Source organism: Crocodylus siamensis, chromosome 4 (assembly GCF_052110815.1).
Source record: "Crocodylus siamensis isolate JL-2025a chromosome 4, ASM5211081v1, whole genome shotgun sequence".
Taxonomy (NCBI): domain Eukaryota; kingdom Metazoa; phylum Chordata; order Crocodylia; family Crocodylidae; genus Crocodylus; species Crocodylus siamensis.
In genome coordinates, this window is record NC_143398.1 from 101,584,129 (window position 1) to 101,656,217 (window position 72,089).

General features: G+C 43.0%; 1 long non-coding RNA gene across 1 annotated transcript; it reads right to left on the bottom strand.

Moving 5' to 3' along the window:
• Positions 1–5,254: 5,254 nt before the first annotated feature.
• Positions 5,255–41,711, bottom strand: LOC149866244 (uncharacterized). The gene is made up of 3 exons (XR_016441582.1): positions 41,591–41,711; positions 8,908–9,200; positions 5,255–6,050 (listed from the first exon to the last, which is right to left on the bottom strand). It is a non-coding gene; the product is annotated as an uncharacterized LOC149866244 (long non-coding RNA).
• Positions 41,712–72,089: the final 30,378 nt, after the last annotated feature.

The following is a 72,089-nucleotide window of genomic DNA, read 5'->3' on the forward strand; positions in this document are numbered from 1 at the left end:
GCCAGCCCCAGATTCTTCAAAGAAAGATACAAAAAATGTCCAAGGAGGCAGCTATGAGTTAATCTACCCTGATTCCAAAGACTTAGAAAGTTTAACATACGTTATTTAATTATCCTTAAAAATTATGACAAATCTGGATATTGCTTTTACTAATTATAAATGTCCAATCCCTTTTTGAATCTTGCTAAGATCTTGGCCTCTAGGAGTTCCTGTGGCAGATAATTCCAGTTATGTAAAGAAAGAATAGTATTTCTTTTTTTCTGAAATCAGTTTTGAATTTCCCATCCTTTAATTTAATTGAATATGTATTTTCACTTGTGTAATAAGACAGGGAGAAGAGAAGCTCCCAACCTCCCTCCTTCACAATTATTTCATAGGACTTCTCTTATTCATCTACTTTTCAAGGTTAACAGTTCCAGCATTTTCAGGCTGTAGTTATCCAAGAGTATTTTAAAGCTCTCTCTCAGTACTCTTTTCTGAGTACCTTCTAGCTCTACAATATCATTTTTAAGGTACCACACACAGTGTCCAAATACTGATTTACATAATGGCATTCTAATATTTTCCATGTTATTCAACATCCAGTCCTTATATCCTAATGTCTTGTTGCCCTTTTGCTTGGGGTTACACATTGCAGACAGCCTTAGGAAGGCATCTGCTCAATGATGCCCAGGTCTAATTCAACCTAGTTTCCCTCATCTTCACTTATTTAAGATAACCACCAGCACCAGATATTATATGTTATACCAGTAATAGCACAGGCTCTCGGATAACTTCTGTCAGATGCCTTATCATAACTTAAATTCACATTCCTTCAAACTTTCTTACAAAAAAAAAAATGCATAGCCCCTTGTACACTCCTTCCTCTTTAGTGTAAGTGCTCAAACTTGTGGAATGGGTCAAGCCTTTACTATAGCTTTTAGTGGGCTTGCAACCAAATGCAAAAATAAAGTCTTCCTCTCTTTAAATTCATAAGATTTCTTCATAACTCTCTTCAATGAGTGTGGCCACATTTTCAAAGAATTCTAGTAATGTAGAGAGCAGAACTTCAGGGCACTTTAATAGGGTTTGGTTTTTTGTTACAAACCACCAAGTACTTCAGAAATTAAGCTTCCCTTAGATAATCTTAAAATCCTGAATTGAAACAAAGAAAGCTTGAATTTCCCTTCATGCAGTGGAATCCAGCATCTCACTAGATGGTACATGATCTCAGGACTCCTTCAGTCCTTACACTCTTGCTGTTTCTGTTTCATCTCCCCAGTCCCAGATTAATATCTTTCAGGGGCTGTCATGGCATCATGGGTGTCTCAACAATCTTCTTCTTCCTGAGCCCACTCAAATCTTTTGCTCAGTTCACTGACAAATGCCTCTGTCATCTCTCTACCCTTTGTGTACAGTATTGATTTCAGTAGGAATTTCATCTAAGGACAGCAGGATTAGGTAGGTTGGTTGCTTTCTCTCCCCTCTGGCTAACCCTGCTGTCATCGTGCTGTGACCACTGAACTTTATTATAAGCTTTATACAAGATCCAAAGTTCCAGTTCACCCTCTGTAGATGCACACTTTATCCCTCCCCACAGCATATTTATCATTTCTTTTTCTTTCTTAAATCTCAAGACTGCATAAAGGTTTAAACCACTCTCCATTTCTGGATAAATTATTCCTTAAGACAGTTAAAGGGAAACAGTTACACTGAAAGAAGTAGCTAAAAACAACAGTAAAAACAACAGCATTTGGTACATTTGCTTGTATTTTTCCATTGAAAATGTTAGTTTCCTTATCATACCTGCAACCCTATGTAACTGATCTGATTCCCATGGTGCAGATCAGAAGATCCTCATGTGCCAGTTCTTTCAATGAGATTGAAAAAAAAAATGTCTGCAAGGACAAGCTGATTCTGGAAACTCACTGACTCACAGTCCTTATTCATTGACCTCTCAATCTTTGTACCTCTTTGTTACATCAGGATTCAAAACACTCCTCCTTTTGCTCTGTAATCCCCCCTTGAAATCAGCAGTAGCTTGTTTTTCAGTGGAGCTTTAATGGACTCTTGAATGTGGCTATGGAACTCTTTTCTCTTGATTTGGCTGCTGTATGAATTAGTGTATTGGCTTAATACAGTCTGATTTCCTAGAATTTTTCTAAGGTGAACTGAAGCACGTTTGGCAGTGACAGAATTGAACTGCAGTAGGGAAATCCATTCCTGTTCAGAGTGAGTGCAACTGGTTTTGTGTTTGTCCATAATTGTCCAGCAGGTGTGGTGACTAGTTAGAGCTTCTCATCCACTGAATTTTAAAAAGGCTGATGATATCTGCCTTACATAACTCCTTTAATATTATCCTCCCTGCCAAAGCACTTGGACATTGCTCTGTTATTGTTATTATTTACGTGGTTTTAAGATGTTCTGTTACAGGATAATACAGGATAATATAAGGAGAAAGACTTAGACTTTGTCTCAGGGACTCCTGTAGCGAGCCATGTCTTTGCAGCCTGATATGTTGTCTTTACTAAACTAAATATATAGCTTCCTTGAGGAATCAATGCAAGGTTCTTTGGTGCCCTTCTCCAGCTCTTTTCATTTTAGCTTTATTTTTTAAAGCAAAGGCTCAGATTTCAACCTATATTGGCTCACCCCAGGTGACTTACAGAGGTATAAGAAGCAAATGCAAGGACACATAAGAATCATTTGATTTGATCTGAAGTAAGCATTACTTAAAATGGCAGAATGCCCCAAAGGGAACAAGGATGAGGACAACTAGACTGCTGGGGCAAGGATAGTACACTCTGGTTTGGCAACATGGTAGGTGGGGGTTTTTTTTGACAAAACTTAAATCATTCTTAGCCTGGGATTCCAGAGACCCTAAACTGTCTCAGGCAGGTACTCTAATGGCTATTTCTAAGAGTGGCATCCTTCTTAGTGTCTCAGCATTAATCTCAGTAGTGAATCACACCTATCTTCACAAGATAGAAGTGATCCAATAAATATCCTCTACATAGGCACACTTTGCCAGTCACAGATACAGAAGGCCTGACCTGGCCTGACTCAGTTGTAGATGGAATCAGGATATTGTGACCCCTGTTTTAAGAGAATTACACCCATTACCCCAGATAGAGAACAGAGGACTAGGACATAATGAATAAAAAAAAAATTCCATGTTGCATTCGTCATAAGCACTAGAGGCCATGACCATCCTGAAGGGAACCAGGCTACACAGATGTGTATTTGATTATTCTACATAAATGAATCTCTGTGTCAATATTTTTGCTTCTAGTGAACAGTGAGTATAAGAGATGGAACAGCAGCTAGAGGAGGAGAAACAACTGTTGCGTGTGTAAGCATGGAATTTCTCTGCTTGTAGGTTTGAGGAAAAGGCATTACATATGCATGAGCACCTGGGAAATCACATATTCTAGTGTACATGGATTACAGTTCTGCATCTCTAACAGAGAAAGTTACCCTAGGAAAACTGTGAATTTATGGGTATTATCCTACACCCTACTATACAAATAATACAGCAAAATATAAATCTGATGTGAATCTAAAAGTCTTATGCCAGAATGTATATCAAAATTTAAGCCTTACTTTAATGAAACTATTGAAATGGAATCAGAGAAATGCCTTTATCCACATTTCAGAAATGGGGCTGAGAGAGACCCAGACAGGAGAAGTAGAAGACTAATGTGAACTAGAACAGGATTTTTAATCTTGGTTTTATTACTGAGCTAGTTACTTGAGCCATTAGCAGGTGCCAATTGGCAATTGATGATGGGGGTGTTTTGTGATTTAGTGAAGTAATCCTGTAAAATCAAATATACTCAGATTAATCTGTATTAGCAGCAACTAGTAGAGAAAATACAGTAAATGTAATGAAGGTCCTCTAGATTCCCACCTTTGATCTTGTTTCTTTAGATTAGGTAAGAAGTTCTTGCTCTAGTTTAAAGAAAAAAACCCATACATTTAATGGACTTGGCTTTGAATATATTTACTAGCATTCAGCTAAAAAAAAAAAAAAAAAAAAAAAAAAAAAGAATTGTGGGGAAATTTTACAAACTTAAAACTTGACTGATTCAGCACATTATGGAAGCCATTGCTATGCCTCACCCAAGTGATGATCACCCAATCCATGATTATCTTAATGTAAAGCACTCAGAAACAATAGCTTTGTGTATAATTTTCCAGAAATCTGGTGCATTGACAACCAAACCAAAGTACATGCTCAATAGGAAACTGGTAGTGGAAAAAGGGAACCCCATTTTTTTCTCCTTACTGCTTCTGCCCCCTCTTCCCTCACCACAAAGACCCTCATGATTATCATACTATGCCTCTACTCTTCAGTTCCACACCATGTTTCTGCTTCTGGTGTTCTGCAAAAAACATCAGCTGCATAACACAGCAGGAGGGAGGGAGTTTGTGGGGGGTTTGGGGGTTTTTTGTTTTTGCAGATCTCAAGTCAGAGGCCATGTACTCATGCTATTTTGGATCACCAAGATAAAGGAATGTGTACAAGAACAGCATTTCTTCCTAAGATTTCCTTCAATTCTCAATTTGTGCTTGAATTCCATCCCCAGCTAAAGCTAGAAGACAGACCCCAGAACCAGGCCACTGGCTCAGAACTTATTCAGAAACCTCAATACAGGAGATCAAATGACCTGTGCTTACTTAACCCTATGACTTAAAATAAAATCCTTCTCCAACTGATATTTCCCCTTAAGCTTTTACCTTCTAATTTAAAGTAGCCCTAAATACAAGTTTTTATATAAACCCTTAGAAAGCCAAGAACAGCTTGTATCTACAACCTTAGCTCCTACATAGCAAAATGCATCTCATCAGAAGGTGGATCCCTTTTTCTTTTAAAGGAGCTAATTTAAAGGGGGTTGTTGATTTAACTCAGTGCACCTGAAGGGCTCTCATTAGTTTTCTTGTCAGCTACCAGCTTTGCTTGATTGCTGCAGCCTCACTAAAACAGAATGAGGGGCAGGGCATTATTAACTCTCTATCTACTGGCCTTCATGTAAGATCCTTGGCATGATTTTACAGGCCCAGTGTTTGATTCTTAGTTAATGTAAATTCTCATTAATCTGTTGGACCTAATGAGGCTGCATGTCATCTGCAGGTGAATCTGGTCCATGTTATCATTACCATATAAATTAGTTGGAACTGTTTAAAGAATGCAGTAGGTATGAAAGACTTCAACAATTCATCTGCTTTGGAAATTAAGACAAGCTTTATTTAAATCTATCATAAGAAAAATAGTTTTTTTAAAAAAAGAAACTTAAAAGAAGCCTGAGAATGATTAAAATGGGCCCAAACTAACCAGAACAAACATATTCCTCAAAGCCACCCTCCAGAACAGAGGATTCTGGCCAACAGTTTGATGCACGCTGTAGGGATATCTTTGAGAAATGTAACACTGGAATCAATTTTGTCCTGTGGGAGAACAATAAAAATCATGAGCCAAAGTCTGCCCTTGGATGCATATATAGACTTCCATTGATTTCAGTTGTAGCCACACACATGCACCTCAGGATGGAATTTGGAACCCTACATCTTTAATCCACGATCTCTACTGAATTCAGTTATTGCACAGGCTGTGAATGGGAGAGTCAGGGTTGCCTGGTTGTAACTGAGACCAGAATTTGGTCCATTTACTGCATGCGCTGTGTCTGAAGTGGGTTTTCTTCTATTAAAGAAAACCAATTTTGCAGGGTTATGGAAAGTCATAAATAGCATATCGTTAAAAACTTCCAGTCTGCAATATAAAATGCACCCTGGAAAAGTACTTAAATTAACAGAATCCATCTTCCAGAGTCAGTGCATGATTTACTATAGAAAAAGAATCAGGAAAGACTGTTTCAGTGTCTTTGATTCTATACTAACCTGATTTCTCTTCTGACATGCTGTCTGTCTTGAAGGTTCTTTAATGCTGTATCACTTAACTTCTATCAGGCATTATCCGTGCAGAAATATGACCCTTTCCTCAAATGTATTATTACTGCATCCATTTGCCTCTCTTTGTTTTGCTTAGCAACACTAGGCAAATGATTACATACCTGAAGATGTCAAAAACATACATCATAAATCATTGGGAAGTAACAGCAATTTTGAATACACTCACTGATTTCATGATACACATTAAATACATGTGCTGCACTAGAAGTGATTATACATAATTGTAGGCCATTAACCTTAGGTGAATCATGTGCCCCATGATGATATATCTTAACCTTATACTGCTCATGGACGTGTTCTCTAGAGCTTAAAGGAGAACTTTAAATCCTCCTGTAGAATCTGTCAGAGAATTATATCTCAGGGGCGCATCTACACGAGACACTACAGCGCAATAGCACTGCTGGGCACTAACCGTGCTGCAACACTACTGTGCAGTAGCATCTGGAAAAAAACCATGTGGTGACGGTACTACACAGTAACACTGGTTACTGTGCAGCCCACTGCTCAAGTAGGCACAGCCAGGTATAATCAGAATTTGTTGCTCTTGGAAGTTTAATACTTTAACTTCCTTAGGCTCCTTTGAAAAGCCTAGCCTCAATGCAATTAACTTTTGATATGTACAAAGAGCATCAAGGAGCTTTCCTCCCATTGAAAGTAAATGCAACTTTGGTGTCAAATCCCATTTTTGCCTTTGAGAATCTTCTTTTAGAGGTTTTAACAATGTGAGTTCTATTCACTTCAAGGGTTGCTATGCACAGGTCAGATCTCTTATCTGGCTTTTAAAATCTCAATTATGTTTTTAAAAAAAATTTCTGTCAATCTCTGTTAAATAGCACTTCAGTGTTTTAACCCTATTAAGCTCCACAGAAATTTTCTACGAAAGCTTGCCAATAGAAACCTTCAAAAGGTCTAACTTTAAATCAACATGACCATGACCCACAATGAAGTTAAAAACACTGTAGTTATTTTTATTTAATCTACTGACACATTTAGAAGACAGAAGATTATTTCCCTCCTTCCTGCTTGTCTCCTAATCTTACTTTTATTTTTGTGTGTGAGGCAACCAAACAGGCTGAAGTTAGTTAGGATCTGTGAAGAAATGTGTGGAACTTTATTTAACTTCTCTAGAGGAAAAAGGTTCTCTGCTTGATTTATATGAGACATTTAGGGTTGCAAGATTTTAGTAGGTTGCTGCAACACATTGTTTGACCCAGGGATAACGAGAACTGTATGTGTCTTAAACCAAATGTAATTCAAATCAAGTTTGGGTTTAATCCAAACCTAATAGGGGTGTGGATTTATTCAAGACAAGCTTTATTTCAAGGTAGCTGGGTTTAGTTGAAGTCCTCAGAGCCCTCACATTCTTAAGAACCTAGGTCCCCTAACACTCTTGAGAGAGGACTCAATATATCCCTGTGCTCTACACACCCTTGGACTATAACATCCAAAATGAAACTGAACACAAACTCTCGGGCTAGCCTATGAATATTGAATGCTTCCAGAAGATCCTCTTAGAACTCTATTCCTATTAGGACTCCATCTCCTATACTGGGCGCCTTTGGAATCACTTGTGAAAAAAAATCACAGGATAACAAAATGAAAGTCAACATCAAACTATTCAAAAAATCTACAGTTAACTGTACTCCTTAATACTATTCCCTAGGTGGCATTTTCTCTGCCAGATGTCCCATGTCCCAAAAACAGTTGTCTCCAGCAAACCCAGCCTTCTTCCCAGGCTCAGGCAAATACACGGGCCTGTACCTACCCTAAAGGTTAACTGTGTATTGGACCAAAGGTGGAACCTGGTTCCAAAGTAAAGGGCCGGAAGGGCCTGTCACAAAGAATGAATTATACCTCCAGCTCCTTTCTCCATCTCTAGCACCTTTGACTACTGAAGCTGTAGGAGTATGGTGCAGGGAGAGAAATTAGGGAAGTCCCAGTTTTAAGGTTTTCATACCCCAGACCATGAATCTTTCAAATCTCCATGGTGAATGGTAAGGGAATGATGCCTCCATGATAAACAAGTACCCTGGAATCTGCATATAATACCACTGGAGGTTTCATTCTCCTGGGTGAGATGTTGTGACAAAGAGCACGTGGGCAAGGTTTTTGGAAACAAACTGGATTTTAGGAGAAATTTAAACTGTGCAAAACTTGGGAAATGAAGTCAGCACAGCTCTTAAGATCCTTATAACTATATTCATAGTTTCTCCCGCTTGCAAAGATATGGGACTTGATTCCATTCCTAATAAGAACCCATCTGAGCAATACTAGACTCGCAGCATATTTAATTCAAGGTTTATTTCATACAGAACCAGTGGATATACTGAATTAGATTATCATGTTGTGTCCTCCATTCAAGTCCTATTTTAGTTCACAACTGCAAGTAGGTTTGGTTTTCCTGGACCCTGCTACCCAAAACTGCTGAAGCAACTTGGCAGAACTGGCAGTTTCTACTCAATGAGACCTTCTGGATTGCAGTAACAGGGTACTGCAGGATCAGGATCGAGTGGGACAGGCAGGGAAGTTTAGGAAATCCCTGTTGGCACTATGCGTGACTTGGGACTGGGCTACTATTCTCTCCTTTTTTATGAGATCTTAGAGCATAATTTCTGATGGGGCGGGGGGGAGAACAAACCAAACATTTATCATCTTAATTACAGGAAGCATCTATTCTACATTATTTATGAAAAAGGAATACTATTTCAATATCAGTTGCTGTAAGAGAGAGTATTTAACATAGTTTAGAACTTGGACTGTATGTTCCCTGATCAAATATCAGGCAGTGCTTGTAAAAATAAAAATAAATTCTCATTATTACAGCTCTCTTTATCTTGATGACCTGAATCAGGCAAAGTGGATGGTCAAACTAGATGACTAAAGTGGTCATTCTAGCCATGAAATCTGTAAATTTAAGAACTTTAAAACAAAAACAAAGCACATTTAAGTATTCCTCACATTTCTCATTTGACATATCCACAGAAGGGCACCTGGTTCCTGGTGAAGTCCCTTAGACTAGGCTTGATACAAGCACAAGTAAGTGAATGTTTTCTCCTTGTAAACAGAATCTCTCCGTCATTTAGTCTTGTTTGCACCATCAGCTCTGTGCAAAACTCATACAAACATGCCATTTCCTTTCCAGAAATCTTGCTGCTGATAAACTTATCTCATGCCGACTTGGATAATGGATGATTCAAGTGTCTTGGCAAGTCTTCTGAAAGGCTTGACTGTCATCAGCTGATATGGCAAACCTGTATGCAGACACAATGGTTGCAAAGGAAGCAAAGAGGTAAAATAAACACCACAATATCTGATGAAAGATCAGAGCCATTAAAATTCCAATCCTGAAGAGTGGGTGGACTGGGGAGTCCCTTCGACTCTGTAATCATTGTGCAGAACATGCTGTATTCCACAAAATACCAAATGGTTTAGAAAAAGTCATCTACGTTTTTATTACAATGTTGTGTAGCTGCCTGTTTGTTATGATTTATGTGATAGAGCTGTTTTCTGATAAGAGCACTTGTTAGTGCTGGCCAAGGCTGGCTAGACCCTCCACCAAGGCCTTGCCCCCCCCCCCCGCTCCCTGCCACTAAAGTGGTCAGTTGGGGTCAGCTGATCCTCCATTCCCCTCTATTTGAACCCCTGCACAGAAACAGGAAGTGTCCGGGTAACAAGGCTTAACCTGTTCCCAGACTACCGTGCTGTTCCTGCTGGCTTGTGTTCTATTTCTCATCTCTGCTTGATCTCTTGGCTACTTGATCTAGCTCACCCTATGACTCCATGCTCTGCCTGATCCTCTGGTTCCTGACTTGATTGGTTCCCAGACCCAGTTCTTGGACTGACCTCCTGGCTTCCTGACCTGGCCTGTACCTGGATTCTGTTCACTCTTCCTGACCCAGGCTGGGTCCTTATTCCTTGAATGACCTGTGACCTGGCTGCCTACAACCTGGTATGACAGTTCACCCACAACTCTCCCCCAAAAATATTTATTATTAAGACTGCTTAAAAATGTACTTCTTCACTAATGCTTTTGGAATGGTACAGTGACCTTTTCAATCTGATCAGCATTCATCAGTTTAAAATGTTTCTATTGCAAAAAAATTAACCTAATTCCTACCCTGATTATAGGCACCATAGGGTAGAAATCAGGCCTAAGTGATGGATAAGCCTTATGTTGACTAAGAACAGCAGTGAATTTCACCCACTGAAGATACTGGAGGACTGGTAACTACTTGCAGATGGCAAGTTTGAAGATTTGAGTGGTGGCCATGCTACAAATTACTGCATGGGTAGTGTGTAATGACTAGTGACCTACCACATTCACGATTTTACAATTTTTGCAGAAACCACAAGTTTGGTAGGTCCCCATGAAAAAACACAGGGACTGCATAAAAGCAGGAAAATGGGGGGGGGGTTGGGGGCAAGGGGGGAAGAAAGCTGCAAATAGAGGCCTGATGTCCTAAAGGACGGGGGTGGGGAGTTAGCTTTTCATGGTGGAGTGCAGTGGGCCCTCCCACGCCACCTGTCAATCTCTGCAGAGGGGCAGGACATCCAGGGCCCCTCAGCCAGTCAGAGCCATGTTGGGGAGCCTGCCATATTCTGCAACAAAAATAACACCTGATGCCCCACCAGGACCACGCAATCTGAACACAGCCTCCATGAATTAGGTAGGTCCCTACTAATGACAACTGATGTTCTTATTGAACTTTTAAGTTCAATGAAAGAAAAACGTGAGCCAGGAGGTGCCAGGCAGTCTTTCTGGAAGTAATTTTTCTAACTTGTGTATTATTTTTCACAGTGTGAGCATGTTCCACACATGCACTAGCATTATTACATTGGACACTGATGCCATCAAGGTTGCAACATCTACTTGTTCTTCTGCTTCATAAGGAAATGCCTATTTTGGCAAACACTTGCTTCTGATCATACCAAGTTATCTGGCATTCAAACTGTAAGAGTGTGACCAAAGAATTAAGAAAAGAGACCAAAAAAATAAAAATCCTTTTGAGATAACCAACCAAGTTTGGAACGCTTTCTCTCTCCCACCTGCAGATTTAGAAGCTTTAGGTTGAAATCCTTGCAAGTTTTGCCAACATTTCTTGCAGATTTCCATTGCCTTAGCAACACATATTGTCTTTCAAAGAAAACAAGTTGGTTTTGTCTGTCATTGTTTAAATGGTCTCAAAATTCTTCTATATACAAGTTACATCAATGTTTTATTTAGCTTCACTGTTCAGTAGTTCTCCAGTCTTAACATCCAGGCCAGTATTAGGTAGGTCTGAGGATGCACTGACACTGAACTATCATATGGTTTCTGTTTACTAGAGAGCCAGAAGAAACATCACATAATAGGTCACAGATGTTAAGAGGGAGATGTCCACAGACGTAGCAGATATAAAGAATGTTCTCTATAAATTTATTGAGTTAAACGGTAAATCCATTCCACTTAAAGTATTCACAGGGGCTAAGCTAGGTGTAAATGGCAATTAAAGTACCAAATGACACTGCAACTGCCATAAATGTTACTTGCAAGATGAGGAGAAGTCTTTTTTTGCACACACTACATACTTGGTAAGACACCAGGGAGACAGACAAAAGACAAGCTTAGCCTTGTCTTGAGGACAGCATTTCTCCACCCCACAGGGTCTGTTCTTAAATGGGTGACATCACTACCATTAGTCATCTCTTATTTGAATTGGTCTAGATGAATGATGGCCATAATCAGTAAGAGCTAGCAGCTAATTCAAACCAGTGGAATATGCATTTAGAGAGGCAAGGCAATTACATAGTATAAAAAATCCTGCAATGCATAACAGAGTTTATGAGCAGCTGGTTGATAATAGCTTTTTAAAATAAACATCTAAATGCCCACACCAGATTGCACAAAGTGCTTTGAATCTCAGTGACTGCTTTTTTATTTACCCTCCCAGTTGCAGCTGGAGACACAGAAGGATGACAAGGAATTGATTATTGGTTGCAATTAGGCAAGTCCAGAATGATGGTACCTTTGGTAGCAAAGCAATGTGTTAGCTCTCCCCAGCAGCCTGTTGCTAAAATAATTACTCTTGAAAGAACTCAGGGGAATGTGAGCCATCAATTGGATAACTATCATCTCCTCAATTCTGCTACAAAATTACTCCCCAGGCCTAAGATTAGCTTGTGAAATCTGATGACTTTATGGCCAAAAAGAGTTTGGGGTCATGCAGCATTATGCTAATCGGGTTTTGATTTGATTCGGAGAAATTAAAGGGTCTCCTGATTTGATTCGGATTTGGAGATTCGGCCACCGAATCAGGCCGAATCTACATCAGATCAAATCAGGGACCGAAGCTTTGCACAGCCCTACTATTTACATGAATAATCTACTGTGTTATTATCACATCCAGCCTAATGCAGGAGAGCTCAGCGATACTGAAGAAGGATTCTGAACATATTTGGTTAGTTTGTTTTGACTAAGACATAGAATTGATGTTGTTTTTAGGGACAAGTTCTTTAAAGTTTAGCTTTATTAGTCAATTTTAGGTTATGTTCAGTGCTTATCTGAGAACTTTCTGTTTGCCCTTGTGTTGGTGGCCACTGTTGCATCTGTTCTACCAGACTGCCTGTGGGGTACCACTGTACACTTACTGGGGTGTTCAAGAGTACATAATCTCATTCTTATAACTGTTATTACCAGTAAGCACTAAGGACCTTGGGCTGAGCACTGCCTGCCACACCACCCTCAGTGTATCTACACATTCATTAATACGCTATAGTTACTGTGCATTGTTTAGTACTAGTGTAGCAGGCTTGCCTTTTGGAGCTTGGGTTGAGTCCCAGGCTTGAAATCTTGCTGTTTTGATTGGTGATGCCCATCCACCAATCAGGAGGCAGCAAGAGAAATTGGAGAGGAGTTCCCCCACCCTCCCCAGACCCGGTTGAAGACTGCAACACTCAGGTCCAGAAGACTTCAGGGGCGGAGCCCTGGAGAGTATAAAAGGAGCTGCATGCCCAGCACAAGGGGAACACATCCAGGAGAGAGAAGAGTGGGGCTTAGAAGAGCTGAGGAAAGCTGCTCAGCAGGGCGAAACTGTAGCTCAGAAGTGCCCCTGAAGACTTCCATCAGCAGGGAATGGCAGATGGCTCCAGCAGCTAGGCTCCCGGTGTACAGCACGGCACACAGCATCCAGACCTTGGGAGCTGCATGAGGCGGCTCAGGTCTGCAACCTCTGGTGTGTGGCCAGATACACGGTGCACAGGCATGAGTAGGACCTTTGGAGCGCTTGGGCGGCTCAAGTCCTCAATCCCTGGAACGTGGCTGGGAGCTTGGTGCAGGAGACGCTGCATGGAGGGTCCAGGAGCGAACCGAGCCTGGTGCTGCACAAGGCAGCCCAGGCCTCCCAGCTGTAGCAAAAGGTTGAGTCCAGGGAACCAGACAGTGCTTGGGCTACTGAGCCAGCTGATAGGGCTGAGCCAGAGGCCCCAGAAGCCCTGCATAGCGGAGCCCTGTTCCAGGGGACAGTGACATCCTCGAAGCTCACTGCAGGTGAGAGAGCAGCCTGGCGCAGAGGACGAGGACCACCCCCCAGGCCTGGGAGCCGTGAGTTGCAGGGAAAAGAGGATTCCCACGGGGGGGGCAGTCCCCCCCTAGTTAAATAAGGGCTCCTGAAAGTGGAGGTGCCATTGGGAGGACCCCCCTAAAGTTACCAGCTTCCTTGTAGGGCTTGGGAAAAGCCCAAGGGCATTGCAGTTTCCCCTTGGGATTAAGTTTATCTTTGGGATTTATCTGTTTCAGATCAGTGACTTACCTGTATCTGGAGCACTGGTATAAGGTTTTATGTCATTTACACAGAGGGTATTGTTTATCTTACTGGTTTAGATATCTTATAAATATATATATATATACATTGTACATATGTTTATATCCATGTTCCTTTCCCTTGTGATAAGTTAATGTAAATAAATGTGTATATAGTTAAGTCCCCACACCTGCCAGCTAACAATCCCCTTCAATTAGAGAAGAGGAGTATATACTCGAGTTACCTGGGCTACACTTGCGTAACAAAGTACTAAATCAATGTGCAGTAACTAATGCTTCTGCGCAGTAGTGCTGGTGCACAGCTTCTTAGTGATGCTAACTAGGCAGTAGTCGAATACTACCATGCAGTAGCATATTAGCATGGCGTTTCCCCCAGGTGCTACTGCACAGTAGAATTAGGCTACTACGCTGTTAGCATCTTGTGTAGATGCACCCCCTGAGCCCTTTCAGGATGCACATGAAAAGGAACTGAGCTCCCTTGCAGGAGCCCGTCACCAGAGTGTCCACTGAGCTCAGCTGCAGCAACACAGTTGTACCTTTCCACCAGCATGCCATGGGTGTATGACTGAGACCTGTCACACATTACATTTCTTGATGCAAGCTGCTACCCAATATTTGGGATCCTGCAGGGTGTTCTGGTGAGGAGGAAAAATCAGTGACAGAGTCAGGTATTTTGATTTGACTCTTTTAGTTTACAAGAATGCACAGAGTCCTGCTTGCTTAAGAAATGGGGAACACTCAGACTGCCAGAGAAAGTTTCTCAGCTCCGCACCAGACTTTCTTCAGCTGGCATTCTTCTCTCACAGTCATGTACCCATGCTGACAAGGTTGGGTAGAAAAGCCCTCAGATATCTTGGGCCGTGCCACGGGGCAATTTGTTTAAAGCAGTTCTGTCCAGCTGGCAGCCTGTAGGGCAGATGAGGCCCCCAAAGGGTATATTTGTGGCCCTTGGGCTCCTACTTGGCTGCTGCTCCCCCAAACACTTTAGCTGCAGCAGTAGCTGGGATCTCTTAGATCCAGAGCCCAGGGTACCTGTGCAGAAGGAGATACAGGGAAAGCCCATAGATGAAGAACTGAGGGTGGGGGGAAAAGCACCCTGTGCATGATGCCGTAGTGATACCCATGCAGCACAATGCAGTGGCAGTGGGTGGTGAGCAGCCCAGGGGTCTGTGGCTTGCACGGGTACTGTCCATATGGTATGTGGCCCCAGATGGTGCAGTCTGAATCAGCATACAGCCCACGTCCACTTACAAGTTGGACAGCCCTGGATTAAAGTAGGGGTTCCTAATGCTCTAACTTGGTGCCTTTATTACACCACCATGTTAACACCACTGAAACATGTTGTCACTGCACTGCCTTTTGCTGTACTTCAACCTTCACTGTAGACCATTGCCATACTGGTATGAATGCTAGTGAGGTTCTGTGCCTCCCCCCTCAATCCAACTTGCTTTTATGACTGATGAAGGGAAACCAGGCTGCCGCAGGCTGAATGACTTCTGCCTTAACATAATGGCCCTGCAGGTAGACAGGGCTAGATCCTCCACAGCCCTGCCCCTTGGGAGGGCTTTCCAGCTGTGTAACACAAAGGAGAAAGGGGAGTAAAACTTCACCTTTCTGATATTGCAGTGCGCCCCTCACCCCTTTGCAAAGGGCATGCAACAGTGATCAGGCCACGAGTCTCTGGAGATGTAAGGTTGGCTTACAGATCTGTCATAGAGCTACATGTAAGTGGCAGAATGCTAATGCTTCATGTTAGGACAGGTGGGCCTTAGAGAGCTGTTAAATGTGTGGTGCTTGGGCAACTCAGGTTGGTTAGCTACATCATGACATAAGAATCAAATCATGTGATTCCTACAACAGTCCTCCCTGGCCCACACAGGCCACCCACTAAAGTTCCTGTTAATGCAGTTCCTGCAGCTTTGAAAAGTAAAACATTGTGCTAGAACGGAGGGAGTTTAAAAGGGTATTATTCAAGTGCACTGTAAAATTTCTTATTGTATAAATCCCATTGCTGTGACATATCCTTGACACCTCAGACTGCACAGTCCCTGAGGATCCTACTTCGGTGCTATTAAATATTATCGCCCCTGTAGTGTGAGTTCTTCTTAGAGCCTCATAAAAGAGTCACGAAAGTTATTTACATTCTCCAGTGCTGTTGTATGAAAAACTGCTATGGGATAGCAGAGATGGGCCAAAGCTATGATCCAGATCCCAAGCATGGACATCCTCAAAGCCTAGACGCTCTGGATTCAGAGGTCTGGGTGACCGTGTTAAAGAGGCTCTAACCAGGAGTTGCCAACCTGTGACATGTCACAAGTGGTATGGGCACACAAGCCCCAGGTGCTCAGTAAAAGAAGACACTGGAACGGAGGCAGGGGACTTGAGTCTCCAGCTGTGAGAAGGCAGGATGAGAGGAGGTATCACTGCTAAGAGCTTAGTTTACCCCTACTCTGGCCTTGCAGCTACCATCAAATTCAAGGCTTTGGATCCTCACTCACCATATAAAACTGCAGCAGTTGTGGGATCAGGGAAGGATTAACCTGGCTCTTGGCAGTGATACTTCTTGCAGCAGTGTTCTGCCGCCACTCTGGTGCCCAAGGGTGCAAACCCCAACAGATATGCCTCTAGAAGGGCAGGGATCAGAGCAGCATTTGGGGAGGGAGTGAGGCTTAACTTGTGGCACACCTGCCCAAGCAGTTGGCCACCACTACTCTAGAGAGAAATGAGCCCAGGCCAACTAATTGGGACTACAAACGCTTTGTCGAATGTCAGGTGTCATCATCACTGACTCTGGAGGATATTGTTACATGGTTACTATTTACAGGGGTGAACCATGAAGAGCCCAGGTTGCCCCTTCCAGATTCAGGATGCTTGGGTCTAGAGGGCTGAGGCTCAGAGCCACTGGGTGCTGGTACATGCAGTGGGGGTTTAATTTGGTTTAGTTCTCCCTACATTGAAATGGTGGGTTTTAAAAAATGCACTGTTTCCACCATTTCAATGTAAGGAGAACTATAAACTGACTTAAACCCCCATGGCACAGACACAAGGGTGGGGGCCCAATCCTTACCTGCCTCTTCCACGGTGGTGGGGAGGCAAGCTGAGGGCTACTGCTTCCCTCTGCAGCAGCAGCATCCCCCCAGGTAGCACCCACCCTCCGGCACTCAGCCCGAGGGGTCCTGGACGGTGCCACAGCCATGGAGGAATGCACTGTGCCCCTACCCCCCAGCAGCTGCAGAGATAAGAACTGGGCCCCCCCACATAGCCCAGGCAGGCAGGCTTCAGGAAGGGGAGAAAAAAAAAAGATCAGGCTCCTTGCCGCTTTTTTTTTCTTCTTCAGTTGAGCCTCCCTGCACAAGCTGCTGCTGGATTGCACAGCTCCTGAGCTGCTGCACAGGGCCTAGTGCTTCCCTCTGCAGCTGCAATGCACCCCCCAGGATTGCCCAGACCAGGTGCCAGCAGGTGGGTGCAGCATTTTGGCAACAGGGCAATGTGGCAATGGGGAGAAGCAATGGTGGCAGTGGCTGGATCAGAAGTGCCAACCTACCTTGGGCTGATCTGCATTATTTCAGCTCACCTCTCCTAAAAGGTTGCTGACCCCTGAGCTACACACCAGACTATGAAGCTAAAAGGTAGGAGGGCCTTCCTCCTTCCCCCTACTTCCTGCAGTTACACATGCAGGGCAATTCCACTTGCTGTAGGGTGAAACAGAATGAAGGACTATGTTTCATTGCTAAAACCTGCAGTTGCGTATGTACTGTGCATAAAGGGAAATAGTCCTGAGAATCTACTGGAAAGTTAGCAGAGGGTGTGAGCAAAAGGAAAAGGATGATTTTATTGGGATATTGTTACCAAATCATCGCTCAAAATGAAGAACAGGACTGCAAGTCTGCAGCTGGGAGGTAAAAGAAGAAAATGAGAGCTTTGTTTAAAAATGTGTCATTTTAAAACATAACCCATTCCATCTTGACACAGCATCAGAGGAAGGGCTTAGCATAGCACAGCTAAAATGGGAAGCAGAAGGCTTTATGTTTAAGGGCGCTCTTCTCTCTGCTCTCAAGGCTCAGGGGATTAGCAACAGGGTTTAGAGAGTTCCCTTCTCTGGGATCATCAGTTCAAATCTAAACCCACAGCTACTACCACTAAATGGGTGTTTGGTGTGTTTTCTGTAAGGAGTTGAGGGTCTCAGACCACTTCCTGGTGAACAGGTAGCCCCATTAGCAAATTGTTAGCTTCATTTGAATCCCTTCCCACTCTTTTGGGCAGTCTGGGCAGAGGACCAAGGAAATAAACCATGAAAAATGAATTCCAATATTGCCCTTATATGTAATCTCCTTGGGTAGGGGTAAAGGCACATGGCAGGGTAGCATGGGGAAACCTTCATTGACTGCCCTCTCCCTTTCGTATGGAAAAATACTAGTTTCAGTCTCTTTCTCTTTCCAGGCTGGTATCTTCCATGCATGTGAATGAGAGAGAGAGAAAAAACATGTTTGCCATAGAGTCTTTTGGCAGCTCAGACCCACCCAACTCTGTGACAGAAATAAAGCACAGCCCCAGCTGGAACTGTCCTTGGAAAAACAACAGCTCATTAAATTTATTCTTTTGTTAATTACAGCTCCACGTAGGAAATGAGAGCTGTTCGTTCTAATCTCCATAGAAACACCCAACCCTATTTCCTTCCTAACATGTGTATGCCCCATTGCATAGCGTATTGCTATGGGCTAACAAGTTTTATTGGCTGTTCCATTCTTTTAAGCTAGCACAACATATGTCCAAGATACGCAGTGATCAATTACATTGGAGGGGATTAGAAGATGTCTGTTTTCCTATTTATAGGCATAATTACCAGAAAGCTCAACTACCTTTCCTCTGCGTAATGCATAACAATGGAAATCCAGGTTGATCAGAGCTGTTTGCAGTTTCTTTCTGAACTGGAAATCCATAGAATTTTTTTATGCATTTCTATAAATTTTGGGTAATGCTATGGAATAAAAAGCTACAACTGTGAAAACAGCTTTTACAGCCAAAATTAATCTCTTTGCTGGTGAGCTGTGCTAGCAGGTTATATTCTACTAACTGAAATTTTTCCTCAGGGACTCCAGGCTGAAGCTAATTTGACATCTTAAATGAATTCCAATGTCTCACTTGAAGTCTTCTGGCTAGTGATCTGATAATGACACTATAACTCAACTCTGTAGACTTCCCCTCTGCAAATCCAAGGGATGCTGCTGGGGTTTAGGGGAGGTTAGGATGGCAACACCATGGTTAGGAAATATTTAAAATAACAGTTTCTTGCAGACATCCTGGGCAACACTGAGCAATCACTTATGGCTAAATTTACAGATGAGCACAGTCCTCATGGCACCCAGCTGGAAGTGCTAGTTTCCACAAAACTTGGCATATAACAACGCCCATCATACCAAGGAGTGTTGAGCTCTTAGGGAAAGATCTGCCCATTTTACTTTACTAGTCCATCCCCAAATTGAGACACTTCCTTTCTCTCACGTATGTCCTATTTACAGTGAAGTTCTATGGGACAAGGACTGTCTCTTACTATACATTTCTGGAACCCACTGGGGAAGTGTTTGTTATGTAGCTCCTACTGCACACAATTCACAGTGGACGTCAACACCTAATCACAGAGCTTTATCATGGCTCTTGTTTCTATTGCTAGTACCTCCAGTTTTGATGCAGATGGAGGCTGCCACATGGTGCAGAGTTTACTGTAGTGGAGAACTCTAAATCCTACTATGATCACTAAACACTAGTCCACATGTACTGGGATTTTCATCTCTCTGCTTGTGTTGATGAAGACTTTGAACCTCTATTTCCAAAGCCACCTTCAACCATTCTTCACTTCTTTTTCCCCTTTGCACTCCTTTGGAAAGAGAAAATTTACTTTATGACTGGCCTACCTAGCAACTGCAGTTCATGAAGCATCTGGAAGAAATCTTAAGGAAGAAAAATAAACAAATATATATCTATTGTCCCATGCAGCACCAGTTTTGTAACACATGAGGATTCCAGGCCCTTCCCCCTCAGTGTAACATTTCAAATTAAACCTAATAACATAGCAAATGGAATAAATTTGCATTTTATAAAAAAAGTGAAACACTATCCTAAAGCTTTGAAATCATACCTAACAGCTCACAATTTCCATGTGTCATGTAAATCTGAAGACTTAGCCTGCCATAAACATTTCTGAATCCGCAACTGCATTTAATGCTGCCTTTTCCACACATCAGTGGAAAGAAGAAAAGTGAGTCTGCTCTACCACACCGCAAGTACCTTTAAATATAAAAATGTTTCATAAAGAACACAACTAGGGTCAATGTTTGGAAGTAGTGGGATTAGGTGAATTTTGGATTTTTTAAGGCTATCTAGATTAAATTAGTTTGCGCTTTCAGCAGCTATAGTGACATATCCAGTCAATGGACAGGACCAATAAATGATACAATCTGTAAACGAGAATTCAAACTGATTAAATAAAATCTCTAATGGGAATTAGGAGTATTGGCAGTATTTATTTCTTATTGCCTTCTTATTGCCACATAAAATACTAGGGGCCAAATCTTCAGCTGGTGGAAACTGGCAAAGCACCACTGAAGTTATGCCAGCGTGTGCCAGATCCCCCTTTCCATTACGGCAACATTAACCACAGGGAGTAGGCCCCATTGCAAAAGCAGAATCAATCTAATTTATGCAATTTTATGTAATCAGTGTGGTTTAGATCAGTAGTGAACAGAAAAAAAAAACATTTGCCCTTTTGTGATGGGGACAAATCTTAGACCAGGTTCCACAATTTTTAAACCAATCTATGTGTGGGAAACTTCTGTTCGTTATGGGTATAGACTGATTTATGGTCACTTATACTGGTAAAAGTGTAATGGCTGTACCTGGCCAGGATAGTTAAGTGTATATTAGCTGAGTTACTTCAGTTACACAGCAGTAAAGCTGAAAAAAGAATCTGGCCTTCAATGACTATAGATTTAAGATATGTTTCCCCATGCCCTGATTTAGCAAGCATCTATGGTATTTGAGTCCAACCAACTTCAGTGGAACCTAAATCACCTGATTAAAATTACACATGTACCTAAAGGTTTTGCTGGTTTGGGGCCAGGAGTCCAAAGAAGTAAGGGCCTGTCTGCTGGGGGGAGCATGGGTTTTGGCTTATCTATGCAGCATTCATGGTGGATCTCAGGGAAGGTAGGACTGAGTGTGCTTTGCCCACCCAAGGCTGCTGCTATACTCCTGAGCTGAAAGTTTCCCCATGAAACCCATTCTTGAGCCCTTAGTCTTTGGCAGGTCTGAGAGCAGCTGCTGGGGCTGGGTCCAGAGCAACCTTACAAGAGAACTTCATGCTCTGGAGCACATCAGTGGACTTGGGTGCTGGTGGAAGGTTAGGCTTCTGTCTAGAGTGACACCCAGGTAGGTTGGGATCTTCTCACAAGGTAAAACTTTTCCCTCCACAGCAACTCTCATCTTGGCATTCGTGGCGTGATCGTTCAGGTGAAAAAGTGCTGAGGTAGTCTTCTGTATATTCAGTTTCAATTGCCACTGTTTTAGGTAGGAAGCTATGAGTTCCATGTCACAGTTCAGTTTGGCCTCTGTTGATGATATGTTATTACTGGCAGCAGCAAGTGCCATGGGTTGTCTCTATAAATGTATTTGGACGATGTGGTGCTTCCATAGTCTGCTGTGTAGATGTTAAACAGAGACCTGGGTGCCAAACTGTGTCGTAGGCTGTTGTTAGGTCAATTAAAATCACTTTTACCTTTTCTCGATTCTCAAATGCTCTATCAATATCAGTTGTAAGAGCTGCCACACAGTCAAGGGTTGATCAGTTTCTTCTGAAACCTGCTCGCTCACGTGGCAGCTGTTGGCCAATGCCACTGGTAGGTGTTGTAAGGTTTTGGCCCCCTCTTTGTTGGGTGCCTTGCTCCCCAGTAACATCAGGGTGAGACCCAGTTTCGGTGCCACCTAGATGGTTGCTGCCCCTTCTCACCTGCCATGTCTTTGATGTTGTTGGTGGGGAGGCAGTTCCCTGTCGGTGACCCGAAGGGGTCTCGGTCCTGGGTGTCTTCATGGGGCTCCAAACCTCCTCCTTTACCCCACCCTTACCATGTCCTTGGCCTGGGTAGATGCTGCTCCCCGCAGGTCTTCCCACACTGCCCACCTTGGAAAACGGGCCTTCCTGACCATCAATCTTCAGGGGTCCGTCCCTCATCTCTGTGTCTGCTTCCCCTCTCCTGAGAAACTAAACCTGCCCTGTTCTGGGCCAAACTATAACTGAAGAAACTCAACTGAAAAATGACTTGCTCCTGTCTGCAGGGCTCCCAAGATTCCCTCTCTCTCAGCCCTCTATCCCTTGGGGAGACTCGTCCATCCCCTTTGTCTTAGTAGGCGTGGGTACAGGCAACCGCCCTGTGCCCAGCCTCTACCAGCTCTTCTGGCATCACCTCCCTGGGGCCCAGCTGACCTGTGGTCCAGTTGTCCTGGTCCTTCCAGCTGGTATCACCTACTTCCCCCTTCTCACGATCCCCTGTGCTCTGCCCACTGCTGGGCTGTCTGGGATGCCTGTGGGCTTGAGGAGCCATCCCCAGCCACGGTGCCCAAGCTCCTGGTTGGAGCCCTGCTGCTCCCTGGTGGCATCCCTTGTGGCTGCTGCCCCTCAGTGGGGCTCCCTTGCCCCTGTCAACCCCTGAGGCTGCCCTCTGCCTCACCTGTCTGGGTCCTCTAGCAGATGCCCAACTCCTTCTTGGGGCAGCTGGAGTTGGAGCCTACTGGCTCTGCAGCCAGCATCTCCCAGCCTGACGTTCTACTCCTGGCTTCCTGTGCGCTGGCTCAGCTGGATCCCCAGCTGCCTTTTGAGCAGCCCATGCTGCTCTCGGGAGCCATGCCCCCAGTGCCACCGATATGCAGGCTCAGGCAGCTGTGGAACTGCTGAGCCTGCATGTTGGTGTTCTCCTTTCAGGTGCCACTTCCTGGCTCCTAAGGTAAGTGCCAGGGTGTGTTGGTGAGGGTCTGGGCCACATTGTGGGGTTTTTGCCTCCCCTCACATATCCCCCCCTCAAGATGCTGCTAGGCACTCTTCCATTATTACCTGGTGCTGGGCGTGTGTGTGACAGGACGTCTCCTGAAGATCTTGAGAGTCTTCCAGTGTGTCCCTTGAATGGCATCAGGACAGAAAATCAGCTACCACATTATTTTTCCTAGGTTTGTATTCTATGGAAACTGGAATGGCTGCAATACCAAGGCCCAACATGTGTTATCTTAGCATTATCTATTCTGGCCGACTTTAGCCATTTCAAGGGAGCATGGTCTGTTATGTCTGTGAATTCTCTGCTGAGCAAATAATATCGGAAGTATTCCACCCCCACTTCAGGGCCAAACATTCCCTCTCAATGGTAGCATACCTTCTTTCTTGATCATTGAGCTTCCTGCTGGCATAGGCTACTGGTCTCTCTGCTCTCTCTACCTTCTGGGATAAGACTGCCTCCAGTACTTGGCCTGATGCATGTCAACTTGCAGGATAAACGGTATTGAAAAATCCAGTGTGTGTAATACCACCTCCCTGCAGAGGCCCATTTGACTCCCTTGAAGGCCCTGCTTTGTTCTTCCTCTAGTTTTATGGTTCCATGTTCCCTTCCCTTTGATTATATTTGTGAGGTGGGCTGTGAGCCCTGCAAAATGGGGAATGAACTACCTATAATAGCTGGCCAGGCCCAGGAACGTCCGCATTTGCTTTTTTGTCTGCAGGATCTCATATCTCTGTATAGCGACCACCTTATCAGCCAATGGTTTAATTCGACCTTGCCCCACGAAAAATCTGAGGTATTTTGTCTTGGCTTGTCCAGCACGCACTTCTTGGGGTGGGTCGTCAGGCCTGCCTGCCTCAGCTCCTGCAGCGCCAGCCAAACCACGCATATTTGATGGTCCCATGTTTCAGTATACACCACAGTGTCATCAATATAGGTGGCCACGTGCTGGTGATAGGGAGCCGGTACCCAATCCATCAACCTCTGAAAGGTTGCTTCTGCCCCATTGAGGCCAAAGGGCATCCTGCAGAACTTGCACAGTCCCCATGGGGTCCCAAATGCTGTCTTGGCCCTATCTTCCAGACACAAAGTTATTTGCCAATAGCCCTTGGCCAGGTCAAAGTGGATATAAACCATGCCTGTTCTATTCTTTCTAGCAACTGTTCCACTTGGGGCATAGGGAAGGCATCAAATTGTGTCATGGCATTGAGTTTCTGGAAGCGGATACACAACCTCAATGTCCCGTCAGCCTTTGGGACCATTACTATTGGGTTATGCCAGAGACTCTGGAACTCCTTAATAATTCCTTGTTCCAGCATTTTCCTTATTTCTTCTCTTACCACTGGATATCAATTCACCTTTCCCTCACTATGGCTCCTTTGAGTATCATAATTTTATGGATTACGCCCTCGGCCTTCCCCGGTATCTTGCTGAACACATCGGCAAAGTCCCACACTATTCTTGCCAGTTGTCCCCTCTGCTCAGTCGTGAAGTCTTGGCTTATGGAGACTCCACCCCTGCTGGCTCATCTAGGGCTCTCCCCAGCTCCTCTCTTTCTGGGATCGGCATAGCTAGGAGCCCTTTCAGTTCATGCCATTGCTTCAGAAGGTTAACATGCTAGATTGTCTTTCTCATCAATGTCCAGGTCGCAGTACCTCATAGTCGACTGGGCTGACCCTACAGATGATCTGGAAAGGCCCTTGCCAACAGGTCAGGATCTTGCTTGTGGAGCTGCATAGTAGTACTAGTACCGTTTGTCCTACTTGGAATTTGTGCTCTCCCATGTTCTTATCATACTGCTGTTTTTCTCATTTCTGGGCCTCCCTCAGGTTATCCCCAGCCACACGGTTCGCTTTCCACAGCCTCTCCATCAGCATCTGCACGTACTGAGATGGGGGGGTCTTCTCCTTCATCTGTTCTCTCCCATCCTTCCTGAACCACATCCAATAAACCCCAAGCTGTATGCCCAAAAACCAGCTCAAATGGGGTGAAACCCAATGACGTCTGAGGTGCTTCCCTTATGGTGAACAGCAGAGGGGGAATCAGCAGGTCCCACCATCATGGGTCTTCCTGCATGCATCACCAGAGAATGACCTTAAATCACTCTACTAAGTCATTCATCTGTGGATGGTATATTGATGTACGGAGGTGCTTTATGCACAGGACCTGACAAAGGCCTTTCATAATGTGAAACATAAAGTTTGTACCCTGGTCTGTAATGATCTCATGGGGAAAACCCATCCAGGAGACCCATGGCTGCCTTTTGAGAAGCCCGCACTGCTTGGAAGCCACGCCCCCAGTATTTGCCAATGTGCAGACTCAGGCAGCTGTGGAACTGCCAAGCCTCTGTCAGCATCTCCTTCCAGCTGCTGCTTATCCCAGCTCCTAAGGTAAGTGCTGGGGCACGTCGGGCAAACATCCAGGCCACACTTGGAGGGGCTTTTGCCTCCCCTCTCACAGTCAACAGTTGGTATGAACCAGTTCAGGATAAGCTGCTCTAGGAGTTTATAGACCACTGATAGAAGTGATATGGATCTATAGCTTTTTGGGCCTGTTGGGTCTTTCCCTAGCTTCTGTATTGCAATGACATTGGCCTTACACGAGACTTTAGATATTTTGCAATGATGCATGCATGTTGACAGAAAGCTGCATAGCCAGTCTTGGGCTATAGTTTGGTGAGATATTCAGGAAAAATGTGGTCAGGGCCACCAGCTTTGCCTGTTTTAATGTGAGAGAGTGCTGTCTTCGTATTCATCAAAACCATCATAGAGGAAGCAGAAGACACCATACTGTCATCATGGCCCCAGAGAAGGTGGGAAGAGCAATGAAATAACAACCACACCCCACTATACAATTATATACAGCTACCATCCTTACACCCTCCTGGTTATAAACTCCCATGTAAGGCCTGGGTAAACCTAAATTAACTGTGATCAGTCTATGGAGCCTTCAATGAAATCAAACATAAAATGGCCCTTACAAACTCACCATCATGCCCCTATGGCAAAGGAGATCAGACAGTACAGCATATATTAATTAACTGACTGCCTTTTATATGGTCCACCAGGGAGAGCGAACACTGAAACATTGCAGTAATGTTGATGGATCTGCTCTTAAATGGTTGGAAGAGTCGACTTTCTGAAGTCACATACAAGAAGCAGAGGACTTGGTTGGGCACAACATGCTCAGTCTTGTCCTCCATGAGACCTGCTGCTGATCTCATATGAACAAGCTCTGAGTCCTTGTGCTTAGCACAGAATACAGGACCAGATATTTTCATATTCTCTAACTTGCAGAGGTTAGATGAGATCAGGGATGGATATGGGAGCAGGGTGGGGGGTGAGGTGGCCAATAGCAGAAATGGAAGGCCTGATCCCTCCTCCTGAGCTGGGTGGGCAGTCAGTGGCACATACTGCATCAGCCAAGGGCCTGATCCTGTTGGAACAAGGCTGTCTGGTCCCTGTTCTCAAGCTGGCTGGGCAGCCAGTGGCACCTGTCACATCCTGCCAGCCCCAAAGTCCCCCCCTCCCTACTCCACCCCACCCCTCCCCACCCCACACACACAAACATACAAGCTCTTTTTTAAAATTATAGATCTGGAGGTGGATAAGATTATCATAATTCTTCTTACAGGTCATGAAATATATAAATGATGTAATGGACTGTAATGTTGAAAGTCATGTAGTGTAATGTTGTAAGCTACAGGTCTCAGAAGCCTCTAGGGGACTGGAAAAAGGAACTGCAAAGTGCACTACAATACCCAGAAGGCTGCAGGGGATGAAGGAAGCAGAAAAGCAGTGAAGGAGTGAGGGATGGCACAACTGAGAGAGACACATGGCTGGAGACTCAGAAGGAGTGGCAGAGCCAAGACTGCAAGCTGCAGCAGTGGGGTTCAGACATGGGAGCCCTGGCAGATGGCAATTGGATTAAGTGTTTTTGGAACCAGAGGTTGGTTGGGAGTCTTCCAGAGTTGTGGGAGGGTTTAAGATTTCTCAAGTGCATATACTGCAGTATTAGTGTTCTCTACATGTCACCTGTTCTTGGGTTCATTGATTCATATATTTTAGGGTCAGAAGGGACCTATTAAATCATCAAGTCTGACCCCCTGCCCTGGGCAGGAAAGAGTGCTGGGGCCAGATGACTCCAGCTAGGTGTTTGTTCAATCTCCTCTTAAATATCTCCAAGGAAGGGGACAGCACCACCTCCCTTGGAAGCATATTCCATATTTTGGCAACCCTCACTATAAAGAATTTTTTCCTGAAGTCCAGTCTAAATTTGCTTTCCTTCAGTTTGTGGTCATTGTTTCTAGTTACCACGATGGGTGCCCTGGTAACCATTGTATCCCCTATTTTCTGCTGTCCCAGGAAATACTTTGTAGATGGCCACAAGATCACCTCTCAGCCTTCTCTTGCAGGGGCTGAAGAGATTCAGGTTCCTCAATCGGTCCTCGTAGGGTTTTTTTCTGTAGGCTTTTAACCAGATGGGTGGCCTTCCTCTGAACCCTTTCCAGGTTATCTACATCCCTCCTGAAGTGTGGCACCCAAAACTGGACACTACTCCAGCTGCATCCTGACAATGCCACATAGAGGGGAAGTTTCACCTCCCTAGACCTGTTTGTGATGCACCTACTTATGCAAAAAGAATGCAGTTAGCTTTACTTATTACTTCATCACATTAGTGACTCATGTTCATTTTGGATATTGAACAGTACCAGACCCAGGACAAAGCCTTGGGGGACTCCACTGCCCACATTTATCCAGGTAGAAACTGACCCATCCACCACCACTCTCTGGGTAGTTCCCATAAGCCAATTTTCCACCCACCGGACTGTATAATAATCTATATTGCAACTGTTTCATTTATTTATAAGAATTGGGTGTGACACTGTGTCAAAGGCCTTTTTAAAATCTAAGTAAATAACATCTACTTCTATTCCTTCATCCAAGCATTTTGTGACCCGGTCATAAAAAGAAACCAGGTTAGTCAGGCAGCATCTGCCTGCTATGAACCCACGCTGATTGCCCCTTAGCATTATTTTACCCACTGGTCCCCCACAAATGTGATCCTTAACAATTTTCTCAAAGGTCTTGTCAAGTATAGAGGTGAGGCTAACCAGCCTATAGTTACCTGGTTCCTCCTTCCTCCCCTTCTTGAAAATAGGGACCACACTGGCCCTTTTCCAGTCCTCCAAAACCTGTCCTGAACACCATGAGTGCTCAAACAGCTGTGCCAGCAGAGCCGCTATTCCACTAATCAAGCTAATTCCCTAAGTACCCGAGGATGAAGATCATCAGGACCTGTTGACTTAAATACATTCAACCCCTCCATGTGCCCCTTTCTTAGGTCAGCACTAATAGTTGGTAGGTATCTGTCTCGTGCTTACCTAAAGTCCCACTGGGATGCATGCTTGTATGTGTGTCCAGGAACACAGATGCAAAGAAATAATTTAGAAGCTCCGCTTTGGCCATCCTATCTGTTACCAGTTGCCCTAGTCCATCTTGAAGGGGCCCTGTGTTACCCTGCGCTTTCTTTTTGCTTCACCACAGTGTCACTGTTTATTACCTATTACCTGGATCCTATTCATATGTACCTTAATGTTAATGTTTATTCACCAGTACCTGTCCCTTTCTCTCTAGCCCATTGGCTTGTGACCCTAATCCCCAGCCTCCCCGGAATTCCTCCTTATGCCAGTTCCTGGGGTTGCAGTGTTTGGTGCAATAATTTTGAGGAAGCTAAAAGCAAAATACTAGATGGCAGCAAAGCTACTAGAAATATGAAAAGATGTTTACCTGCCTCTTGAAGTACACCCGAGAAAATGGGTAGAAAATGGCCGAGTACCATTTTTCCTCCTTTAACAGACAACTTCCAAACTACAAGATAAAGTGTACTAAACAAATGGACTTGCTGTGTCACAGCACTCAATTACTGCAAAGTGAAATTTCAGTTTGCCCTCTTCTACACACAGCTAATGAATTACTCCATTTCCCATCCTGCTTACCAGTGGGAACAGGGAAGTAATGTTCATGGAAGGGCACATGAAGGGACACAACCAACAGAACAGCAAATCTGAATAGACACCTAGATTTTTCACTTGATCAGACTGATATATCTGGTTACAAAGAAGCCAGAAATCTGAGGATTGTTCTGAAGAGGAATTGTGGAAGGGTCAGTGATTAAAGTGAGCAGGAAACCAAGAGAGATCTCATGGTCCTGCATTAGGGGATAAAGCTCCTTTAAGCATATGAAAGAATTCTTTTGTGGAAAACAATATAATTATCCATACCCAGACAAAAACTAGATCTCAACCCATGCAAGCTGGTACTGAAGTGAATAGGAGGTTGTCAAAATAAGGATGGATAAAACACTGAGAAAGGACTTCTTAACTTTGCCTATTGAGAAAAATAGGAGCAAACAATCCATGTGTTTTCCCCCTTTTCGTAACAGATGGTGAGCTCCCAAATGCTACTTACAACAAGAAAACTGAGTGCTTGGGCCAAATTTTGATCAAGTGAAAATGATTATTGTAAGGTTAATGGTGCATTCAGCTTCCCCTTGCTTAACAAGAGAAGTGGAAAAATGTTTTCTGGAAAATAGTATCAGCCCTTGGCAGTTGTTAAGTATGATTTGGAAGACGTTGTAATATATATGCTCTCTCAGGGACCCTGTTTTCTTTACCTTACATGGCTTTTCTTTTTGTAATACCTCCTCTTGTCTTCTCATCTTCTTATACCATCCCATTCTTGCTATTACTTTTCCATTACATGTTCTCTGGCATTTCCCGTGTAGTGGCTCACACTAGATGATAATAACGGTCCATCAGACTTTAAAATATATTAACATTTTGCTTTTAACTTCCCTTTCTACTAATTCCATCTCATACCCTCACACTTAAAATGTTTCTCCTTGGACTCCCCCTGTGTTCTGCAATTCTTACCCATTTCTTATCTTTCTCTATCTCTTTGCCCGTCTTTTAAATATTCAAAAGTGATGTAAACTGCCCTTCACCTGTGCAAAACATTCTTCATATCTCTGTCCTGGATTTCTAGTCAGTTGATGGTAGATACAATCTGTCCATATTCTCCAGAGCCGATTAATCCTCCCACTATTTTATGAAGCTGTTTTAATTATTAAAACTCTACCATTTGGCCAAGATGTGCTTTCATATCCAATGAAATGAACTCATATGAACACAACAGAAAAAAGGATCACCCTTAGTGTAACTCCACTCAATAAAATTACTCCTCAGATTAATTTAGTCTAGTGGGATTATGCCATCGAAAGGCAATATTAGGTTTATTTTTTTTGTTTGATTCAGATCTTGGATGTACCACTGTAAATCTAAGCAAACCACATCAATGCTAGTGCAATTAGCTCAGTATGCATGTGACTGTCTAGGATACGGTGTGCAGTCTTCTTTGTTTCAAAAGAAAATGTTTCTGGTTTTGTGCCATTACTCTGGAAAAAAAACCCTACCCTTTATATTATTCCCAGTTTAAAAGTGATATTGTGGTCTGGATTTGAGTATTTGAAGACCACCAAATTCTACCCTATGAAACTCTGGTAACGTTACTGAAGTTGCATGGATGCAAGTCAAGGAAAGATTTGGTCCATTTATTTTAAATGGGCCCAGTTTTAAATACCAGATTTTACAAAGTGGTTGCCTGCAATAGCAAAGCACTGGACATCATGATCCAGGAGGTCCTTCCAATATTATGTTTTTTGTTCCTATGTACTTGTGTCAAAGGTAAATTGAGTACTCTGCTGTATGAACATGGGAGCTCCTGCATTAGATCAGAATACTTACTCCACTATTGCAATGCCCTTGTGCCAATTGTATCTTCTCTTCTGGAGGAAAAAGGAGGATATCTCTGCAGCCAATTATAAGCTAACCTACACGTAGGAGAAGTTTCTTCCTATCCCATGCTCAGAGGTTACTGTATGCACTAAGAATGATATCCTTTTTTAACCATTTTAAAGATATTTTTAAAGAATAAAGGTATAAAGATTTAGTATTAAAGCTAAAATGATAGACATTAGGGAAGGAAAGAAAATTGCATGTGGAATCTTGTTAATCCAGGGTATAGTTGTCAGGGAGCTCCCAATGTACTTGAACCTGCTCTGCTAAGTAGGCAATGAATAAGCAGTGGACCTTGCCCTGACACGATGGGATCGCCATTCTCATTCATGAGAGGGTTCCATCTTCATTTTAGTTTCCCCCAAAGCTGACTACCGAGTAAAGAGTGCATGCAATCACATTACATTTACATTGGCTTTTGAGTTCAGTCCAAGACTCAGGGTGTGACACAAGAGCCTACATTCATAGCCAATATAAACAATACAGAAAGTAGGGAGAGGACAGCAGCATTGACTGAAAATGCTATTATCCAGGTAAGATGTTAAACAAAGGTGTCTTCTTCTCTATTTGATTGCAGTCCAAACTGAAGTTAAAAATCTGGCACCCTTTTTTAAATGATACAATGATAGCCCATAATTCCAGTCAGCATAACTGCCCATATTAAAAAAAGTTTTAGTGTCCATGTGAGCTATTTCTAGGTGCAGAATGGCTAGTGTTTGCATGCACGGTCACTACATTGCCATTAACTGAGAGCCAAATTCCGGGGCCCTTTATCAAGCAAAATTGTGACTGGCTTCAATAGACCACAGAGCTTGGCAGCAACTGCTTATTGTTAAGTACTTTGGGATACCTCAGAAATGAATGGAGCTCTATAAAAATCCAATCCTATTGTAAAGAAACCAGCTGTCATGAATTAGGACTACATTTTAGCTTTTTGAGATGTGGACTGCTGTCCAGTAGGGAATGAATTGAGAACTCAAGTCATTTAACATTAAAATAGAGATTTATCTTTCTTTTCCCAGAAAAGTAAACCCAGGGATTTTAGATCTATAAACCACGTATAGCGTATCACCCAAACAATTCCTTTTGAGGTTTGAAAAACCTCTTGCTGCTAATTATTGGTTGTAGATGTCCCAAAAACTGGAATTTTAATGCTGGGTTTAATTAAAATGCCTCCAATAATAGTCACAGATTTTGCAACGCAAGTGCTAATGGGCTGGAGCCTGCTTTTGCAGCTCTACTGAGTTTAACAGAACTATATGAGAAAGTAACATGAGCCAGATTTGGCCCAATATTTGTAAAATGGCTTTTGCTGTTAATCTGACTGAGGTCCGCTTTCCAAAAAAGAACATTACTTGGAAAGCAATGGATTTACTGCCTGAATTTTATCATTTCCTGTTCTACAAAACAATAGGAGTGAAAAGGAACCTTTCCAATTTTTTGACCCTTTAATTAATAAGACATTCTTCAGTGTGCGATAGGAAAAAATATGATGAATGCACTTGATTGGTTATGATTAATAGTGGTCAAGGGAGGTTTTAGAGACATGAGATGCCCATAAACATGGAATTAATACCAAAATGAACATTTTTATAATGTCCATTTTGGCATTCTCTCTTGCCTATGTTGTTTATATGTCATTTAATTAATGCTTTAAAAAAATAAAACACAAACATCTCTTTGCAAACCATAACAATTCAATGCATGATTTATGTGGGTTTGAACTGGCACAGTTAGCAAAACATTCCTAATGCCACTTTATTTCCACTAACCATTTGTACTGTAAACTTTAGGGGAAGGTTCTGTGCCAGTTTTGAAAAGTTCAGGCACAGGGCACTTTGAATATAGGGGTCAGACAAGCCTACTCACTGATATGATTTAACAATATAATTAGCAGTAATTAGGGAAAGGTCGGGAACTACACCAACATTACAGGTTTTTGAACCATATAATCCAGAGTTTAGAATTATGTTTATTTTGCTCTGAGGAAATAAATATCACTGGTCAAATTTGAAAACTGTAGATCTGATTCACCCCTCATGATTCACTGATGTAAGTCAAAAGTGACCACAGTGAAATAAAGACAGAATATTACCATTTTAAAAAGAGAACCAGACCTAATGTTCTCTCATCTGGACTGCTATAAGATGATGAGGCAATCAGTCTAGAAAGGACCATACAAACTATGGGTGTGTCTACATGTGCTAATTTAAGGCTGCAGGTTTACATGCACCCACCCTTAATGCGCCTTAAAAATGGCAATTTTAGGCTGTTCATGCCTAATTTTGATACCTGCAACAGTAGGTATCAAATTTAGGCACGAATAGCTAAAGTGCCTTAATACACATGTCGACACGCTAAGGCGTATTAATGCTGGAAGATTTCTTCAACAAAAAGCCACTTAACTGATCAACCCGTGTTTGAGATTGGTCTTGGTACGTAGTGAAGAATTTATAAAAGATGTGGTAATAGTAAATAATTATAAATTATGTGATCATGGGTTGACTCTGGTTAAATTAAATGGAAGATAAAGTCAATTTGTAGCTAAAATTACAGATTTTAAGAGGACGAACGTTTAGAAATTAAGGGAACTAGAAAGCAAATAGCAATATAAGTAAAAGAACAAAGAAAGGACTAGAGCTCTGATGCAATGAGAAGGGGCAAGATATTAAAGATAATTCAGAGATACCCAGTAATTTAGGGATAAATGAATACTTTTCTGACATTTCCAAAAAGGGTGGATTTTGAAAGAACTGGGGCATGAAATGATAGATGAAATAGCAAGGATTTTACATAAATTTATCATGTCAGTGGTAGTACTAAATACCTAGAGAATAGCAAATATGGCTCTTGTATTTAAAAAGGGGGAGAACTAATCTGGACACTAACATACCTATTAGTCTGACCTCAATATTATGCAAGACTTTGCAATAAATTTTGAATACAAGAATAATTATAGGCATGGAACCCAATAGAAAATAAGTCATAGTGCAATATAGATCTACCAAATGTACAGCATGATAGACTGACCTGCTATCTTTCTTCCATAAGATACTTTTCTAAACAGAGGAAATATAACAGATCTACTCTATATGAAATTTAGTAAAACAGTTGATAGAATGCCATATGAGAGAATTATTTGATAAGATGAAAAAAGTCAGCATTAATAGAATGAGTGTAAGGTGGTTAAGGAACTGGTTAAAGTGAACAATGGCTTGTGTTGAAAAGAGAAGTATCACACTGGAGAGACAAAATGAGTATAATTCCTCAAAGCCTGATCTTCAGCTCAGTTGTATTTAATATTTACAGTAATGACATTGGCACACATCTACACATGCACTTTACCATGGAGTTGACTAGCCCCGCAATAAAGCGTCACAGTCTACACACGTGCTGGAATTATGATGCATTAAATTAATTAACTCCAATTTAGGATAGTACTGACAGGGGAAAATACTATCCCAGGATGGAGTAATTACATGAGCTCAAATGCATATGTAGACTGTGACCTAGGCTGGCTGGGGCACAAGGGTGCTACAGTGCGGGACTGTCTGCCACCTAACTATGCACTGTAGCACCCTTGTGCTGCAGCCAACCCCTACACTGCCCAATGCTACCGCCTGCAACCCAGGGCTGCTCCGACCCAGCTCAAACTGCTGCAGTCTCAGGCACACGTACAGATACTATGCCCAAGAGCAACTGACTCCAGGATGAACTGCACCAGAGTTTATTGCTACGTGCTAATTGCATGTGTAGATGCACCCAGAGGATCAGAACATCATACAGGAAGAACATAGTATCCCATCCTATTCTCATAAACATAAATGTTGGCAGTGAGGTCCGCCAAGGCTCAGTCCTTGGGCTGGTGCTGTTCAATATCTTCATCAGTGACCTGGATGAGGGCGTGGAAAGCACCCTGTCCAAATTCGCAGATGACACCAAACTTTGGGGAAAAGTAAACACACTGATGGGAAGAAACCAAATCCAGGCAGAACCTGGACAGGTTAGATAAGTGGGCAGAGAACAATAGTGGTCAGTTAAACAAGGACAAGTGCAAGGTGCTGCACCTAGGGAGAGGGAATCACCAGCACACCTACAGGTTGGGGGAGGACCTTCTCAGCAGCACAGCAGCAGAAAGAGATCTTGGAGTTGTTGTTGACTCCAAGACGAATATGAGTTATCAATGTGATGAAGTAATAAGCAGAGCTAACCGGACTTTGTCATGTGTTACTAGGTGCATCACGAACAGGTCCAGAGAGGTGATGCTTCCCTTTTATGTGGCACTAGTCAAGCCAAAGCTGGAGTACTGCATCCAATTTTGGGCACCGCAATTCAAGAGTGATGTGGACAACCTTGAGATGGTCCAGAGGAGGGCCTCTCGTATGGTTAGAGGCTTGCAGAGAAGACCCTATAAGGAAAGGCTGAGGGACCTGGACCTTTTCAGCCTCCACAAGAGAAGGCTGAAGAGAGATCTTGTGGCAATATACAAATTCACCAGGGGGAGGAGGGGGGCAGCAGGGAATAGGAGATGCTCTGTTTACCAGAGAACCCTTGGAATAACCAGGAATAATGGCCATAAGCTGATAATGAGTAGATTTAGGTTGGACATCAGAAAGAACTTCTTCATGATTAGGGTTGCCAGAATCTGGAATGGGCTTCCAAGGAAGGTGGTACTCTCCCCTATCTTCATAGATTTCATAGACATTAGGGCTGGAAGGGACCTCAGAAGATCATCGAGTCCAGCCCCAGGGGCAGGAAGTCAGCTAGGGTAAAACGATCCCAGTAAGATATGGGATCTTAAAGGAGTCCAGAGTAGGTGCTTGCACCACCTCTGGTAGCAGTCTGTTCCAGGCCTTTGGGGCTTGGACAATAAAGTTCTTTCTTATGTCCAGGCCTGGCACGGTCTTGGAGGAGCTTGTGACCGTATGACCTTGTCGTCCCTTGGGGCAGTCTGGTGAACAGGTATTCCCCAAGATCCTGATGTACACCCCTTATATACTTATAGGCAGCCACCAGGTTCCCCCCGAGCCTGCACTTTTCCAGGCTGAAGAGTCCCATGTCTCTCAGCCTCTCATCATAAGGCCAGTTCTCCTGACCTCTGTTCATATGCGTGGCTCTCCTCTGGACTTTCTTGAGCTTCTCCACATGCTTTTTAAATTGTGGAGCCCAGAATTGGATGCAGTACTCCAGCTGTGGCCTCACCAAGGCCGAGTATAGAGGGAGGATGACATCCTGGGATTTGCTTGAAAAGCATCTATGGATGCAAGCCAGAGCTTTGCTCACTTTACCAGCTGCAACATCACACTTGTGGCTCATATTCGTCTTGTGGTGAAGCATGACCCCCAAGTCCCTTCTGGCCGTGGTGCTAGCAAGCATAGCACTGCCAAGCCTATAAGCATGCTGCGGGTTTTTTTCCTCAAGGTGGAGTAACTTTCATTTTTTGGTGTTGAACACCATTAGGATTTCATCCACCCATTTTCTGAGCCTATCTAGGTCAGCCTGGATCACCAGCCTATCCTCAGGTGTGGATGCTTTACCTCAAAGTTTGGGGTCATCAGTGAACTTGGCCAGTCCACTTCTCATACTGTCTGCATCATTAATAAAGATGTCAAAGAGTATAGGCCCAAAGACAGAGCCCCACTGGTCATGGCGCACCACGATGATTTACTTCCATCTATTACCACTCTCTTGGTCCGACCTTGGAGCCAAGTCCCCACCCATTGAACTATGATGTAGCCCAGGCTACAGTTGGCCAGTTTTTCCATGAGGAGATCATGTGACACCAGATTGAAGGCTTTTTTAAAATCAAGTTATATCTCATCAATTTCTTCTCCCTTGTCCAGGTGATATATCATCTTGTCATAGAAGACAATGAGACTGGTCAGGCAAGACCTACCCACAACAAACCTATGCTGGCTATCCCTTGGGATGTTGCCATCAGCCAGGTTGTCAAGAATGATCTCTTTGATAATTTTTTCCAAGATCTTCCCTAGGATAGAGGCCAGGCTGATAGGGCTGTAGTTCCCCAGATCTGCTTTCCTCCCTTTCTTGAAGATAGGCACCACATTGGCCTTCTTCCAATCTTTGGCCACTTGACCTGAGTGCCATGAGTTCTTGAAGATCCATGCCAGTGGCTGAGATATGAAGTCTGCCAGCTCCTTAAGTACCCTGGGGTGTAAACTGTCTGAGCCAGCTGACTTGAAGGTGTCCAGCCTCTCAAGGTGTTCCTTCACATGGTCTACATTAATGAAGGGTAACAATTCTCCCTCACCCTGGCCATCCCGTACCGTATTGAGCAGGGCCGTTCCTTGGGGCTGGTGAAAAACCTACACAAAATGCCCATTAAGCAGGTTGGCTTTTTCCTGGGCGTCACTTGTCTCATTTGGTTTAGCGGGGTCCAATGTTACCCTTGCTTTTCCTCTGGCTCCCCACATGCCTAAAAAAGGACTTTTTATTGTCTTTGATACGTGTAGCCAGTTGGAGTTCAGTTGCAGCCTTGGCTTTCCTGGTTTACTCCCTACAGGTCTGCAGCAGTGCAGAGTACTCATCCTTTGAGGTGGTTCCAGTCTTCCATCCTTTATAGGCCCTTCTTTTTAGTCACAGGAGGTCCACTAATTCCCTGCAGAGCCAAGGGGGCTGCTGTGCCCTTTTGCTGCCTTTCCTCCGAGATGAGATAGACATTGCTTGTGCTTCCAGGATTGCTCCATTGAGGAGTAACCACTCATCCTGAACTCCCCTCCCCTTTGAGTCATGGTCATTCCCTCCCCTCCCCTTGCCAACAAGCCTTCTGAACTTGTCAAAGTCAGCTTTCCTGAAATTGAGGACTTCTGCATTGCTGACTGACTTGCCAGCTTTACGGTGGATAGTGAATGTGATCAGCTCATGGTCACCGTCTCCCAGTTTCCCTTCAGTCATTAGGTCACTGACTAGATCATCCCCCATTACCAGTACCAGGTCAAGCAGCACTTTGCCTCTTGTTGGTCCATAGACGTCTTAAGTCAAGCTTTGAGAAAGCTTTGCGACCGCTTGGATTTGGCCAAGTGCTCTTCCCATGAGATGTCTGGGTAGTTGAAGTCTCCCATGACAACCATGCATCAGAAGCATGCAGCCTCAGCCAGTTCCTTGGCAAATTCCTGGTCGAGCTCTTGATCCTGATTAGGAGGTTTGTAGTAAACTCGTGCCATTGTGTCCCCTGTGCCTGGTTCACCATGAATTTTAACCCAGCCATCCACCCTGGATGCCAATGTCGGCTTGCAGGAACGTGTAGCTTTCCTTGACAGACAGCTACACCCCCGTCCCTTTTGTCTACACGATCTCTTCTGTACTAGGTATAGCTGTCTATACCTGTGGTCTAGTCATAGGTGGAGTCTCACCAGGTCTCCTTTATCCCTATGAGATCATAGTCATTCTTGTTTAGCAGGAGGACTGGTTCCTCCTGTTTGTTCCCCAAGCTCCTGGCATTGGTGTACAGGCATGTAAGTGTCCCATTGGAGGCCCTAGTCTTCACTACACATCGTTTCAGGGCTTGTTTAGGGTTGGATTTTCTTGAGTGCCTTAGCCTGCTGGATTTACAAAGTTGCCCAGTGGGCTTGCTGTAGCAGTAGTTCCCCCATCCCCTGGCAGGCTTAGTTTAAAGCACGACTGAGCAGGTCAGCCAGTCTGGCTAATAAGAGGCTCCTGTCCAGTGCAGTGAGGTGGAGGCCATCTCTTTCCCGCAGACCACTGCCTCTCACCAAAGAGCGGACTGTGATCACGGAAGCTGAAGCCTTCATGATGACACCAGAGCCGCAGTCTTTGGTTAACTACCTGGATCCTCCTCTCCCTCCTCAGCCCATAACCCAAAACCAGGAGGATTGAGGAAAACATCATCTCCTCCCCCAACCCCCTAAGCCCCACTCCCAAATCCCTGTAGCCTCTCATGACCTGGCTGGGATTGCTCCAAACCATGTCATTCATGCCCACATGGATAAGGAGCATAGGGTAGTAGTCAGTGGGCTGAATGAGCTTTGGGATCCTCTCAGCTATGTCCTGGATATGGGCTCCCAGGAAGCAGCAAACCTCCCAGGATAAGGAGTCAGGGTGGCAGATTGTGCCCTCAGTCCCCCTCAGGAGGGAGTCTCCCATGACAACCACTCTGTATGTGGCCTTAGGGAGAACAGGGGCAGTAGCTGTCAGTGAGCCTCCATTGCCTGGCAGCTCTGCAGGCTCTACTGGGGCTGCAAAAGGTTCATACCTGTTGCAAAGCTCCAGTGGGGCAGGGATCCTGGTGCAGTGGGCCTTGGGGCCATTGACTACCTTGTCCAACCCCCTGGCTGGACAGTATGGGAGATCCTTGAGTCCTTCCATGTCCTGGAAGGTGACCTTGGTCTACCCTCAGCCTCCAGGGGGTGAAGGGCCTGGCAGTCGGAGTCTATCTCTTGCTCACCATCCCTAATGGCACGCAGTCTCTGGACTGTGGCCTGGAGATCCTCTATCTGGTGCCCCAGAGACTACAAAGTAGAGCAAACCTCACAAGAATAGGTGGCCACGCTCCTGGTCCCCTGTGCCTGGAAACATGCTAGGCAGCCCCCGCAGCCAAGAGCTAGAGGCTCCATCTGCGTGGAGCCCGGAACCATGGGTTCTGTCTGGGTGGAGACCTCTGAGATGCCAGAGGGGGAGGCTTCATACTCTGAGGGGACCCTCAGGGTGTGGTGTGTGGCCATCCGCATTGTGCCCCTGGGCTCAACGGGGGCGCAACCCTAGCATCTATGAATCTATGAACTGCATGATCTTCAGTAACAGCATAGTAGAAATTGCATGAAATTTAAGAGGACAAATGCAAAGTCATGGACTTAGGAGCTTGTTGCTGGAAATGACAAAGGAGGAAAAAGCTGTGGTATGTTAGTTGATCCCAGAGTTACTATAAGCCATCAGTGTAAAGGGGCCATAAAAAAAGGCAAAAGTGATATATCCATTCAGATATTTCCATTAGACATAGGGAAGTATCGTGCCAGTGTATTCTGCTTCATTGAGACCTCATTTAGAATACTGTATACAGTTCTGTTCACCCATGTTCAAGAAAGATGAGCTCAAACTAGAACAGGTATAAAGTAGGCTACCAGGATGATCAGAGAAAAGAGGAACCCATCTTACAAGAAGAGACTAAAAGAATTTGGCTTGTTTAGTCTGATACAAAAAAGGGCTGAGAAGGGATGGGATTACTGTCTATAAATACACCAGTGGGGTAAATACCAGAGAGGACAAAGAGCTATTTAAACAACAATGTTGGCTCAAAAACAAATGGATATAAACAGCCAGGAAATAAATTTATAGTTGGAAAGTAGAAGGTTTCTAACCAACAGAGAACTAATGTTCTGAAACGGCCTTCAAGTTGGAGCACTAGGGTCAAAATACCAAATTAGTTTTGAGGTAGACTTAAAATTCATGAAAGGGATTATAGGATATGGCTGTGATAGCAGGGCCTTGCTGACTCTGGAGATCCCTTCTAGTCCTATGTTCCATCTTGACTGCATTGGAGCTACACCACCTGAAGATTTGTCCCATTTGGTTTTTGGCCGAGAACATGAATATTGTCAAGTAGATGTAGGTCCCCATTTTCATAAAATAAACTGGGGATTTGAAAATTTTCAGCCTTTAAAGAAAGGCACATGGCCCACAAAATGCTAACCTGATCCTTCCAGTAGGATTAGCTTTCTAGTTATTTTAAGAGTTAACAACATTTAAAAAAACCCTTGAAGCTGAAAGAGGGAAGGAGTGGGAATGGGGGTGGAATTGTCACAAGCAGGCAAGTTAGGGTAAGACCTTAGTGAGCCCTGTCCTTTCAAATTTCCTGTGCTTGACACATCATCAGGATGATGTCAAAGTGACTTAACCAGCTATGACACTTCATTTCAATGATGTGGCCAAGCAGAGGAAATTTGAAAGGATGTGGCTTATGGTACTGAAAACAATCATTTACAGAAATGTGCAGCTGCTGTTTTTCAATTTAAATGAATTTTAAATCCGTACTCCCCTCTCCCAAACATTCACGCATACCACACTGCTTGGAATGTTGGCATTATTCAATTTGCTGAAGATAGCCAAAATGACTATACATGTAGTAAGTGGGTTTGATATAACAACTATGTTATATTTTCTAGTTTATATTATAAGAAGAGCTATGTATACTTATGGTACAATGTGAATGATTTAAAAGAATATTAGCAAGTAACTCCACTTTCTTTGAGAACCTGAGTAAACTAGAAAGTATTAAATTACCTAAACACCGGTAATAACAATGACAACAGGTGCCACCTTTGTCAAGGTCAAGCGTTCTGTTTTCTTTACTACCTTTCATTTTGAAACAGATAATTATGTAGGGCCTAATCCAAATGTCATGGACTTTAGCAGGAGTCCTTCCATTTGGTTCTATGGGCTTTGGATCAGATCCACAGAGGCTGGTGTTCATAGGTCAAACTGCAGAGTTTATTCTTCACAGAACAGTGATGAAAAGGGGAGTATTTATATTATAGAAGTTCCATAGCTAAGACCAAACTAACATCTGTATTCAAAGCAAGAAAGAAATCTTAAGGGAACGGTGCCCTCTTAAAACTTACAGAGCTTTTTCTTCAAGTAGATAAGTAGAATTCAAAGAGTTGTAATAATTTTGTATGGACCTTGTATTGAAATTTTGAGGTTAAACTTTTTGGAATTTGTATAACTGATAGATTTCTGACTTCTTATATTTAAAAACTGACTCATTTTTAAAATGTAAGCAAAACTAAGACATAAGCTATTCTAAGTTTCTCAGCGTGTTCAGTTTTTTAAACTTAAATGAATAAATAGTAAGTTAATGCTGTTATTTAGAACTATTCCTATCCAGCACCGTACCTATACTCCTGGTGCCCCTGGGTGAACTTTTAGTATCAGGCCCCCCTTTGCAAGAAATAATGATCATAATAATAACAAACTTACCATCTTCAGGCCCCCTTCCTGTCCGGGTCCCAGGCGGCCACCCAGTTTGCCCATGCCTGTGTCCGGCCCCGTTTCCATCAATCTTTCTGTGCTTGCTGGTGACTAATCTGAAATGCAAAAAGAGATCTAAGAAATTTAAAATTTTCTCCTGCCGTCTTTTGCACAAGAAAAAGCATTACATATGGACCACAGATTAAAAAAAAATCTCAGATCTACTTGCATTAAAGGTGCTAGAAAAACATAAGCCAGATTTATTGTCTATTGAGAAACCCTTATCTTTAGCTATGCCTTTCCAGGTTCACAATGCAGGTCTGTATTCTTCATTGTGTCAATACTATATAAACTTTTTTAAAGACTTGGTCCCATTTTAAAAAAATGTCTGAATTTCTTAATAACCAGGGCCCTAAGTCCCATTTAAAGAAACCTTTAAGCCCCTTAAATGTGTCTAGAAATTCTATCCACTCTGTCATATGTAATACTAGATTATAAAGTCTTCAGATAAGGGCTCACATGCAGTGTTGCTGTACTCTTATGGAATGTCTACACTGTCAAGAACCAAGCTAAGGAGTGCTGTATTGAGATACAGCATGCCCACTCCATGAACATTATACCCTGAAACAGATGTAGCTGTATTAGTTCAGTGCTGGGAATGTGCCAATAAGCTTGCTCTTCGGGGCGTGCTCATTGTGTGAAATGTAAATGGGTAGACAGCGCTGAGAGCAAACAGTAGTAGCCTAACAGAAATGGGGGAGTCTTGGGTTCTGGTCACGGTCTCCCAGCACAGTTTATACTAGTTGACATCATAAAGTCATTGGCTTTAAAAAAACAAACAGAAACAGAAATAAACTTAGCAGCAAAGACTGGAATCTACTCTCTCAGGGTTGCCAACTGTCTACATTTATGGACAGCCCGTAAAAAATAGGGCAAAAATGTCTGTCCATGAAATCCATAAAAATGAGCCATCAGTAAAAACTAAGCTTGGTGGACAGATAGAATACAACTGAACCAGAACACAGTATCCTGCAGGGCTTTATGGCTCATCTGTAGCCTCTTCCCCCTCCCTAGCCATGGGCTGCCACTGTCTTCTTTTGGCCCTCCCCTACTTCTAACAGCTGCTTGCCTTGAAAATACAGGCAGTGTGGAGAGAGTTGCATCCACACCAGAGCTGTGGGATGGGAAGGGGAGAGGCAGTGGGTAGGGATGCTGGAATGGGGAAAATGGGGCTGGCAAGGAGAGCACTCTCTTGAGGAGTGGGACCTGTGGGTTTGAGACCCCTCAGGCTAAAGAGGATCAAGAACCCAGATCTTCCTTGTCCTGGGTGAAGGCCCTCACCACTAAACTTTGGGGAAAAGGTGGGCAGTAGTACCACCATAGGCTTTCAGCTGAATTTGGTGCTATATGAGTTATCTGTGGGTTTTGTCTACCTAATGGTTAGGGCCTATCCAGGTTTTTATGTGCTTTTAATGTGCTATTTAAATTGTGAAGAAGCTTATGCAGGATTGCAGTGCTCAAGGGGTGGCAACGCTGGGTGAGTTCTGAGCATGGGTGTGTGCCTCAATAGATGTGCTTTGGGAACTTGAAATTCCAAAATGGAAATGAACAGGGCATTTAGGGGAGTAATAATAAGTTTTGTATGAGTGGGTGCATGGCCATTTTGAATTGTCAGGGCTTAGGTTGCTGAAATGCACCTAAGTACCTCTGATGCACCTAATTATCAAGATTATCAAGATTAGGTAATTGAAATTAGGTAATTATCAAGATTAGGTAATCGAGAAAATTATCTAGGAGTACATCTGTAGGGAGGTAATATTCAAGGGCAACCAGCATGGGTTCATTGCGGGTAGATCCTGCCTAACTAACCTTTTTTCCTTTTCTTTTTTCCTTTTACAACCAGGTCACAAAGTCCTTGGATGTGGGGGTTGAGGTGGATGTAGTCTACCTGGACTTCAGGAAGGCCTTTGACACTGTTTCTCACCCCATGCTCATAAAAAAACTAGGAGGCTGCAGCACTAATGCCTACACTGTCAGATGGGTGGCAAATTGGCTCAATGGTCGCACCCAGAGAGTGATGGTGGATGAGTCGTTTTCGACCTGGAGGGATGTGGGCAAAGGAGTTCCCCAGGGCTCAGTCCTTGGGCCTGTTCAACATCTTTATCAGTGACCTGGAAGTGGGCATGGAAAGCACACTGTCCCAATTCACTGATGACACAAAGATGAAGGGGGAGAAGTGGGCACACTGGAGAGGAAGGACAGAATCCACCTAGATCTAGACAGGTTACAGAGGTGGCTGGGTGAGAGTAGAATGGAATTCAATGCAGACAAGTGCAAGGTGCTGCATCTAGGGAGAAGGAACCAGCAACACACCTATAGGCTGGGGAACTCCCTTCTCAACAACACAATGGCTGAAAGGGATCTTGGAGTCATTGCTGACTCCAGGATGGACATGAACGGCCAATGCGAGGAAGCGGTCAGTAAGTCTAACCGCACCTTGTTGTGCATCTACAGATGCACCACAAGCAGATCAAGGGAGGTGATCCTTCCTCTCTCTGTGGTGCTGGTCAGGCCACAGTTGGAGTACTGCATCCAGTTCTGGGAGCTGCACTTGAAGAGGGATGTGACTAACCTTGAGAGGGTCCAGAGGAGGGCCACTCGCATGGTCAGGGGGCAGCAGGCCAGGCCCTACAAAGATAGACTAAAGGGCCTGAATCTATTCAGCCTCCACAAGAGAAGACTGAGAGGGGATCTGGTAGCCACATATAAACTCACCAGGGGGGACTAGTGGAAAATAGGTGAGGCTCTATTCCCCCGGGCACCATTTGGGATAACCAGCAATAACAGTGAGAGCAGGTTCAGGCTTGATATCAGGAGGCATTACTTTACAGTTAGGGCTGCCAGGCTCTGGAATGGGCTCCCAAGGGAGATGGTGCTCTCTGCTACCTTGGGGGTCTTCAAGAGCAGGTTGGATAGCTGTCTGGCTGGGGTCTTATGATCCCAGCCCTTGTTCCTGCCCAGGGAGGGGGTCGGACTTGATGATCAGGTCCCTTCTGTCCCTAGAAACTATGAAACCAATGAGACAATTCTGAACCTGGCCCTTAGCATGCTTATGGATGCTATACAATAATAAACAATTCTAGAGAATAAGATAACTTTCATGCCTAAATATTCATTTAAAAGCATCTACAAGGGATCCAGCATATGTGCAAAGCAAATCAATAAGAGTTATTTTCACATACATTTTTCTATGCTCTAATCAGGACTACTCTGACACAGCTCGACCCAAGAAGAGACCAGACCAAAGTATGTTAGGAATAGTTCTAAACAAAACACAACAAAACATTTATTTGTGAAAAAGAGAGGAAGACTGTGATTCATAGCAAGTAAAATGCCTAGCTACTGGAGCTGGTACAGAGGCACATAGACAAATGCAGCACAAAGCTTACCATCCTTAATAAAATGAGAGGCCTTTTAATTAAAGAATGTGATTTCTTTCTTCGCTTTTGTTACCGTTTATTCTTAAGATGTGAGCTTACAGCCCCAGCTTCTATGACCATTAAAATATGAGAGGTATTATCTTAAAACGTATTCCATAAGGTTTTCTGGTGATTTATCAGAATTTGTCTTATCTCTATGGTGACAAGGCTACATTTGTAATGAACCAATAAGGCTTGTCAGAGTACATACATTGCTAGATAAAAGCTAATGTGTCTGATCTATGGCATTTCCCAGCTTCTTGAGAATGAGAAATGGAGAAGTGCCTGATTATTAATTAGCTAGAGCCCTGTCAAGCAAAACTATCTGATGAGTTAAAAATAATTATACTGACAGACTCAAAGCATAGTTAATTTACACAAGATGATAAGAGACTGCTGAATCCAAGGTGAACACAAAAACTGTCATCTGTGCTTAGAGGTGTTTTTTTGGTTGGCACCTTGAGGCATATTTTGTATTTGTTAAACTGCTCTGCTATATAATTTGCAGTTCAGATAAGGGTCAAGGGGGCAGAGAGGAGACCTATGTATCATTTCAGTGCTAAGTAAAAAGCACTTACCATACTGGAACATGGACATTGCTGAGGAAAGCTGCTGGAATATTTAGGTAACAAAGAAGTGCAGTGTTAAGTTCACACGAAACAGGAAGTCACTGGAAGGGTAGGGCCAGCTCTTTCATAGAACAGACATCTGCTTACAGGAGTGACACCCCATTCTCTGACTGGCAACATCATCCTTATTTCAACCGTCCACATACATGAAAGGTGTAAACGTTTCAGCTAGAATGAGAATTCCATCCAACGATATCTGCATTAGCTCTTTACAGAATTATCCTTTGACAGGGGAAGTCTCTTCTCTTGGCGACGGACTTGAGCTTTGAAGTACAAGCAGCAGCCAGAAGCATAATAAGAGCAGTGGCAGCAGTGGCCAGGTGGGCAATGGTGGTAGCTGCTGTCCTTGTGCCCTTTCTATGCTGGCACTTGGTGACATCTATGCTGATGCCCCAGTTGCCCATCCCCAGTTACTATACAAGGGGCAGCAGCTGGGGTTTGCCATGACATAGCCAGATGTAGGTCACAGGAACAGTAAGAAAGGTAGGCGTAAGGCTGGAGGGGCCAGGCATAATGCACTCCTGCAATGTTCGCCAACCCAATGGCACAAAAGAATCCATTATTGCTGAAGTTAGAATATGCTAGTGGTGCTCCAGCTTTTGGCTCCATGGACCAGATGAGGGGTGTGGAGCTGGTCTGTGGGCTAGACTGATCTCTATGCACTGGAATTGGGACCTGGGGCTTGGCACTACTGCCCCCCCTCCGCCCCCGTTCCCTGCGCCACCTGTGCACCGGATCAGAGCCATGCTACCCCCCCCCCAGTCCCACATGTAGAGTTCAGGCACCCAGTCCAGCACACAGGGCCCAGGGCTCCACCCAGGTCCAGAAATGTGGCTGGAGGGGAGCAATGCCATCATTTCCCTGGCACCAAATTTTCAGACCCATAAGTAATCTCATAGGCCAGATGACACAGCACTGGGGGCCACACCTGGCCTATGGGCTGGATATTGAGCCCTCCTGCCATATGGTGTTCTACTTTACATGAGGAAAAGGTTCATTTTCATGGCATGATTAGGAAATACAGAAAAGTGACTTAGAGATACCACTGGTTTCTCTGATCAGCCTGGGTGAAAAGTTAGCCCCACCTCTAAAATACTGCTACCCCATTGTACCAAAAAGCATGGAAAATATCTCTATGAAGTGCACAGTCTTACACTCTGTGTGTTCTGCAATGGATAAGCGCAACAGGGTAAAATAGCACGGCAGATTGTTACAGGAACCTGGGATGATGCAGATGGTGGTAAAATTATAACAATATATTTCCTATCACATTAGGAGCTGTTAAAATACAAGGGACTTCTGTCTAGAATATTAGGCCCTTTTTCTTCAGTTGTAAAATAATACTATTTTTAGCAATATTTTGTCAGGTGGCTTTTCTGAATCCCTACAAACGTTTTGTTCCTGCAGGCAACATGTTACATATGTTGTTCTGGGGATTGTTCAGTGGCTATCAAAAAGACCTGAGAGGACAGACAGAATTAAAAGCTATTGATTTCTCACTACTGAACTCAGCCATAACTCTTGCAAACAGGACCAAAGGGAGGGGCAGTATCAGAGCGCCAGTGAACTGTGCGCAGCACATGTTTTGATTAAATTCTCTGTTGATTTTTCCTGATTTATATACTGCTTCACTGCCAATGGGAGGGTTTCCCCCCTCTACTACCAGTTCATATCTTGAATCAACTTTCAATATTTGTGTCAAAGTTTAATTTTTGGTTATTTTTAGCCACGCAGCAGAGAGGAAAGAAAAAAGGTTCCAAAAGCAGCTGCCTCCCTCTGCCCCTCCCTTTGGTCCTGTTTCACATTCTCTTGTTTGAGTCTCTCTAGTTTTCGTGAACTCATTGTTCTTAAGCAAAGATTTGTAGCGGGGATTTTTTTTTCAGAACACGCTGAACCGGAAACGACAGTTTTGGGGCCCTAACACAGCACATGTTACCAGAAACATAGCATGGGGCTGAGTGGTTGGGAACACTTATCTTATGGTCCCCCTGGGGAAAACCTGTTTCCTCCAAGAAGCAACATCTTTTTGTTTCGTTATGGAATTTCCAGTCAAAGGAGGTATTTGCAAGGAATTCCAAGATACTATCTCAAAGGGATCTGATGAGACAGGAGCATGTGATTTTGAAATACTGTTGAGCTGGAAAGGAAGGCAACAGCAGCACATCTGTGGATGTTAAAGAGACCAGGGAGCTGTGGGTGCCTGCCTGTAAATATCTTGTAGTTACACTGCTTGTTGTATATTTCCATTTGTGATAACCAGCATCCACAGAGGGCATGCATATTGCTGCTGGAGCAGCTTGGTGATACTTCTTTTAAGTCCCATTTAAAACTTGGCAGTCCCTATACAAATTGGTTTCTTTGAAGAAAAGGAAGCATCCTTAAAAAAATATATATATTTGAAAAAAACACAATCCAACAGATTTGTCTGAAAAAGCTAAAAATGAAACATGATGACAATTCAAATCTGTTACTTGCATGGCTTGCAGAAAGTTACACACACAACTTCCATGAATACCCACAGTAATCACTTCAAATCCCCACATGTCAGGATGAGACATCACTTTAAAACCTAACATGCTGATTCTCATTCTTTCCAGGCAAAGAAGTGGCAGACAAGGTTTTGCTTCCCTGTGCCAGAGGAAAAACAACATTTTCAGAAGTGCTTAAGTGACTTATATGAAAGTCCCATTTTCAAAAGCAACTTGGCCCATGTCTGTTCCCCGCATTGAGCCAGGAACCAATGCCAAGAAACAAGCCCCACCCCCAACCTAGTTTGTACATGCCAAAGCCTGGCAACAAAGTACCAATCCAGATGCCTCTAAGCTGTTTACTCCGCCAGGTTTGGCATGTAGGGAGTAGAAGTGGGGCTCATTTCTCAACAATGGTCCTGGGCTCAGCAGGAAGACATGGCTAAAGGGGCAATTTTTGAGTGGCAGATTGAAAATGAGAGGTAAGCAACTAACCTACCCAGGTGCTCTAGCCCCACATCTTCATTAATTACTTGGAATGTCCAACTCTGGTACATAGACAATTGAGACATCGCCACCTTTACCATGGTTTGTCAGCCCCTGGTGGTAAAGATGTGGCTGCTGGAATGTCCTTTTTTTTGCTGCCAAAGATTGTCTTCAGCCTCTCATTCCACATCTGTAGTTACGTCTCCTTGGATATGGCATTGAGAGGTTGGGCGCTTGTAAGGCAGCTCCTGTATGACTTCAGTTGTTTGTATGCTGCAGGATGGTTGTGCAGGGGTGTCTCATGTCTTCAGTTTGTCACGATCATTCTTTCCTGCTGGACACTGCTCTTCTGATGTCATGCAGAGCGATGCCAGCCAGCAGGTACATACTGATTAGGCTGGTAGGCTTCAGACATCCTGGGATGCACTGGCAGCTATCATTCAGAATGGGGTTAAGGTGCTTAGCATGGATGAATCTCTCCCATACAGGGCATGGATACCCAGCAGAGGAGAAGCTAAGAGTCAGAGCAATGGCTTGGATCGTTGAAGAGCTTGCTCCCCATTTTGAGTTGGTGAGCTTATATAGATGTTATTATGAGTACTCACTTTTGCTTTTGTCTTCACATTGTGTTCTTTGTATGAGAAGGTTTGATCAAGGGTGATGCCAAGGTAAACTGCATTTGGACCATGGGGTAGTGGGGTCCCAGACCACATAATGTTGAGTTGGCAGTTGGCCTCATGGTTTTTCAGATGGAAGGCACATACTTGTGTTTTTGCTGGGTTGGCACATAATTGGTTTTCAAAGTAGTATAAGGTTAGGCCAATTAATGCCTCACTTAGGGATTTTTTGACATGGTCAAAGCCAGTGTTTTGGGCTGTTATGTACAGTTCATCCGCATTGATGGAAAATGTTTGTTTCCAAATCAATTGGTTGGTCATTTGTATAGACGATATATAATAGATGCAAGCACATTTCTTTAGAGAAGGTCATTAATCTGTTTTCTCCATCTGCTTCACTTCCCATCCAGTTTGAAAAGAAAAATCTGTTTTTGAGCAGGGTTCATATCAGTTCTGTTAGGTATAGGTGCTTTGTTATTTCCAGGGTCTTGTGGAGGAGTCACTGGTAATTAAATGTATCATAGGTGGAAGTTAGGTTGACTAACAGAGGTCCAGTGATTTGGCCTCTTTCAAAATCATCTTCAGTATGCTGAGTGAGATTGAGCAAGTGGCTCATTGATCTTCCAGGGAGAAAGCTACCCTGTTCAGGGATTAGGTGTTTATCCACGTATGTGGCAAGCCAGTTCACTGTCAGTTGTCCATAGAATTTGTATGTGTGGCACAGCAGAGAGATAGGTCTGAAGCTCTTTGCGTCAGATGGATCTTTCCCTGGCTTCAGAAATGCCACTACCTGAGCATGTCGCTATATCTTTGGAATTTTTTTGACTGGTTGTGCATGAGTTGTATAGACAGAGGAGCCATTCTTGAGTCTGGGGTCTGAATTGCTTGATTGGTTTGGTAGGTATGTCACCAAGGCCAGCTTCTTTCCAAGTCTTCAGTGCATTAGTTAACACCAGTGAAGTCTTCTGCCTGGCCTGTACAAAGCTACTAGGAACCCTAGGTCCATGCTACTATTGCCAGCCTATACTGAAGTCCGTGCCAGCAGGCCTTTACTGCAACTGTTACCTAAACTACATGGAATGAAGCCACCTGTGTTAAAACCATACCTTCATTTTGCTACACAGAGAGGCCTACTGGCCCCCCCAAATACTAGGCCATTTTTGAAAATAGGCTGCAGGTACCTTGAAAAATGTTATGGTGTTTTCATCAGCATTCAAGTTGGTCACTCAAACCTGCCATGGAAGGGGTTTTCAGGCTGGCCTTACACACTTGTATGAGATATTTGTCAAGGCTTGTGATAAACTCTTATGACATACATGTACAACTTGCTGCACAAAGGTCCCTACCATCCTATGAGCCCTAAATCCATGGAGGCTCACTACAGAATCAACCTTAGATGCTTATTACTAATGGGAATTATGGGGGGGAGCCATGGGATGGGGAAGCAGAACAGACTTCTCAGTAATATTTCCCTTGCATCAGCTGGCCTCACAAAGATAGGTGATAAGGGTAGGTTAGCGAGGAAGAGTTGCTGCAAGGAGGTCAGGGAGGAAGAGGATGCTGATCTCTATAAACTGTTGAAACCAATTGGAAGCAAAAGAAGATGTAATTAACATCTATAGTTTGTAGGCATAGTAAGAAGCTATCCAAAATCACCCTATGCTATGAACATTATCTGAAACCCACTGAAGTAAATACAATTCTTTTGGTAAACTTAAGGGCCCTAGTGACTATTGCCTAAAAGTACTGGCAGTGCCCATAGAGGGATACAGGTATACTGTATGTATGAAAACAAAAATGCATTTAAAAAAAGCGGGGGGTGGGGGTGGGAAATGAATCATGTTACTTCCTTACTTCTTTGAACACGCTGAATTTTGCTAAGCTCTTTTTCAGTATTCTGCTAATGTATTCCTTGGTCTTTAAAATAATTATATTTAACTGAGCTGTTTGACAGTGTGATTGAAATGATCTTTCATTCTGTGAGTACTGAGCAATTTCTGTGGGTTTCAGCATTGCTATGTGCCTTGAGTGGGATGGAAAAAAAAGGGGAATTTTGTAAGATGTGTTTTACAGATATATACTCTAATCCAGGAAGGTATTTCTATTATCTTTATACAAACAACACTGTTCCTTTGATATGATGGTAATGATGACAAAGATTTTTTTTCATAGCTCAGATGTACTAGGTAATGCCTCAAGCAACATCTCTATTAAAAAAAAATTCTGGCAAAGATCATTGATACAGGTGGATTGCAGAAACAGCAAATGTAATCCAGACACTTCTGCATGCAATTACTTTATTAAGGGCTTTACATGCAATGCAGGAAGAGAATTGTTTTAATTAAACAGTCCTAGAAATAAAGGTATCTGTTGGCAATTAAATCAGACCAATCTCCACCCAATCAACAATGGACGTAACCAGATGGAATGCATCAAGATAATCTCTCTACTGTATGTAATATCGCCCATGACTGAAACAGCTCAGCAAGGGATATTTCAGCCTTTTAAAGTCAGATTGTTTTGACATATAGAGGGGATAGCTAACCTGACTCTGAGGGAATCCAGGACACAGCTGGAATGTTAAACCTCTTTCTCTAAGCTCCCCCCACCTCACTTCAGCAAAGGCAGGCCTCAGAAATGGACACTCTAGAAATGCCTGATAGATAAATAGCACATGCATTACTGCTTTGGAGCACAACAGGGAGGAGAAAGGCTGTTTACTATGGGCCAAATTCTTCCATTCAGCACGTGTATGGAGCTTCAACTGAAACCAAAGGGAGGTATTTGCATGTATGGCCAAGGGCAGAAGTTGGCCTTGTACATGCTTTTATTTGTTCATAGAAATGTGAGATGAGAAAGCTGAGTAGCACCCCAGCTATGCAACTGATAGCATGCACAGTGCCATGGAAGCCAGTGGGATCCTTCACAGGCAATCCCATGGGATGTTTATGTCCCTGTTCATTTGCTCTGTATACATCATAACAGGTGGGTTGGCAGAGTAGCCACAGAACAGCATATGACAAGAGAATCTCAGGCAGAAGGCAGGGTAGATTTGCACCTTACAGACTAACTAAAGCAGAGGGCTTTCTCCATCAGATGCTATGAAGAGACTGCTATAAGAAAAGAGAATCTCAGCCAATTTCTGCCAGCTACCTTTCCTTCCCCTCCCCTCCTGCACCCCCATGACAATGTAGACCCTTTTGCAAAGGGAAAATTAATAAGCAGTGCTTAGTTTCTACAATTCTTCACTCAAAACAAGTCCCCTCTCTCTGACCTGATGGAGGGCATAGACAGATGACCACATACCCTAACGTAATTTGCATTGGTTTTGTACAATGATAGAAATTATATTTATACCTCATATGTCACAGACAGACATACAGCTTATCTTGGGATAATTCACACTGCAGGCAGGTGTTACTGCACCTCACAGCTAGGTAATGGAGTGGTTGTAAATGGCTGTCCTGAGCAAAATGGCTATTCTGGCATAAACTGTGGACAGATAACAGTGTAACCCTATTCTCTGTTTGAAGTCCTCAAAATCAGATTAGGTATCTTTCTAAAAGGGAGTCTACTGCAGTTGGAAAATGTAAAACCTGACAAATTTCATATATATATATATAGTTAAAAGAAGCAAATACATAAAAGATTAGGGAAAATAAATCAGTACTTGTGTGCATTATATAACCAAGGAAATGAGGTGTGATTTATTTTTTGACACAAAAAATGCAATAATACACATTTTAAAACAATGAAAATAATAAAGTTTCCCCACTTCTGACTTGTGCAAATATCGCAGTGAACAACATCTGATTTTCTTTGCTGAGTCTTTCAGGGAGCTTTCTAATCCTACTACCTCATCAGGACCACATTTATTTTTCCTAAAGTACTAGAGAATCACAGTTCCTGCAAATGAAAATCATTGTAACATATAGGCTGAATCAAACAACTTAATGTTAGGAAATCACTTTGTAGTTCAAAATGCCATTATTAACCAAAGGGGCCTTTTCCCATATACCACCGTAAGTACCAATTAGTTCAAGTAGGAAAGATTACAGCCAGGTGCAGTGTTTGAAGTGACTTTTGAAGGGGAAGTAAGGTCCCTCTTTTGTTAACTGTCTGTGGAATACAAGCATAGTAGTAATTCAATAGGCATCTGAAGAATCTGGGGGTATTTCAGCCTTCACGAGCTTATCCAACGAAATATTACTGCCCACCCATTTGTGAATGGGGTAGAGACGTTGGGTGTATTGATGGCTGTCAGTCCACTGATAGAAAATATTATATGATGGAAAACTTATCATAAGTGGTCACAAAGGGGAGAAAAATCTATTGATTTACTTTCTCCTGCAGAGCTTCCCATTAATATTTTGTGGGAAGTTACTTGAAGCCCATAAAGAAGAGAAAAACAAGCCCTTCCACTAAAGGAAACATGGGGTGATATTCTAGGACATGTATTGTATAAGTGATCAAGTTGGATGGTTGCAGTGGTCCCCTTAAAGCCTTAACATCTAGAAATCTATAAAATCCAGGAAAATATATGGTAATGTGGCTAACAGACAAATGTGCAATCCTGAAGAGACAGATGCTATCAAAACTCCAAAAATTCCTTGAAAGATTGGATTTTTTTATCCTTTGAATCATGGATGGAGTTCAAAGGGACTAATGTAATTTTATTATTAAATATAATCAATTCTTTAGGTTAAAAATGGGAACTGAACTAAAGTTGACCTTCCCTTATCACTGGCTCATGTTTGAGATCATAAACGAATCAAGATATCAAGCTTAGAAGTATTGTATAAAGTAATGGTTGAAGCAATTTGACCACCCCTATTTCATTAGGGTGCAATACACAACTTAAGCATTAGTGAGAAGGCAAAGGAATATACAAGACCTGGGCCAATTCACACAACTTGGCAGTAACATAAAAGGCTATAGAGATATCCAATGGGAAATGATGTTGCAAACTGGCAAGGTGGAGATGCTCTCTCAAGATCTGGTCATCAAATATCTACAAATGAAAAAAGATTCAACTGCACAGCTTCAATTCAAATGTTATTTCCACTTTCACATATTGATAGGAAAGCTGAAAATCCACCAAAAGTAGAGCCTGACATCTAAAATGTCTTTGAAAACAAATGCTACAGGAAGATACTAGGTATTCCATGGAATGACTTGATAAGAAATGCCAAGATTGCAACAATACCTTATCTCCATTTATCCAGAAAAAAAAACAAGCACAAAAGCATCTGGGATATGCACTAAGAATGAAGCCAGAGCATCTGCCATGACAGGCTTCCTGTAAGAAAGCTGTTAGAAGACATAACAGACTTGACCACAATGATCCCTCCACTGAACAGTGCAGAGACAAAACTCCAGGAACGTACCAACCTTGAGGAGATTTAAAGGATGGCGTGGGGCATAGAGATATCACTTGAGGAAAAATAGTGTAAGTAACATATTCATACCTAGGTGCCAAAAATTAGGCATTTAAGCCCACATTTAAGTACTTGAATAAAAGTGTCCTAGTTCAGTCAATGGAGATAGCAAGTGCTTGAAAATTAATCATCATATAAAGTGCATAAATATGGGTTCATCTGCCTGACCCCATTTCCATTCTTTCATGGTCTCTTAATGTTGCTGGGCTAAGAGATCTGGCCCCAGGCAAGAAGTACTATCACTATAAGGAAGCATGCCAGGGAAGGCAACAGGCTGCAAGAACATTACTACATACATTTTTTAAGTATGGAAGGTGTGGCTGCAAGAGCTACTGAACTTTCTTTAAGGGGTCAAGGAGCTATGTGTGAGGGCCAACAGTATGCAGCAACAGGCACATTTACCCTTCAATACCATGTTATGCTTTGCTGGAATTGAGAAGTTGGCCATTTCATTTGAAAATCTGGGCCATGATATTATGTTCCTTCACAAAGTAGAGTTGCTTTCTACTCAATAGTAGCACATTTTGTAGTCCTCCAGGCCAGCTTCCTATCTGGGGGAGAAACTGGAATTGCCAAGTCTGGGTCAGGTCTTCGTACAATATGTGTATTTCACGCCACATATACACAAATCTTTGAACACAGCTGGGCACAAATGGCATGTGGTCAATTCCTCTTTTAATGAGTGTCAGCCTAAATACTAAAGTCTAATTGCCAAGAAGCATTGCCTCTAGTTAGAGTAAGGCAGAGAACTAACTTTTTTGCTCTTTGCCACGGTGCCTCACAAAAAGGATCTACATCACAAATCTGACAAGAGTACAGTATTTCTTCAAAGACTGTTCTCTGGTGCTATAGGAAAAACCAGAACTTGTACTGTAATGAGTAACAGCACCACCTGGTGACTCCTGTCATCACAGCATGCAACTAAATATGGCAAGGTTTAAAAAGATGTTTTGTTTTTTCAAAAATAATTCAAGGTGAGACATAATTAATACATGATGGGTTAAATTGTGTTCTCCATCAATGAAGTTGCTGCACTTGTGTTGCTATTTCCCTAATTTAACAGTGTACTATTTGGACCCCATTTTTTATCCCATCTCTGTACTGTTCCTTTCAAGCCAAACCATTGCCCTTTTCATGTAATAGGCATTGAACAGAGAGTAATGCAAAAATTTCTGCCCGTAGCGGATACATCCAGCAGTATAAAAAGCTGTAGCTCAGGGCTACTCGCTCTTGGGAGCTTCTGGGACAGCCTGGGGGGCTCTGGTCGGTGTCCCTCTCAGACACACTCATTTTCATGTTTTGACCCTTTGACCCTCACTTCACTCATGTCCTGTTTTTTGCTTTTGTTGTCCCAAGGATTTTGTTGTAGCATTCACTCATTAGCCCCCATACAATAGGGGCTACTAGTTAGCTGAGTAGGGTTTAGGGCGCATGGTATTTGAATGTTACAAATAGACAGGAATTTCTGGGAGGAAGCAGGCCAAGATGACCAGGCCCCTTTCTGCCTCTGGCTACTGCTACCTGCTGGCTTGTTCTTGGAGCTTTTGTGGTAAGTTGACCTTCCTGCCTTGGGCTGCTGCTGCTCCCGTTGGTTCCCTGTCACCCACAGGAGGGGTCCTCTGCTGCATGCTGCTGCCCCACCTCGGGGAGAGGCCCACTGCACTACACTGCAGCCCAGCACCGCACCCCAGCCTCTGCACCCTTGTTCCAGCCTCCTGCCCAGCCCACCACCAAGCCGTGGTCAAGGGACAGCCTGGGGAGGGAGTCTGAAATGCCTGTGGGCGCCTCCCCCACCATCACTGCTGGAGCCTAAAGGTGTCTTACCTGCCCCAGCTGCCTTGGCAGGACACCCCCCACCCTGCAGCCCCCACTATGGAGGCAGATTTCAGCCAAGACCCCAAAGGGATGCATACCTCTGCAGCCCCCACCCTGGAGGCAGAGTCTGACCAACCTCCTCCAGGGGTAGAGAAGCCTGCAACCTCTGCTGCAGGGGCAGGCAGGACTCTGGCAGGGAGCCAACAGGGCCAGGCAGTCTCCACTGGCCAGGACACCCCCCACCCTTCACCTCCACTTCCACCTGAAGCACACCCTGAGTGGCTGAACTGGACAGCTGCTACCACCACTGCTGCCATCTGTTCTGCTGCTGCCCCCTCTTAAGAGAGAGGGAGATTCCCTGCTGCACCACCTTGCACCATTCAACACCACACCTGCACTGGATTACTCCCTGACTGATTGCTCCTGTGTTCCCCCACAGCTGCCTCACTGCATCTGATCCTGCTGCATTCTCATGCCTATTGCTCTGCTGCTGAGTGCCTGGCTGGAGGCCTAAGGGGCTCTTGGACTGATCTTCAACAAACAAAGTCCTTCCACCACTCTACCTATCTTTTACATCTGCCTCAGCAGCTCTCCCTGTGTGTTTTTTGCCCTTGTATGGTAAGTCCTGTGGTCCACTCCCCCTGCCCTGGTGTTTGTTGTGTGGCTGAGTAAGTCAGCTCAAGTCTCCCCCGGCCTTGTGTGTGTATTTCCACCACCTCCACCACACGCACACACAGACACACACACATTTCCCAAGCATAGCCCTCCCAGGTTTTTTTCCTGTGGGGCTGTAACTGAGTGAGCTTCAGCCCCCTTACCCCCTATTTCCCCCACAACCCCAGCCTGCCCCTATTAGATTCACCAGCCCCACTGTATATTTTGGTTTTCTTTATTGTTTTCCCCTCCCTAATGTGAAGCAATGGCAAGGCAGGAACCTTCTGGGGAAGGGGGGGGAAGATGCCCCCACAGAGCTTACTGCAGCCCCCACTGTGGAGGCAGATTTCAGCCAAGCCCCCAAGGGGATGCATACCTCTGCAGCCCCCACCCCGGAGGCAGAGTCTGACCAACCTCCTCCAGGGGTAGAGAAGCCTGCAACCTCTGCTGCAGGGGCAGGCAGGTCTCTGGCAGGGAGCCAACAGGGTCAGGCAGTCTCCACTGGCCAGGCCCCACACAGACGGGTTCCCAAGCCCACCATCAGGGACCAAGGGCAAGGGCAGTGAGAAAGGCTCTTCTTCAGCCTTCTCCATAGCTGGGAGTGGGAAGGGTAAGGGCCCCACTCCCAAGCCTAGACCACAAGTGCCTGAGGGGACCAGTTGCACTACACCAGCCAGCACACCCACTCAGCCTGACCCTATCCCTGGCCCACCAATGTGGCCCCCCAGAAGGGGAACTGCAGCTATGCACAGGAGGCTGTAGGGAGGTCCTAAGCCTCCCTTTGTGGGAGGAAGGCCAGGGCCTGGCTTGCCTCTGCATCCAGGTCTTGACATTCCATCTTCAGGCCCTGCAGTAGCCATGTGACATGGGGTCACCTGGGGCGCACCTTCCTCCACCGCTTCCGGGGGCTCCAATACAACTGGCAGTTCCTCAGCCTGCCGGGTTTCTCCCTGCAGGACCTGAGAGGGCTGCCAGAGTTCTGTCAGAGCCTCCTCTGTGCCTGGAGGCTGGTCTCTGCCTCCAGGTCCCTTGCAACTCTTACCCAGGGTGCTAGAGCATCTCCTTGGAGGACCCAGCTTCCAGTTGCTTCCAGGCATGCTCCAGGAGCACACCCCATACTGCTTTTTTCTTGCATGTATTCTTCTGATATCAGGATTCCCTGGTATCAAACTTAGAGTAGGTGCTGCAAATATTCAGCATGGGAAACATTTTTTTAGTTCATGGTGTGCCTCCTGCAGCATCTCAAACTGCTTTGAGATGCCACAACAGAAATGCACTAACTTGTGTGGATGTGGCCACTAGGAGCAAGGCTCCAGGCTAGAACCCAGGGTCCCCTCCCAGTGAAACAGCTATCTCATTAAGCCACATCCTGCCTGGATTGCTCTCTTCCTTCTGCATGCACATTTATACACCCTTTAGCACAAAGATCTAGAACTCTGCCTATGCATAAGGGCCAAAAACATCCTAAATTACTAGCTCATTCTTCTAGCTGTGTAAGCTAGAAGAATGAGCTAGTAATTTAAAGTATATTACTGCAAAACTTATTTAAGAGAGAATCTCAATATACCAGGAGAAGACAGCTTAGGTACACCACACTCAAAAAAATAATTTCTGAGCCAGTGGAGTTTTTTATGCATCAGAAAATTAAAATAGAAAACTACATAGAAAAAGATAAATGGACAAACCTAAACCCTGTTCTATCATCTCTTTCCACTTTTCAGTATTCTGCAAAAAAATGGAAGCCTCATTAAAAATAAACCTAATGGAGTAATACCTATGAACAAAGGCACTAGTCATTTTAGCAGGGCACATGTCACAATACCTAGGGTTGTCACAAGACCAATAACTAAGAATTTTAAATTATTAAGACAGCTCGTAACTATGCCTTCCTCCGCTTACATTAAGGGACTTGAAATTATAGGAATCCTTAAATGCAGAAAATAGGCGCTGTATGCTTTCTAATTCGTGCTTATCAACATTCTACCAGTTGCTTTTGTATGCTTTAGAAAGATAAATTCATCTTACAACTGATTGTTCTCCCTCAAAATCACCCCTTCCCTCCCTACCCCCCAACTATTTAAATCTGCAGTGTAGTCACTGAACTTGTGGTCACTTAGCCATCTCCATAGTAACAGACTATGATGTCATAAACACTGGATTAGGAGTCCTGGCTTAATTGAGCAGAGGGAGAACCCTGCTTGAGAGGGAGACATTTCCAAGTCAAACAGTTTTAACAATGGAAATGAAAGTTCAGAATGTGACTGAAAAAGTGAACCCTCTGGTAAATTACTCAGAAACAAGCAGAAGCTCTTAATCAATATCTGCCCTTGGGATCAGGTTCTGATATCATTTAAATGAGCCTAAATCAGATGCAATTTCCCTGAAATCAGCAGCGCTAACCTAGTATTACATCAAGCCCAGTTTCACCCATGTGACTGCACTGGGAATAAATAAGAGGAAAATATGGCCCTTCAAGCTCATATCTTTTTCAAATGAATTACATTATGAAATAAATTTATTTGAGATCAAATGTTCAAATACTTCAATTTTATGTATGTAGCCCTGGCTTCTGGTAGCTCACAATTTCCAAACTTCACACATGTATTAACTATACATTGGTGTACATGCAAAGTCATTAGACATCAAGGTCATTATCCGTGCAGATTTTCTTTGTAGTTGTCTCTGACATTGATATTATTGCTTGCATTCTCCATGGGAAAGGGCAGATGAGCCAGGAATTCCTTTCCACTCCTTCATGCCTTCATAGATGTGCATTTTTCCACATGCCAAAACCCAAATGTAAAAAACCAAGCTTGCAAAATTGTGGGTAACATTTTAGAGGCCAAGGGGCCACATTTTGAAAGTGCCCTCACTAAGATGCATAGTGTATATACAAAGCTATCATTGCACAAGGTTCTTAGCAGGAATAGCATAATTTGTGTGTAGGAAAAAGGGGCAAAAACAGGTTAACTGACCTGTGCAAGGCCACAAATTTCAAAATGATCCAGCAACAAAGCTCAGCATAGAACTTCGTAGGTTTTGATCTCTGGACCCTGATGCAATTGTTTGAGCACACTTTCCTTCTGCTTTCTTAGCAGACACCTAACTTCTCTCTCATCCACAAATATGCCTATCATTCATTATGTTTGTGTAGATTATAGACAGTACATTTCTACACAGCAAAAGAGAATGCCAAGAAAATAAAGTTCTCTCTTCATTTGGAAAGCCCACAGGTAGGTTTATATGGGACAAGGTAATGTTATACAGAGATACCCCACATTTTTGTGTGCAATCTTTGATACCCAAGTGGCATGGCTGCATCAGGCTGAGGCTGTGTGTAATCAGTAAGATCACAGAAGCAGAGGCCACATGTAGCATCACAATCACATGAGTACTGCTTATGCTTTTTGAGTTATCATGACAGCATGCCTATACATATATAGGGGTGGGGAGGAGCTGTTTTTATTAGTGCGGTTCCCCAACAGCTGCTCTAATTAAAATGGCCCACCGTCACATGCATTATGCCCCCCATGTTTTAAAATGACCGTAGAGGCACTTTAACTAAAGCTCATTTGAAGAGCTTAATACACGTGGTGGTTTCGCTGTTGTTAGGAGCTGGAAGGGACTTTACAGATCATGAGGTTCAGCCTCCCTGCACATGAGCAAGAAAAACAGTTGGGGTCAGATGACCTCAGCAAGGTGGGTGTCAAGACACTTTTCGAAAAGTGCCAAGGTGGGCGACTACCACCTCTGGGGGGAGTCTGTTCCAAACCATCGGCACTCAACTTCTAAAGAAGTTTTTCCTTATGTCTAGTCTGAAGTGATCTTCAGTCAGTTTGTGCCCATTATTTTTTGTCCTCCTCTGGGGGGCCTTGTTGAATAGATGCTTCCCCAGGCCTTGATGTTGTTACGAATTATGCTGTTAAAGCCACATGCAGTTCGCTGTAGGCTGGGGCAATGATCACACAGAGCAAGTATCCAAAGTCAAATACAGAATCTTTATTCGCTCGAGCGAGGTGCCTCTACAGAGAGGGACCCCGCCTACTAGTTATAATACTTTTTTATACTTTTAAGTACGTAAGCGTTAGTTCATGATTAGCTCGTGCTTGTAAAAATACCCAATCATCTATTAACTAAATCACTATTCTGTCCAATCAAGCGGCACTGTGGGTGTGAACACCAAAGTTTAACTCTCGTGAATTACATGCCCCCTATATTTTGTCTCAAGATGTTTCTTTATCTAACAAAAACAAATCATGCCCGACTTCCAAGGTTCTCCTGTTGATGAGACTCCCCTGTTGACTGGATTCAGCTAGTTTCATATCTTATCAGTAACCCTCACACGGTAACCCTCACACAGTACCCCTTTTCCCTCCCCGCCGTCTCGTAAGTGCTGTGTCCGCTTTTATGAAATGGAGGTGAAAGGACAAAGAAACGGCCTCACTTTTAGCATTACAAAGCCTTGCTTTAACCCTACAAGATTCATATACAACAATGTACACCCCTGATATACTTATAGGCTGTCATTGTTAGTCATCTTTAGGCCTTTTAAATCTAAGAAGAAAGGAAGGACGAACAGGCAGGTGGGTCCAGACAGATGGACGAAAACAAGCAAACAGAAAAATCATAAAATTTGATGAACAGGAGGATATTTTATGGGTATTTTTTAAGGTTTTTAAATTTTATTTTGATACATTTTTTATTTTTGATATAGTACATTCATTAGGACATAAACCCATACCTCTATAGGCAGCCATCATGCCTGAAGCATCTGGTTTCCCTGCCCACTACATATGTTATGGAAACTTCTAACATCCATCTGCCCCATTTCGCCTTCTATTAGTTTAAAAGCTTAAGCTCAAACCACCTGTATTGCCTCCTGCAGGAGAGTCTTCCATTTGATAATAGGTCTTTAATAAAAGGCTTAATGTGGGTATTTTAGGTATGTGATGCACTAACAACCTACACTCACACTTACTGCTGATGTTCCCATGTAGTTTTATGCAACTGCTGAGAATCCCCATTTCATTTGTAGAAGTTTACATTTTCCATAAGACCAGATGAAGAAATGATAGTCACGCTGAAGTACTTTAATATCGTTCGGTCTCTGTTCCCCACAACAGCCTGTTTTGTTCAGACAGCCCACTGGGCTGCCATGACTACGCTTTCGTGAAATCTGCCAGAAGCTAAAAAAAGGATTTTATATAAAGACTGAGTTCAGTTTGTAATGAAAGCAGCAGTGTGGGGAGTCAGAGCAAGGTGGTCCATCAGAGTTATCAACCATCTAAATTGGAACTGCAGTGGAAGAATTTTTAGGTTAATATCAAGGATTTTGTTCCATAATATATGTGATGCCACCAAATATCCTCTGACTGAACTGAAAGTTGCCACGTGATACCAGTTATGCCAAAATCTGCTTTTGAGGTTCTGGTTACAGTGAAAACACATGCTAATATTACCACATCTTTCCTTCATGTGGTCTTAGCTGATCAACTATCATTTTTCACTGGACCACCTCAGAGCAACCACAGCTTGTTAACTAAAGAACTTAATCTATCTTAATTTTAAAATACACTTACATATGGGTTACTCAGAGGAATGCTTTGCACCTGTAGTATGCCACAGAAAAAATGTAGAGGGGCCCCTATTTTGAGCATCTGTCCTTACTTTAGCAACTGGAATGGATGAGCTGCAGAGGCGGTTTTAATGTTGCAAAATACATAAAGGACTGAGTTACAAGGCAACTGGATTTCGGAGACCAGAAAATTAGTTGGAAAAAATGTTCACATAAGCAAAATAAAAATCATTTGAAGATTAAAGAGCAGGTCCAGGCAATAGAACATGCATTCTATTCCATTTTTGTATTCCAGAGAACAACATTTTGCTAAAGAGAGCAGCTTCCCAGAACACAAACACTGTAGTAACTAAAACCTAAACAGTTTATCATGAGGGTCTAAAAATTTCTGATCCTAATAGCATTGCCATTACTCTAAAAATAAAGTTCTGCAGAAATCTAAGAATAAAGATGATTAATCAGAAGTTTCATAATTGTTAGTCATCTTTAGGCCTTTTAAATCTAAGAAGAAAGGAAGGACGAACAGGCAGGTGGGTCCAGACAGATGGACGAAAACAAGCAAACAGAAAAATCATAAAATTTGATGAACAGGAGGATATTTTATGGGTATTTTTTAAGGTTTTTAAATTTTATTTTGATACATTTTTTATTTTTGATATAGTACATTCATTACAGTGTATATATATATATAGCACAACAATGGGGCTTTTAACAAATATTTAGTTTCAAGATTACCTTTCATTATACCATCTCCAACCGTGATCAGCTAAGCTCTTAGGACTGTGCTGGAAGACCTGCTTCTCTAGAGACAAATCTGAGTCATGGGTCAAGGTCAAAAGTATTTCAGGTCTTTGGGGTTATAGGTTAACATACATAGTCAAATACACGACAATTGACAATAAAGTGATGTGAGAGAAGAGAATAGAGAACTGGAAAATGTAAACTCACTCAGAAATATGTTTTACTGGCTTAATGGAAATAATGCTTAGTATGTTTATATACTTGAAGCTGTTGCTCTTCCTGCTTTATCCTTTCTTGCTCAGGATGAACAGGAGTTTTGTATGATACTGTGTATAAAATAGATTAGCACAGAATGTCCTTAATCCCAGTTCATTTATTTTTGTTCTAGTGAGGGATTAACCTGTTCCAGAAGCCCATATCCTTCTTTCCCAGCTAAGTCATTGAGATATTATTTAACTTCTGGAAGCATTTTCCAGCTTACTGAACTGCTATAAAATAAAATAGAAGTGCAAAGTATGACTGTTATGAGGTTTATTGCATTAATGTTTATAAAGGGATTTTTTCCAAGCACTGCAAAGTCTTAGACTCAACTCAGTGGCATTTGTCTCCATCTCTGTAAGGCAATGCCTTATGAACATTGCATCCAGAATGCAAGGAGACCCTGGTACCTGCAATGCATTAGACATACAGAAGCAAACAAGTGTATGATTCAATGGTTAAAGTTGAACATATTATTATAATACTAAGGATACAATTATTGGGGGGATTGAAAGGATTTAGGAGATATATAGACAATAATTAAGGACTCACGCCACATTTTAAAACGATGAAGTGAATGTTTCTCCATCCCTGAGAAACAGTTACAGAGTCTTATAGAATCACAGAATCCTAGAAAATGAGGCTTGAAAGGGACCCCAGGAGGTCATCTAGTCCAACCCCCTGCTCAAAGCAGGACTGTCCTCAACTATCTCAACCCAGCCAAGGCTTTGTCTAGCCATGTCTTAAAAACCCCCAAGGATGGAGAGTCCACCACCTCTCTGGGTAACCTGTTCCAGTGTTTTACTTCTCTCCTAATGGGAAAGATCTTCCTAATATCTAACCTAAACTTCCCTTGCTGCAACTTGAAACCACTGCTCCTTGTTCTGTCATCTGCCACAACTGAGAACAGTCTAGCTCCGTCCTCTTTCAACACCCCCTTCAGGTAGCTGAAGGCTGCTATTAAATCCCCTCTCAGTCTTCTCTTCTCTAGACTAAATAAGCCCAGTTCCCTCAGATTCTCCTAAGAAGTCATGTGCCCAAGCCTCCTAGCCATTTTCATTGCCCTCTGCTGGACTCTCTCCAATTTATCTGGATACTTTCTGAAATGGAAGGCCCAAAACTGGACACAGTACTTCACATGCAGCCTCACCAGTGCCAAGAAGCGAATAATCACTTCCCTTGATCTGCTGGCAGCACTCCTACTAATGCCACCCAATATGCCATTAGCCGTCTTCACAAACAGGGCACATTGCTGGCTCATATTCAGCTTATTGTCCACTGTAACCCCATGGCCCTTCTAGCAAGGAAGTTCAAAACCTCCAGTCAAAAGAGCCAGATATACATACAACCCAGGAATGCCAAGTCAAATAAGCAGCGCTGAAAGCAGTAAGGGGGAGGAAGGGTGGGGAGGTAGGGGAAGAGTGAGACACCGGATTGAAATTGAAAGGCTGAAGGATTATGTCTGTGAAACTGCTTCGTTCCAAATGGAAGACATTGTCAAAGCTCCAAGGTTTTGATGAAAGGTTTGATTTTTCTGTGTTATTTTTTGTGGCTCTGGCCCTGGCATTACAGTCCCCATTTTGCCTTTCCCTTTCAGCAGCTGCCACAACGCAGGCTGATCTCATGTAGTGTTTATGGATGTTTGACACACGGTCCTTGCACAGTCAGGCACAAGAATGGAAAATTCTGGTCTATGAGAAAGAAAGATGGATTTATTGGCATTCAACTTCATGTGGAGTGTTCTTGGGATGTACGATGATCCCTCAGAGTTCTTCAGAAAAAGCGGTGATCTGCTTGGTCTCACCTCTGGGTTTTTCCATTGGTTAGCTTAGGCGCTGTTGGCTAGATTCTCAGAAGTGCTTGACACAATATTTGAAACAATTCAGCAAAGTACTTTGAAGGAGAGGAACACTTTTCTGTTATTGCAAGGTAAGGTAATGCCCATCCACAGTTATTATGGAGCAGCCGAGAGAAAAAGGAAGATTGGGTTCTGAACCATTGTGATGATTCGTTTATAGACCCATGCTCTTGGAGCCACTCTAGCCCCTGCCTACTTCTCACGCAACCGAATTTTCAGGCTGCACTAACTTCACCAGCCTTTCCCGATCAGGACAGATTTAGTTATTTTTCAGTAGCCTAACGTCCCCATTCTTTTCTGTCATGTGCCCTCTCTCTGGATATGAAATCCAGAAATCTCTATCCAAAAGATAGCCCATGCCCAGGATGCCAAAATGGATCTTCCCACAAAGAACCTCGGGATGATTTTCCTGTGAGTTATCCTTGGGCAACCCTTTTGATGAGGCAAAAATTTATCTCAGAGACAGCACCTTACGAACAAGCTGTTAGTGGCTCTATGACACCATCACTGCAAGAGACTAACCAGGGAAACACAGATCATTCTTGGACTGCTTACCCATTCCAAACAGGCTTTCAAACAGTTGAGATAATTTATTTGCACACGTGACATGACTCCACCTGGGCAATGTAGGACCCATGCATTGATTCTTCTCATCAGCTCCCTCCCTCACAATCAAAGGGTTTTCTCCAGCAGAACAAGGTGTACTAATTCCCTCATTATTGCTTATGTCCCATGAATAATCCTCCAATGTCTTCCTCTCATCTGCTCAGGTTTATATTCTTCCGGGCTGCTGCCCATGTTAACTGCCAACAGCAGTGACTTTTCCTGCGTCTTGTATTTCACTTCCCTCCACTTTGCAGATGTCACAGTCTTTTGCTGTCATTTGTCTAGGGGAGATGAAAAAAATCACCATTTTCATTTTCTCTGCTGCCTATTAGCTCCTGATTTTTAGATGGGGAGGGGGAGGGGAAAAACTCTGGTAAATGGCTTTTATTTTATTGCTAAGAAATCATTTAACACCTGGCATTAAGTCCCAGTACAAAAGATTCTCGCACAACAGTTAGGGAGGGGTAAGATAGTAATAGTGAAAAAAAAAATAAATCATTGAGTGACCCACAACTTTAAAAGCTGACAAGACACTCAGAAAAAGCATGAACATGGATGGACAGTGGCACTGCCAACAGAGAGGATTATGCAGGATCCACGAGTGAAGCTAGGGAATGGTCATGTGGGGTAGAACATTTTACTCCCAGAAGTGTCTTTGTTTCCAACCTCTTCCAGTACAAGACACAGGAAATTTCTTACCCCTTCAGTAAGCATTCCTTTAGCTAAGACCTTTTAAGGGTGTAGCAAGTATCAGCTCTGTCTGGGTACATTCTTTTGGCATCTGTCCCTTTTGAAAACTGACCACTCTGTGACCTCCCTATGTTTTTCCTGCTTCCTATGTCAGGGCTCTTGCTGTGGAGTGTCAATCAGCCTTGGGGAATATCAGAAGCAGGGTAGTCTCTGGATGTGATGTGATGTCTTAATAAAGACAGTTCTTCAACTACCCCGGTTTGCTATGTGTGTCCCCCGTTAACATAGTTCTGCTTCTATGACCAAGTGTACTTCCCCCTAACCTTTTGTTTGAAACAAATTACATTATTCTCTGCAGGGGTGTATGTTGTAGCTGTGTTGGTCTCAGGACACCGCCAGACAAGGTTCTTTGGGTGAATTTATCTTTTATTAGCCCAACTTAAATAGTTGGGGGAAAAAAATTTAGCAAGCTTTCGGGGTTTAAAAACCCTTTGTCAAGCTGAGGAAGCCTCTGGAAGGGCATATACCAACTGCAGAGGCTTCCTCAGCCTGACGAAGGGTTTTTAAACCTGAAAGCTTGCTAAAATATTTTTTCTAACTATTTAAGTTAGTCTAATAAAAGAAACCAGATTCACCCAAAGAACTTTGTCTGCCTTTATTCTCTACAAGTATATTATGTGCAAGAATTCAGTTCCTTCCCTGGGAAAAATGCCCTTCGTATGGTGGCTTCTCAAGGGCCAAATGTCTGCCTGGACAAAGTACTTAGCAAAGAAAGGAAACTTAGTATTTTTCATCAATGAAATTTGGGGTCTATGGCATTGGGCATTGAAATATGCCCAATATGCCCAATGGTACCTTTAATACTAACCCTTTCCTGAGATACCAGCCAAGACATAAATTGCAAAGGGAGAAGCAGTTTCTTTCAGCTTTTCCTAAATCTAGTGCTGGATACTTCAATCAGCTGGAAAAAAAAAATCAAACATTCAAGAACTGGCTTATTCATCTCACAACCCTTATTCCAAATGAATGCCTGATTATATTGTCATTAATAGCATATTTGGCCATATTAATAGTGATACCCATTCCCAAAGTTGCAGCCATTGATGGCTAGATTGCTTCTTTACTTGCTAAACCTTCTAAAATCTTTCACCAGTTCCTATGCCTACCTTTGAAGCCATTTTTACTGACTTGCAATGCCATTCATGCTTACCGAGGTAGTCAAAATGAGCAAAGTAGATTATAATAATTGAAACAGCTCCCTCTATGGGTCATAAGAAGGGCTTGAACTTGGTCATGTCAGCATTGGAGCACATTGCTCTACTGTTTGAGTTGGAGGGCTAATGCCACAATATTTAAAAGCACCTAAGTGACTTTTGAGAATAAAGTGACTTATGTCATTTTGAAAATATTACCCTATGGCTTTTATCTGGGAGCATTAGCAAGTAGCTATCTTCTGTGGACCAACCACACAGTAGTGTTAAGCACAATACACTTTTACAAGGTAATTCAGTAACATAATCATTCCTGAGTCCATCAAAGCCTCACATTAGGAAATGTTTATTATCCCCAACCCAGACAGGTTAAGTGCTGAAGTTCTCAGTCTGATGTTTCCAAAACAGATTTTCACTTTTTGAAAGAAAAAAAAAAGGATTTTAAAGTCTATGTCTGGCCAAAATGTTGCAGCTGCAAATTCCCATTCATGACCAGGGAAACAGGCTAGACTGATCAATGCAATCCTTGCTTGATAGGAATATGCAGCTGCCTGGATTCTTAGGGCCAGATTTTTATTTAAACAAAGGCCCTTTACACTGCCAGAATACAGCAATGCAAAGAGGCCTAATGAGTGTAAAGCAGAATTAGGCCTGAAGAAAAATTCATGTATGTGTCAGGTAGCTAATCCTGGCCATTTATCCCATTTATAAACACACATTATTTTTCTATTGCCATCCATGCACTTCAATAATTCTTCACTGCTATACCAGAAGGCATTTTTTGGAAGTAACACAATGCTAGCTCATTGCAAATCAGGCATTGGTTTTTGCCTGCTACCTAGCCAAGCTTAGAACAAAACAGATTTTGAAGCCTTCATTGTCATTAATCCAAAATTTATTACAGTGCAAAAGAGAGAGAAAAAGAAAAAATTAATCCCTTCTCCCAGCACTATCAACTCCATGTAATAGTCCAGGAATGGCAATCTAAACATTGCTTCAAAATTATCAAGCTTCATTTCTCATTACTGATAGCAAGTAACAGATTGTACTTTATCTTTTTAAGCTGAGTTGACTACAAACATGGAATGTACAATATGCCAAGCCTCTCCTTTCCTCTGTAATAGCAATCCCAGCACAAACAGTAGCACAACAGAATATTTAGCATGTTGCCTTTATGCTACTTAGTACACGATGATTTATTCACAACTAGTTTGTTAATTAAAATTCCAAAGCACTTTCTTCTTACAGTCCTATTAAGCATACATGTGTGATGATTTGAGAACAGAATGTGGCTTCAGAATAGGGAGATCATTTAAAAATAAATATATCATTGACACATCCCTTGAACTCGGCTATGATCAGTATCTTTCACTGGCCAGAGAAAAAGAGTTTGTAACTACTAAAACATTTGGAATGATGTCATGCGATACAACGATCAGCTCCTGTTTTAGACTGCCAAATACCTTTACAATGAAAACACTACTTAACACGTGAAAGGTATATCAGGCAGCTAATTTACTCATGTTTCATGGGGATCATGCTCTTTGGAAGTAGGCATAATTACTAGATACAGAACATCAAAATTGATTAGACGTATTGTTGCTCCTGATTTATTTAATGTCCTCCTGATTAGAAAGTTATCAGAATAAAATGTTTGTCCTCCATATCTTTCCCTAGCCATTCAAATGCTTCAAATAAGGGGAAGGAGTACATGGCAACAAATCTGGTTTTACACTTAAATGTCTGTCATTTAAAAATAATATTAGGCAAATTTGGAAAAGCCAGACTTAGGATCCTTGGAGAGGTAAAGTAGATTTGAAATTACAAGCTGCTCAAATGTTTTCAAAGTTTGGAAGCTTTAATATTAATAAGCAATCTTCTTTATTCTTTAAAATAAATGCTGATTAGTGGTAAAGGTGAAATATTCATATCAAGAATTGTTACACTTAAAAATATAACCTAGGTTTTGAAGGCAGGGAAATAAACAGCTAAGTGTAGATAGATGCAAATTCAAATAATCCAACATACCATGTAATCTATTAAACAAGTAGATTCAAGGGGTCGCATTCAAAAACAAACTTATTTCTGTTTCCCTTACCTGCTTACCATCCCCCTAACATCAGACTTATACACACAGTTTAAGAAATACTTGAAGTTATTGGTTGGGAAGGTCAATGGAATAAATGCTATCAGCCTTACCAATTGCTAAAGTTCCTGTCACAGTGGCACAGTGTCTATTCTGGAGTTACACTTTATCTACTTTCTGTTAGATATGAGATGCCAATTGGAGCGGGGATTGTCATTTTCTTCTCTGTTTGTACAGGGACTAGAACAAGATCTTTGCTCATGATGACCAAGGCTCCTACGTGCTACCATAATACAAATACTAATAAATCATACTAATACCAGGCCAGCTTCATGGGCAGACTGTCCTGAGTTCTATGGTAAATGACAGACAGTGGATTAGAGAGAGGTAAGTATGAGTTCTGGATCTAGAAAGGTGACATCCCTGACCCCCAATGAAAGGGTAGATTGAAGAAATTATAGTGGGATTTTCAGTCAACTATACAAGGGAGTGGATGGAGGAAAAGTGTTGTTTAGGATAAAAAATTGACACCTTTATCATGGTAGATACAGAACATCTACAAACAGTTGCACACCACACGGGATTTTAAAGTACGACTGGATACTAAAGGCGAGTGGGGAGTGAGTCCCAGAAAACAGAAGGGAAATGAAGTGTGTAAGCTAATAAAGTCATGCTGAAAGATAGAGAGGAAAGCACCTAAGTCAAGCTGAGAGTTGAGACAATCTGTATCCTTTCATTCCATCCTATATACCTAGAGTTCCCAACTCAGAAGCCTGCAAACTCATCCATCATAATGTGCAAATACCTAGGAGCCTGATTCACCACTGTCTTGGACCTAGGTGGTCACTTACACCTGTGTGAAGGGGAGCATGAAATATTACCATGCTGACTTATTTTCACTTCACAGGTATCCAGGTTGCAGCCATATTGGTCTAGAGGAAAAGGCAATAAAAGTGCATGTAAAGTGAAAGGCAATCAGGACTCATAGTAAAGATGATATATTTTATTGGACCAACAAGATTTTTTGCAAAATTGTGTAGACAGTGACACTTTACTGTGCATTAGATCAGTCTAATGTGCAGCAAAGTGTCTCATGTAGATGTACCCACAGATACACAGACACTGCAAGAATGCTTGAGCAAGTATTTCTCTCAGAGGTAGGTTTATGTATGTTGCTTTAATACTTTTACACATCCAGTTGTACAGTTCCTGTTTGGAAGACTGTGGGAGAAAATAGCCTTTTCATAATAACATCTCCCCTTCTTCTGTAAATATCTGTTGTCATACTTATCCTTTTGTAATTAAGTTCTATTTTTTATTAAACTTGGTACAATAGGGCAAAATATTTGCCAAAATTGTTTAAATATGGACCATTTGTGAATATAAACTTTACAGATTTTTTTGTCTGAAGGTTTAAGTGACTTCAAAAAATTCTAGTGATGTGTTTTGAGGGATGCTTGCAGAAATGAATAATGCATGCTGAGACTGCGTGTACCAATGTTTTTCTTCTATTCGTGAAAAAAAAGTTTGGGTAGAGAAGTGGGAGAGAAGGAAGCAAAATAAATGAATGCCTGTTATGAGCAAACAAGGAAATCATTGGCCCACCACACGAAGGTCCCTGCCCCGCTGGAGCTCTGCAACAGGTATGAACCTCCTGCAGCCCCAGCACAGCCTGCTAAGTTGCCACCTCAGGCAGCACAGGCTGAACTGTAGCTACCGCCCCTGCTCTCCCTAAGACAAAATACAAAGTGTTTGTCATGGGAGACTCCATCTTGAGGGGGACCGAGGGGACAATCTGCCACCCTGACCTCTTAGCCCAGGAAGTCTGCTGTTTCCCAGGTGCCTGTATCAGGGACATTGCGGAGAAGATCCCTGAACTTCTCTGGCCCACTGACGA